The sequence below is a fragment of the Miscanthus floridulus genome, chromosome 5 (assembly GCF_019320115.1).
Source record: "Miscanthus floridulus cultivar M001 chromosome 5, ASM1932011v1, whole genome shotgun sequence".
Lineage (NCBI taxonomy): Eukaryota > Viridiplantae > Streptophyta > Magnoliopsida > Poales > Poaceae > Miscanthus > Miscanthus floridulus.
The window spans coordinates 75,460,497-75,532,585 of NC_089584.1; the positions used below are offsets into that span (position 1 = coordinate 75,460,497).

At 43.4% G+C, this 72,089-nt stretch overlaps 2 protein-coding genes and 1 pseudogene across 2 annotated transcripts; 1 reads left to right on the forward strand and 2 right to left on the reverse strand.

Annotated features, from left to right (window-relative positions):
• The first annotated feature begins 25,524 nt into the window (after window positions 1-25,524).
• LOC136450090 (chlorophyll a-b binding protein 2, chloroplastic) lies at window positions 25,525-26,575 on the forward strand. The gene has a single exon (XM_066450370.1). It carries the CDS (start codon window positions 25,613-25,615, stop codon window positions 26,405-26,407), a length of 795 nt encoding a protein of 264 aa, XP_066306467.1. The 5' UTR covers window positions 25,525-25,612; the 3' UTR covers window positions 26,408-26,575.
• A 485-nt stretch (window positions 26,576-27,060) lies between these two features.
• Window positions 27,061-31,423, reverse strand: LOC136452363 (uncharacterized; annotated as a pseudogene).
• Window positions 31,424-58,868: 27,445 nt separating this feature from the next.
• Window positions 58,869-61,080, reverse strand: LOC136452364 (stress-response A/B barrel domain-containing protein HS1). The gene is made up of 2 exons (XM_066452980.1): window positions 60,826-61,080; window positions 58,869-59,196 (listed from the first exon to the last, which is right to left on the reverse strand). Exons 1-2 carry the CDS (start codon window positions 60,960-60,962, stop codon window positions 59,010-59,012), a joined length of 324 nt encoding a protein of 107 aa, XP_066309077.1. The 5' UTR covers window positions 60,963-61,080; the 3' UTR covers window positions 58,869-59,009.
• Window positions 61,081-72,089: the final 11,009 nt, after the last annotated feature.

Below are 72,089 nucleotides of genomic sequence, written 5' to 3' on the forward strand. Positions count from 1 at the left end.
AAAAATATTTTGCCTTAGGCTATAAATCTTTTTAAGAAAATAGGCAATAAGAGGGCAAATTAAGATAAACAACAAACAACAATTATGCATATGCAATGCAATACTTGAAAGTAAATCTAGTTGCTTGTCAAGTTTGATCCAAGGTTAAGCTTCTTCACATGCTTTTCAGTGGTTATCTTAACCATGTTAGACAAGCCCTATATGCATTACCAAAGATTTAAACATGTTGTATTTTACAGTGCACTGCAAGAGACAACACAAGCTCATCTTTTAGTAAAGTTGCTAAAATCAAGAACATTGAGCTCATTCCGCAATCTACAAAATGTTGCCTCATCTAGCGGTTTAGTGAAGATATCCGCCAATTGATCCTCGGTCCTTACACCTTCTAATAATATATCATTCTTTGCAACATGATCTCTAAGAAAGTGATGGCGAATATCTATGTGCTTGGTGCGAGAGTGTTGAACCGGATTATTTGCAAGTTTTACCGCACTTTCATTATCGCACAAAAGAGGTACTTTTTCTAGAACTACACCATAGTCTAGCAAAGTTTGTTTCATATAAAGTATTTGTGCACAATAAGCACCCGCGGCAATGTATTCCGCTTCGGCGGCGGACAAGGCCACACTATTTTGTTTCTTGGAGGACCAAGACACAAATGATCTACCAAGCAAATGGCACCCTCCGGATGTGCTCTTTCTATCAACTTTGCAACTGGCATAATCCAAATCAGAATAGCCAACTAATTCAAATATAGCTCCTTAGGGATACCAAAGGCCAATGCTTGGTGTGTGCTTAAGATACCTAAGGATTCTTTTTTACGGCAATTAAATGAGTTTCCTTAGGATTAGCTTGAAATCTAGCACACATACACACACTAAACATGATGTCGGGCCTAGATGCGGTTAAATATAACAAGCTACCAATCATAGAGCGGTAGAGAGTTTGATCAACCTTGTTACCTCCCTCATCTAGGTCGAGATGTCCATTAGTTGGCATTGGTGTCTTGATTGGCTTACATTCATCCATCTTGAATCTCTTGAGAAGATCTTTTGTGTATTTCTCTTGAGAGATGAAGATCCCTTCTCTCATTTGCTGGACTTCAAAACAAAAAAAGAATGTAACTCACCAATCATTGACATCTCGAACTCCTTCGACGTTAATTCACCAAACTCTTTGTAAGAATCTTCATTTGATGATCCAAAGATGATATCATCAACATACACTTGACAAATGAAGATATGCCCATCAAGCTTCTTGGTGAATAGCGTGGTGTCGACCTTCCCAATGGTGAAGCCCTTCTCAATGAGGAAGTCCCGAAGGCGCTCATACCAAGCTCTTGGGGCTTGCTTAAGCCCATATAATGCCTTGGACAACCTATAAACATGATTAGGATATCTAGGGTCTTCAAACCCGGGAGGTTGATCAACATAGACTAGTTCATTAATAAAGCCATTTAAAAATGCATTTTTCACATCCATTTGATATAATTTCATTTCATGATGTGATGCATATGCAAGGAGGATATGAATGACTTCTAATCTCGCAATTGGTGCAAAGGTCTCTCCAAAATCCAAACCTTCAACTTGAGAGAACCCCTTTGCAACTAGTCTTGCCTTGTTCCTCACAACAACACCTTGATCATCTTGCTTGTTTCAGAACACCCACTTCGTTCCAATGACTCTTACACCTTTTGGCCGCTCTTCAAGAGTCCAAACTTTATTGCGGGTGAAGTTGTTCAACTATTCATGCATTGCATTTATCCAATCTGGATCTTAAAGAGCTTCTTCTACCTTAGTAGGCTCATAGCAAGAGACAAAGAGTGATGAGCAATAAATGAAACAAGTTTTTGTGAGTGAGTCATTACACCCTTTGATGGACTCCCTATGATGAGATCTTGTGGATGATCTTGTAGTCGAGGTGTATTTCTTCTATTGACCACTTGAGGAGGAGGTTGTGGAGCATCAACATCTTGTGCTTGTACCACCATTTGCTCATGGGAGACATGAGTGTCTTCATTTTCTACTCTTCCATCATTTTCACCATCTTGTGGCACACTTGATGAAGAGGGTGGATCAATCACTTGTACATCATCCTCATCATCTTTAGGCTTGATGTCTCCAACTGGAATGTTCTTCATAGCCTCCCTCAATGGTTCATTACCTATATCATCAAGATTCTCATGTGCTCCTTGGGAGCCATTAGATTCATCAAATTCCACATCATATGTTTCTTTAACCAAGCCGGTGGCATGATTGAATACTCTATATGCTTTGGACTTTGATGAGTAACCAACAAGAAAACCAATATCACAATATCTTTGGAACTTCCCTAGGTGTTGCCACTTCTTGTAGATGTAGCATTTGCAACTAAACACCCTAAAGAAGAAGACGTCCGGCTTCTTCCCATTGAGTAACTCATAAGGTGTCTTGCCAAGGAACTTTTGAAGGAATAGGCGGTTGGATGCATAGCATGCGGTGTTGATTGCTTCCGCCCATAGAGCTTTGGGGGTGTTGTACTCATCAAGCATTGTTCTTGCAAGAGTGATCAATGTCCGGTTCTTCCTCTCAACTACACCATTTTGTTGAGTATATGTTGCGGGGACCTCATGTTTGATTCCAACTTTATCACAATAGGCTTCTATGTTTGTGTTGTCAAATTCTTTCCCATTGTCACTTCTAATCTTTTTGAGCTTCACTTCAAATTCATTTTGAGCTCTCTTGGCAAACTTCTTGAAGCATGATGAAACTTTGGATTTATCATGAAGGAAGAATACCCATGTATACCTTGAATAGTTATCAACAATCACAAGACAATAAAGATTTCCTCCCAAACTTTTGTATGTTGTTGGTCCAAATAAATCTATGTGAAGGAGTTCTAGCACTCTTGTGGTTGACATGAAAGCTTTGGTTGGATGAGTATTTGCAACTTGCTTGCCGGCTTGACATGCACTACAAAGCTTGTCCTTCTCAAACTTCACATCCTTCAACCCTCTCACCAAATCATTCTTCATTAGCTTCTTGAGTGAGCTCATCCCAACATGAGCAAGTCTTTTATGCCATAGCCACCCAAGTGTTGTTTTGGTGAATAGGCAAGTCTTCAAATTTGCATCTTTAGAGGTGAAGTCCACTAGATATAGGTTGTTGTATCTAAATCCTTTGAATATCACTTGATCATCATCCTTCTTAGATACAACAACTTCCTTCTCGGTGAACAAACATTGGAAGCCAAGATCACACAATTGTCCAACGGATAGCAAGTTGAAACTCAATGAAGCAACATATAGCACATTGGAGATGGAATGATCATTTGATATTGCCACTTTGTCCAATCCTTTGACCTTGCCCTTTGAGTTATCTCCAAATGTGATTCTTTCATGTCCATCTACTTCTTCATCTAGTGAGGTGAACATACGAGGATCACCAGTCATATGTTGTGTGCAACCACTATCAATAACACAATGACTTCCACCGGTCTTGTAGTTCACCTACACACAAGAGATCAAGCTTTAGGAACCCAAATTTGTTGAGGGCCCTTCACCTTCTCAACAAGTGACTTAGCAACCCAAATTTTCTTAGGCCTATTCTTGTTTGGAGGTCCTAAGAACATCACTTTCATCTTTCCACTAGAATCCTTTCTAAGCATGTAGTGAGCATTGAAGACAAAAGGTCTAGCATGCTTGGGCAAGGGTTGTGGTGGTGGAGTTTGGCACTCATGAGCAAAGTGGCCTTCTTGTCCACACTCAAAACACTTCTTTGGCTTTGGCTTTTGTTGATGTTGAGCTTGAGCTTTCTTCTCTTTGTTTGCCATGTACCCAATGCCACTTCTATCCATCTTCATGATGGTGTTCATTAGGAGCTCACTTTGAAGATGCTTGCCTCTTGTGAACTTGCTGAATCCAATCTTAAGATGCTCTTTTTCCAACTTGAGCTTCTTGTTTTCTTCCTTGAGAGCATCATGGTTCTTCTCTTCCTTGAGCTTCTTGTTTTCTTCTTTGAGCTTCTCATTCTCAAGAATCAAATCACCATCATGATCAAGAGTTTCTAGCACAATGGTGTTGTGGCTTTTGACTTCTTCAAGATCTTTCTTGAGCTTTGCATTGTTATTCTTGATCTTGACAAACTCATCATAATCATTGGCCTCAACCACTTGCTTGCCCTTGCTACTAGAACTTTGCTCAATGCTCTCAATGATCAAGTCATCACATGATGTAGCTATATCAATCTTAACAACATGGTTAGTAGCATCATGTGGCTCATTGGATAGAAATTCTTGAGCTATGACAAGATTATCATGATTAATCTTAAGAGTTGTATATTCTTCTTTTAGCTTGTTGTGGCTAGTGATGAGCTCTTTGTGCACCCACTCAAGTTTATCATGTTTATCTTTAAGCTCTTTCTTAGAAGATTTGAGCTCCTTGAGTTTGGATGACATAGCATCATTTGCTTCTCTAAGCTCAACACTAGCCTTTTTGGCTATATCACATTTTGCTAAAAGTGAATCATTCTTAGCTTCTAGATTTTTATTTTTAGCTCTAGTCTTTATAATGATCTTAGTGTATTGTTTATGCAATCTAGCAAGATCATCATAAGTAGGTGACTCATATTCATCATCATCACTATTGCTATCATCATTACTAGCATGTTCATCACCACTACTATCATTATTATTTGATACCTTGCGTTCACCCTTGGCCATAAGGCATAGGTGTGTAGAGGATGATGGTGGTGGTGGCAGTGAAGATGATGAGTCAATAGCAATGGCGGCCACCTTCTCGTTGTCACTATCATCATCGGATGATTCACTAGATGAATCAATGTCCATGAGCCAATCACCGACGATGTAAGCCTTTCCACTCTTCTTCTTCTTGTGGAAGTCCTTCTTGCCATCTCTCTTCTTGTATGGCTTGTTCTTTTTCTTCTCATCTTCATCTTCATTGCTTGAGTCATCTTTCTTGCCCTTGTTCTTATTCTTGAACTTGTCTTTCTTGGGCTTTGTGCATTGGTGAGCTAGATGACCAAGTTCTTCATAATTGTAGCAATCCATCTCAGAGATTGGCTTCCTTCTAGAGCTAGTGAAGAACTTCTTCTTGCTATCAAACTTGATGCCACTCTTGTTGAGCTTCTTTAGCATCTTGGCAGTTTTCTTCACCATGAGAGCAAGACTTTCATCATCAACTTCATCATCACTTAAGCTCTCATACTCAAGTCTTGCTTTGCCCATCTCTTGGCTAGCCTTGAATGCTAAGTCTTTTTCTTTCTTCTTTGTAGAGGATGAGCCATCTTAAGGTGTGATGTGCATGTACATCTCATGAGCATTGATCTTTCCTAATATTTGTGTCGGTGTAACGGTGGAAAGATCACCTTGATGTATCACGGTCACAATATGCCCATATTTGTCAATGGGGAGGACACTCAAAATCTTTCTTACAACATTAGATGGTTGCATTTGAGTAAGCCCAAGCCCATTGACTTCCTCTACAAGAACATTCAAACGTGAATACATTTCATTAGCACATTCTTTAGGAAGCATTTCAAAAGAGTTGAGCTTTTTTATGACAAGATGATAGCGTTCCTCACGCTCACTCTTTCTTCCCTCATGGAGCGCACAAACGTCCGACCATAGTGCATGGGTGTCTTTGTGGTTCCTCACCCGGTTGAACACATCTTTACAAAGGCCTCTAAATATGGTGTTTCTAGCCTTTGCATTCCACTTTTCATAGTTCAACTCATCGCCTTATGGGTGTGCGGCATCCTGAGGTTTCGGGAAACCTTGTGAGGTGGCTCAAAGTATTCCAACATCTAGAGCTTCTAGATATGCCTCCATACAAATTTTCCAATATGGAAAATCGTCCCCCTCAAAGATAGGAGGAGGTCCATTCCCGTGAGACATCATTCACTAGGCGGTTAAGCCTAAATATGTGAGCACGAGGCTCTGATACCAATTGAAAGGATCAAGATGCCCAAGAGGGGGGTGAATTGGGCTAATTCTAAATTTCTTTGCAATAATTAAATTCTATGATTAGCCCAATTAAACCCTTATGCCTAGAAAGTGTTTCTAATTGTTCTACCGCATAAAAGACTTGCAACCTAAGTTCCAATCCTACTCTACCATGGCAATTCTATGAATGTAAAGACAAGTATTATGGCAGAACCTCCTAAATTATAGGGCCCACATGCATCTATCACTGTCCAATGACCTTTAACGACCATGCATATATTCCCGGTAACTTAAGAAGACTGTCGGGCGTCCTTGGGGAACCCCGAATCATCCATGATTTCCGAGTAGGATCCCATTACAGAGTCATTGCAGTATTACAATATTTATTCAAATATCTACATCAGAGTAACATAGCCGAAGTCTTATAATAACTTAGTTTACAAAATAGTAGTTTCAAATCTTACAAACTAAGCTCGATAATTATTACAAACCATAGTAGTAGTGGAGTGGCATTATTAACATAACACAAAACACACAATTAAACTGCCCTGCCCAAGGGCCACACATTTACTTGTCATCATCGGATCGAACAATAGTCATGCAGCACGGTCCAAAACAGACCTGCTCATGATGCTCACCTGCAACAAGGATCAACGAACCCCGAGTACAAAAGTACTCCACAAGACTTAACCAAAATAAAATTGATAGAACATAGGAATGCAGGCTCAGGGATTCAAGGTATGGCTTTAGCAATACTCAAAGTTCTTTTGCATAAAAGCTTTTTAACAAAATTCTTTATTTCAATATTTTTATCTTCCAAAAAGATCATATACAAAGCTGATATGATCCGTATTGAGATCATGAAACTTCGTATCCAACACTTTCTCAAACCTTACTCAAGTTCCAGTTATTAACTACAATGATGAACAGAGAGTTGAGTCTCCATAACCGAGGAGCAACGATGATTCAAACCGACTAAACCCAACTAGGGATTCTAGACCACACGACATATGCAGGTCCCTGACCTACATATGCCAACCTACCCTCAGGTCCTCTAAAACAAGAATGGGTCCGCCCCACCTGAGAATACAGTACTCCACCAATCCAGCCCATTGCCACGTGGGTACACGCTATTCCCGCCATCTCTCCACTCCCAGTGCACGAGTAGCCATTCTTGTAATAGAATTGCCAAGTTAAGGATTACCGGGGTATGTGGTTAGTACTACAAAGTCTCATCTCACATAGTTTAACAACGGACGGTTCTTAATCGACACAGACAAAAAAAACCCGCTCACAAGACCTCCATGTCTTGTGGTTCTCACACACCGAGTCCACCCGGTCAAGATTTATTACTCCACATGCTCATATCTCATGATAACATAAGTAACCAAATGCAACCAAAGATCCATTTAAACTTCATAGGTGACAAGTCATCACCCGACTTTTATCGGTCTAACATTGCTAAGCATAAATAGACATTCTCGAATGTAAACGGTTAACAAGGTGGATATGGGAAAACAAGGTTGGTAATGCACCAATTAGGTTTTCAATCAACTCCTAATTACTTAATGAAGTACTAAAAAGCAAAAGCGATAAAAATTTGTAAAACACAAGGTAGGTTTAAATGCATCCGGGGCTTGTCTTGGTTGTCGGAAAAGTCTGGTTCCGGAGTCGTCCCACTGATATCAAAGCCGATCTCAACAGACGGATTAACCTCTTCAACCACTTGATTGACTACCATGTGCTCACTATCGTTCACTACACGAAGTAACAATGCCATGTTTAAAATGATGCGAGATATTAAATATGATGCTTGATGATGGATACAAAAATTAATAACTCGAATACAACTTTCCTTCGCGGTACAGTTACAAGTCAAAACTAACTAAACCTTTTTCATAACACTTATTTCAATTGCCAAGGATCATTACCAACTAATGACCCAAGGTCATTACTCAATCCAAAAATTCAAACAAAACTTAAACCATTAAAGGTTACTATTTGCTTTTATGAATTAATTATTTAATTCAAAATTATGAAATAAATCAACTTGTTCCAAGTGAGCTAAAATTTTTTATAAAGGTTCATCACATGATATCTAAGTGGCAAAACAATTTTCATAATTTTTGGATAATTAATAAAGCCTAAAAAATCATGGAAACTCATTTATTAATTAATTGAGCAATTTTTATCACATTCAAAAAGTACTGAAAAGCAACATTTCATATTTTTCTAAATATTATACATCACAGAGAGGTCACACAAAAATTTTCATAATTTTTGGAGTTCTAAATAATTCTATACAAAAATAACAAAAACTCATACTATTCATCCATTTCTGAAAAAGAAAAATTCCATTTTCAAACAACGGTCACTGACATCTTGACCCCACTTGCCAGCGTCTTTCTCCTGCGCTGACCACGGCGACGACACGCGCTGACCGGCGATTCCTTGCCGCCGGTGAGATCAACGGCGACGGCAAAGGCACCAACATGTTCATCACGACTAGGCGCACCTATTGATGTCACTACTTGCATCGATTACAGCTCAATACGAGCTCAACGCCGGTCATGGCAGACACGGCCGAGCGGCTGCACTACGCCGGTGAAACAAGACCAGTAGAGCTTAAACAAACAGCATGGGAAGGTTCAGTACCTCACCCCAAACGCGATTGAGCAAAAAGCGGGACCGGAGGAGCAGCAGAGAGGTGGTTCGACGAGCACAGCAGTCACGGCAGCGAAGTAGATGTTGCCGGTGGTGTTCCGGTGACTGTGGTGGACAAAAGGATCAATCAACCAATCATAGAGCATCATGGGAGCAAGGTGAAGATGAAGGCAAACTCAGCAAGGACAGAGATGCACCGCGGAGCGCTGGCCACGACGGCGCTCACTCGACGGTGGTGCTATCGGCCGCGAGGAAGAAAGGCGACGAGCGGCATTTCCCGGTGAAGTCAAGCGACCAGAGCTAGTTGGCTGGGTGCACAAGGAACAAGCGGAGCTACTATGGCTTTGCTGCGACTGGAACGGCGCTACGGCGACGGTGCGAGCTCGACGGAGCTATGGCGGCGGCGTCGGGAAAAACATAGGAGAGGAAAAGAGAAGAACGGCGACGGCACAAGCTTTGTAGAGCGGCCAGGAAGCAAGGAGATGACACGCAGTAGCTTGCTTGTGCCAACGTGAAGCCAGAGAAGGCCACGAGCATGACTGGAAGCCAGAAGAAGGTCGCCGGCGGTGACAGCTGCCCGATGGCACTGTACCAACTAATTACCGAATTGCCACTCGTTTTAATTTCTCAAATTACTCCCAAATTTGTATAGTAACTCAAAAATCTCCAAAAATAAAAGTTGTTCCAAATTCAAAGTTCTACAACTTTGGTTTTATAAACATACCCAAATTCAGTCTACATTTTGAAATGCAAGTTTAAATTCAAAAAGGGGGACATTTCAAGAATTTACGCCTTTTCAAATTACTTCAAATTTTATAAAACAACTTTGAAAACTCCAAAAACCAACTTTGTACATCTAGACAAGCTCTACACTTTTGATTTTAGTCTCAACCCCAAAATGTGCTTAGATTTTGAATTGGGTTTTCCAGGGTAAAATTAAATGTCGAAATCAGGGTTTTAGGAAATCCAAACCAACACAATTGTTTTGAAATTGATTCAACCATCCAAGTCAACACATATAACATAAAAGTGAACTTGTTTTAGTGAATGCATATCCAAGTTTTCACTAAGACCATACTTTGCAATGCATATGATGACATGGTAGGTTTTAGTACGTAAAACACCCGAGGTGTTACAATCCTTCCCCATAAAATAAATCTCGTCCTGAGATTTAAAGTCCGAGGGTAAGTAATGGAAAAGGAAATGTGTCAATCTACAACATTCCAAATCTGACCATAAAACAGCTAAAGTTCCTTTACAAACCATGATTATAACGACAGAGCATAACTAACTTTAATCTATATTGATGCAAGAAACTCTAGAAATTATTCTAACAAGTAATCTTCGGATTCCTAAGTAGCTTCTTCTTTGGAATGTTGATTCCATTGTATCTTATAGAACTTGATTGTCCTCCTTCGAGTGACATGATCTTTCTGATCTAGAACTCGGATAGGATATTCGGAATAGGTCAAATCAGGTTCAAGTTCCACTCCTTCAACCTCAACATTTTGCTCAGGCACTCGAAGACACTTCTTTAATTGAGAAACATGGAACACATCATGCACAGCTGAGAGATGTTCTGGTAACTTCAAGCGATATGTCACCTTTCCATACCTCTCTAAAATTTGAAATGGTCCAATATAACAAGGTGCCAACTTGCATTTAACACCAAAACGGGTAACTCCCTTCATTGGTGATACCTTCAGATATACAAAATCTCCCTTGTTAAACACCAATGGTCTACGTTGTTTATCTGCATAACTCTTTTGTCGAGACTGAGCTATTTTCAAATTACTTTGTATCTGTCTAACCTTCTCTTCTGTTTCTTTCACAAGGTCAACTCCAAAGAACCATCTTTCCCTAGGTTCAGACCAATTTAGTGATGTTCTGCATCTACGACCATAGAGTGCTTCAAACAGAGCCATCCTAATGCTCTCCTGATAACTATTGTTGTATGAGAACTCAGCCAAAGGCAAAAATTCATCCCACTTATGGGAATAGTTAAGGACACAACATCTTAACATATCTTCAAGTACTTGATTAACCCTTTCAGTCTGACCATTAGTCTATGGGTGATAAGCTATACTATATAGGAGTTTGGTACCCATCAAAGCATGCAATTGTTTCCAAAAGCTGGAGGCAAACTATGTACCCCTATGATGAGGACATGGCACCTTCGGATATGAACAATGATTATAAGGTGTGCTCGTTCCTACATTTGCATAGTGGCTTTGGTTATAATTCACTTGGCTCCACATGTACATGTCACTATTTGATTGTAGGTTCAAATGTGTTTCATAATGAAAGTTCATCAAAGTTGAACTTTTGGTTCGTCAGCAGCCCAACAGTGCCTCATTGGGAAGGCCATAACTCATCCATCCGGAGTGCGATCGAGGTCAATGAGCACTTGATGGAAAGCTTGTTTGATAAGCGTTCAAATAGATCTAGTTCCATCTCAATATCACGTCAACAAGGCCTCCAAATCATCAATATATTCTGTCGCTATTTCTGGCGGGAGCTACACTGTCGTCATGGGCTTGTTAGACATCCTTGGGACCCAGGCCCAAGTTGGATCACGCCCCAAGAAGATGGAGAACACCTAAGAGATGGCCTTAGACGTCCTCCTCCTTGGCCACCACCTTAGGAGGCCAGCAAGGACGTCCAAGCCAAGCCAGAGGCCCAGTCCAATCCGAGTTCGAGTCTGCCTCGGCCATCAGGACCAGTCTGCAATAAAACGGACGCTCAGGACGCATCCGAACTCCGTTTTCGATGATCCACATATGGATGGAAAGATAATTTGATAAGGAAGCCAATCCAAGTCATTTCACATCAAAAGCTCTTCGGAATCAACGGGAATCATCGAAACAAGTCAGTGTCCAGAATCTATCAGGGTGCTGCGACACCTTCTTTTGGGCCATTGGGCCTTGTAACGTGTTGGGACACCTTTAGGACGTGAAGAGGGATCCTTGGATGTACCTTAGGCTATATAATCAGTAGCCACCACCTACTTTAGGGTTTGGGGTTTTGCTTAGATTATTCTGTCAAGAAACAGTTTCGCCGTTCTTCGGTTTGTGAGACCCCAACTCGTGAGATTAATCATACATCTGCAATTTGGTTGCGATCTTTCTTGTTCTTGCTTGTGTTCTTCGTTGCGCAGGCAGGGATTAGCCTTCTTGGCGAGGTCAATCTGGTCCGTGACTCGGTTGATAACCAGAGGAGCTGTGGTGCTAAGATTGCAGGGTTCGATCTTTCGATCTGAAGCCGGATCAGTGTGTCATTCTCCGCCACAACGATAGTTACCATCACCTGACGGAAGATCGGGATCCCTGTCTCCTATTAAGTGGTAATCAGAGCTAAGGTATACCGTCAAGTTCACTTTTATTCCCTAGTTTGAGAGTTTCGCATTCGTCCTATAGTCCAGTGCCATACTTTTATTTCCTATCCTAGAACTTTCCGCGCCATAGCCTTTGCATATTTTAGTTTCAGAGTTTGCTTTGTTGAGTTTATGTCCTAGGTCAAAGTCTTGTTGCTGGTTTAGATTGTGTTCTTTTCTAGTTTGTGTTGATCCCTTCACCCGCCGCTATTTCGTATCACCATCGGTTTGCATCTTATGTCCATTAAATCCCTGATTCGAGCAGCTTTCTTAAAACAGTCATAACTTTTGCATCCGAACTCGAAACGGGAAAAATTTTATATCTACGGAGAACGCCAGAAAATTTTAGATCTATTTCATCCCAGCATAGCTGGGTTCACAAAAATTAGATTTGCGAAATTCGATTAGGAAAATTGAGTTTCTGGACCCACAAGTTTTGGTATGCTTTTTAGAGCACAGTCCTAATTTTCTATAGGCCACATCTTTTATTCAATTGAGCTCAAATTTTTTGTGGTTTATTCTTGTGTGCTCCTTGCTGAGAAAAAAATATCAAAAGAGTAAAAGCAAGAAAAAAAAGATAGGACAAAAAAATAAAAGAAAAAAATAGTAAAAGAGAATAGAAGATATCGAAAAGGAGCACATAAGAAACACTCAATAGCTCTATTGTTTGTGGTACCTTTTGCCTTGTTCATATCCGTTGCTACCTTTAATACTTGTTTCCTTTCATCCTTGTTTCCTCTCTTGTTTATCACAACTGGTGATAGGAACACGTATAGGCCAGCAACTAGGACAAGTGCTCTGGACATTTATTCAATATTGCTGTCTGTTACTGATTTGTGTGCCAGATATACATATTACTCTTTGTTTGCCTTCCAAGCTCCACAAATTCTTCAGATCAGTATAGAAAAAGGGCTTTGCAATCTCGATACCACTGCCTCATAGGTATCATGAACCAGTCACTAGTTGTACCGCCACTGCTTGCGTTGGTAAGAACTTTGTAAGAGCTTGGTAAGACGTTTCCACTTGCTATGAAAAGTGACACCATTGCAACCACGTAGTTATTTGGTAGGGATAACGTTCACCGTTTGTTCCTTGTTTTTGTGTTTACAATGACAGGTTGTTCATATCCACCGACTTATGATGGTATAGGTGCTGATGAGTACATGGAGTGGGAAATTGCCATCGATAACATATTTGCTACTCGCTTTATGTGTCCAAGGAGGAAGGTAAAAAATGCAGCTAGTGTTTTACGACATTTTGCTTTATCTTGGTGGGAGTCTTTAGATCCTTCTGATAAACCTCAAACTTGGAATGATATGAAAGATCTTATGCGAGAAACCTTTGTTAACCCATCTCTTGTAATTAATTCAAATGATGAGGTGCATCAACTAGATCAATCTCTTGTTATTCCTCCTGCTATGCCTAACCTTTTGCAGGACAATATACAAAAGAGCGAGGATGACGTGATAGAAAATAAGATGATCACAGTCTCATATGACAATTTAGAACAATCAACTAATACTCCTACTGATCATGAGAGCAAAGGTAAAGCCCACGATGCTAAACTCACGAAAGGTGAGAGTTCTCTTGATGTGCTGAATTTTTCCACCAATCATGCTATGATAGAGCAAATTTTAGTGGAGCCTTCGCTTGATTTACCTTTGTCACAAGATGATTTGCGTGATGTTTCTTGTGACGAAGATGACTTGCATGATGATATTCATGTTATACCCATGCAATCATTGAAGAATGATCACGCTATATGTGTGCTGAAAATGAGCACTTGTGCTGAAAATAGACTTGTTATTCATAATGCTAGTGAAGTTGATGAGCTAAAATTATTGTCTTCTTTAAATACTTTGGGTTACATTGAATTTGATGTTCCGTGTAATTTTAGTTCTTTAGAGGAGAAACTTTATGCCTATGCTGATTTGCCATGGTTCTCTAGACATACATATCATTTTATTGGAAAATATAATTGTAAAGGAGAGTATATGGTGCATCGTGTCTATATTTGTTCAAATCTGAAATCTCCTTATATTGTGCAAAAGTATGATCAACCAAAGGATTGCAATTGCTATAATCTTGTCATGTCGAGTTCCCCTAGTTTTGTTATAAAGAAACATGTTAAATTTCAAGAAGGGGAGCAATATTGGCTACTACCAACAATGTTTTCTTCATCTAATCCCAAACCGAGGACGGTTTGTTGTCAAGAAGGGGAGGATGATGAGGACATGGCACCTTCGGATATGAACAATGATTATAAGGTGTGCTCGTTCCTACATTTGCATAGTGGCTTTGGTTATAATTCACTTGGCTCCACATGTACATGTCGCTATTTGATTGTAGGTTCAAATGTGTTTCATAATGGAAGTTCATCAAAGTTGAACTTTTGGTTCGTCGGCAGCCCGACAGTGCCTTATTGGGAAGGCCATAACTCATCCATCCGGAGTGCGATCGAGGTCAATGAGCACTTGATGGAAAGCTTGTTTGATAAGCTTTCAAATAGATCTAGTTCCATCTCAATATCACGTCAACAAGGCCTCCAAATCATCAATATATTCTGTCACTATTTCTGGCGGGAGCTACACTGTCGTCATGGGCTTGTTAGACATCCTTGGGACCCAGGCCCAAGTTGGATCACGCCCCAAGAAGATGGAGAACACCTAAGAGATGGCCTTAGACGTCCTCCTCCTTGGCCACCACCTTAGGAGGCCAGCAAGGACGTCCAAGCCAAGCCAGAGGCCCAGTCCAATCCGAGTTCGAGTCTGCCTCGGCCATCAGGACCAGTCTGCAATAAAACGGATGCCCAGGACGCATCCGAACTCCGTTTTCGATGATCCACATATGGATGGAAAGATAATTTGATAAGGAAGCCAATCCAAGTGATTTCACATCAAAAGCTCTTCGGAATCAACGGGAATCATCGAAACAAGTCAGTGTCCAGAATCTATCAGGGTGCTGCGACACCTTCTTTTGGGCCATTGGGCCTTGTAACGTGTTGGGACACCTTTAGGACGTGAAGAGGGATCCTTGGATGTACCTTAGGCTATATAATCAGTAGCCACCACCTACTTTAGGGTTTGGGGTTTTGCTTAGATTATTCTGTCAAGAAACAGTTTCGCCGTTCTTCGGTTTGTGAGACCCCAACTCGTGAGATTAATCATACATCTGCAATTTGGTTGCGATCTTTCTTGTTCTTGCTTGTGTTCTTCGTTGCGCAAGCAGGGATTAGCCTTTTTGGCGAGGTCAATCTGGTCCGTGACTCGGTTGATAACCAGAGGAGCTATGGTGCTAAGATTGCAGGGTTCGATCTTTCGATCTGAAGCCGGATTGGTGTGTTATTCTCCGCCACAACGATAGTTACCATCACCTGACGGAAGATCGGGATCCCTGTCTCCTATTACCCTATCTAACACTATAGTCTTTGGTACTCCATGTAGGCTCACTATTCATGCTAAATACATCTTGGCATATCGGATAGTGGGATATGTACTCTGGACTGGAAGAAAATGTGCGGACTTGGTTAGTCGATCTACAATAACCCATATTGAGTCAAAGCCCTTTGATGTCTTGGGTAGACCAACGATAAAGTCCATACTAATGTCCTCCCACTTCCAAGCTGGAATAGGTAACGGCTGTAACTCCCCAGTAGACCTTAAATGTATAGCTTTCACTTTTTGACAAGTATCACACTTGGCTATATACTGGGCAATCTCTATCTTCATTTTGGTCCACCAAAATCTCTGTTTCAAGTCATAGTACATCTTATTACTTCCTGGATGAATAGATAACCTAGTAGCATGTGCCTCTTCAAGAATTGACTGTCGCAACTCAGGAACCTTTGGTACCACAAGACGATTCTTGAACCATAGCACACCTTCATCATCTATTTTGAAGCATTCCACTTTTCCATTCCGGACTCTTTCTTTGATATGGGCTATACCCTTGTTTTCTTTCTGAGCGACAATAATCTGATCTCAAATAGTTGATCCAACAGTTATATTGGTCAAACTACCTTGTTGAATTACCTCTATACTCAACTTTTCCATCTCTTAGCATAAAGTCAAATCCATTGTTTTTACTGTCAGACAATTGCAATTACTCTTACGACTAAGGGCATCTGCAACCACATTTGCCTTACCAGGATGGTAATGTACTTCCAAGTCATAATCTTTAATCAATTCTAACCATCTTCTTTGTCGCATGTTCAATTCTGATTGAGTAAAGATATACTTTAAACTCTTATGATCTGTATACATATGGCAAGTATTACCAAGCAGGTAATGTCGCCAAATCTTCAAAGCATGGACAACTGCTGCTAACTCCAAATCATGAGTTGGATAATGTTCTTCATGTTGCTTAAGTTGTCTGGAAGCATAGGCAATGACTCGGCCTTCTTGCATCAATACACATCCAATACCAATACCAAAAGCATCACAATAAACGTCAAACGACTTCTTGATATCTCGTTGTGCTAATACTGGTACAGTGGTTAACAATCTCTTCAAAGTCTAGAAGGCTTCTTCACAATCAGATGACCAGACAAACTTGGCTTAGTTCTTCAACAACCCAGTGATGGACTTGGACACTCTAGAGAAATCTAGAATAAAATGACGGTAATAACCCATCATTCCAAGAAAACTCCAAACCTGATGAACAGTGGTTGGTGGTTTCCAATCTAGTACATCCTTGACTTTGCTTAGATCCATAGCAACTCCTTCAGCTGACAAAACATGTCCTAAAACTATACTTCCTTTAGCCAAAAGGCACACTTACTGAACTTGGCATAAAGCTAATGTTCTCTCTAGCGGGTCAGAACAATTCTGAGGTGTTCCGCATGTTCTTTCTTGTTCTTAGAATATACTAAGATGTCATCAATGAAGACCACTACAAACTTGTCTAGCTCAGGCATGAATATTGAATTCATCAGATATATGAAATGAGCTGGGGCATTCATCAAACCAAAAGACATTACCAGGTATTCATATAATCCATATCTTGTGGTAAATGTCATTTTGAGAATATCTTCATGCTTAATCTTGATTTGGTGATAACCTGACCTCAAATCAATCTTGGAGAAAACTTTGGCTCCAGCCAGTTCATCAAAAAGTAAGTCGATCCGAGGTAAGGGGTACTTTTTCTTAATTGTCACTTCATTCAACGGACGATAGTCAACACGCAACCTTAGGGTGTCATCTTTCTTCTTCACAAAAATGGCAGGACATCCCCAAGGTTATGAACTAGGTTGGATAAATCCTTTATCAATCAACTCTTGCAATTGAGTCTTCAACTTGGCTAATTCCTTGGGAGGCATCCTATAAGCTCTCTGAGAGATCGGAGCTATTCCAGGTTTTAACTCTATGTTAAACTGAACATCCCTATCAGGTGGTAGACCGGGTAAATCTTTAGGAAAAACATCCAGAAATTCACAAACTATAGGGATATCTCTAGTCTCCTTGATAGAAATTGCACAAACCTTTTCCACTGATCTCCATAGGGTTGGAAGTTGGATAAGAAGCTGAGAATTACTATCTAGCAAATTCAACCTTATAGTCCTATTCAAAACATCTATAACAGCCTTATGCTAATATATCCAATTCATTCCCAAGATCACATCTATATCCTAATCCTTGAGAATAATCATGGTAGTGGGAAAAATATGCCCACCTAGGTTTATGGGTACCTGGTATACCATTTCCTTAGTACACAGATGTCCCCTGGGTGACTGTATAAAGAAATTTTCCTTTGTTTCCCCAATTAGAATTTCATGCTTTACGACAAAGGTTCTATTAATGAATGTATGAGATGCACCAGAATCAAAAAGCATAACTATAGGATGATTGGCGATAGGAAACATACCCAGCATCATGGGCTCCCCTTCTGGAATCTCCCCGGCCTAAATATAGAAAACTCGTCCTGTCTTCTTTTCATCTTTGCCCTTCTGAGCATTCTGGTTGTTGTTCTTGTTCTGAGCTTGACCCTGTTATGGATTTCTAGGGGCCTTCTAAAAATTTGGATTATACTATTTAGGATACGAACATTCCCTAGAGAAATGACCAGACCTTCCATAATTAAAACATGGATAACTGTGACCCTAGGGTGTTGGAGCACGAACACCAGAAACATTTGTCTGTTGTGGGTTCTGATAGGTTGTGGCAGGACAGACATTTGATTGTTGCCCAGCTTGGAACTATGGCGGACGATAAGGAGGACGATAATGATTGACTGGGTGATAGATTATCTTTTGCCTCTTTTGATTTCTACCAAAAGATTCAGATGGCACACTCTTTTTCTTCTTGATCTCCTTATGCTGCCGATATTTTTCCTCTGAAGCAATAGCAATGTTCACTGCCTCATGATAAGTGACATTGGTATAGGTAGTCATCATTGTCTGCAGTTTGGTATTCAGACCTCACATAAACCATTTCTTTTTCTTGGCATCTGTGTTGACATGTTCAGATGCATACTATGACAGGTGATTAAATGTACCCACATATTGCATAACCGTTTGATCCCCTTTCTTCAAAGCAAGGAACTCATCCAGCTTCATAGCCATAACTCCCTCTAGGATATAATGGGCTCAAAAAGCAGTACAAAACTCTGCCCAAGTCAACTAAACACCCACTGGTTGCATAGCCACAAGGTTTACCCACCAAGCACCTGCTGCACCTCTAAGTTGTTGGGCAGCAAAAACAAGTTTCTAATACTCCATGTAGGGAATGAGATCAAACTTCTGCTCCATTGTATGAAGCCAATCATCAGCTTCCAGTGGTTCATCGGCCTTGGTAAAAACTGATGGTCTTGTATCTGTGAAATCAACATACGTAGCTTCATGCCTGGGATGATTGCGACCATGGTTACCATCCTCATCTTGTGAAGTACTAAGAATAGTCGAACCCCGAGTACGATGCATCTGTTCATGACAAACCAAACTTTACTCATAAGCCTTTATTGAACTATTAAAAGAGCTGACTACAAACACATTACACTGGTTCACTTATTTATACACAAGACCGCATCTAAACAAGACTACTCAACTAGACTAGAACTCACTATTTTACAACTCTAATCTTCTCCACGACCACCTCAAACCTCATGATCTGTATCCATTCCGGAAACATTTCCGCCTTCATTATCACTTTCATCGACCATTACTAATTCTTTCGGATCTTCTTCTTCTTCCTCTTCTGGTTCACTATCATCAGCAAGGATGACACCTGGGTCCATGGCATCAGCTTCAGGTTCATGATTTGGATCCAGGAGATTGTTCAGCCTATGAACTTCTTCATGCAGATTAGTATTATGTTCTTCTAAGTCTTCTACATAGAATTCTAGCTCATGAGCTCTAGCTCTAGCTACATCTTCTCTATGCCAAGCTTCATTTCTTCCTTCCACCATACGAACTAACATACGCTCACAGTTCTTATGAGCGGTGGTGAGACACCTCAATTTATTCCATAACTCGCCCACATGGATGGCATCCACAGCCCTATCTCTAGTAGTCTGTGCTAACTCTACTGTAAGCCTCTGTATCTCTGCTTGGGGATCAGGCCTAGAGCTGCTACTGCTAGCACCATCATTCCTAGGGGCAAGCTGGTGACGAGGAACTCCTTTGGGTCCAATAGACTTACGGGGCGTTATCTTGGTACGAGTCATACTGTAGAAAGCAAGATTAATCCAAGTAAGACAATCTAATACAAGTCTTAACAGCAGCCAGGATGGATCACACTATTTAACCTAGACTCACTACTTAACTTCAGACTAAGAGGGAAAGTAAGTAACAAGTGGATTAATCATGATGCATGAATCGTTCTTATGAACAAAAACATCAAAGCTTATAAGGTACAAAAACAACAGTTGTTATTATATAGGGCATAATAAGATTACTACTCCACCACACAAAGCCTTTTTAATCAAATAAGGAATGGTGAGAATGAAATAAGATAAGCCAGAAGCAATTTGGACCAAATTAACAAGTTATATTTATTTGTCCCAAATCATTTTGAAGTTTTTGTAAAACAATACAACAAAGACTTTGTAACGATCGCTCTGATACCATTCTGTGGTAGAACCTCCTAAATTATAGGGCCCACATGCATCTGTCACTGTTCAATGACCTTTGACGACCATGCATATGTTCCCAGTAACTTAAGAAGACTATTGGGTGTCCTTGAGGAACCCCAAATCATCCATGATTTCCGAGCAGGATCCCATTACAGAGTCACTGCAATATTACAACATTTATTCAAATATCTACATTAGAGTAAAATAGCGAAAGTCTTACAATAACTTAGTTTACAAACTAAGTTCGATAATTATTACAAACCATAGTAGTAGTGGAGTGGCATTATTAACATAATACAAAACACACAATTAAACTGCCCTGCCCAAGGGCCACACATTTACTTGTCATCGGATCGAACAACAGTCATGCAGCACGGTCCAGAACAGACCTGCTCATGAGGCTCACCTGCAACAAGGGTCAACAAACCCTGAGTACAAAAGTACTCCACAAGACTTAACCGAAATAAAATTGATAGAACACAAGAATGTAGGCTTAGGGATTCAAGGTATGGCTCTAGCAATACTCAAAGTTCTTTTGCGTAAAAGCTTTTTAACAAAATTCTTTATTTCAACATTTTTATCTTCCAAAAAGATCATATACAAAGCTGATATGATCCGTATTGAAATCATGAAACTTCGTATCCAACACTTTCTCAAACCTTACTCAAGTTTCAGTTATTAACTACGATGATGAACAGAGAGTTGAGTCTCCATAACCGAGGAGCAACGACGATTTGAACCGATTAAACCTAGCTGGGGATTCCAGACCACACGACATATGTAGGTCCCTGACCTACATATGCCAACCTACCCTCAGGTCCTCTAAAACAAGAATGGGTCCACGCCACCCAAGAATACAGTACTACACCAATCTAGCCCATTGCCATGTGGGTACATGCTATTCCCGCCATCTCTCCACTCCTAGTGCGCGAGTAGCCATTCTTGTAATAGAATCGCCAAGTTAAGGCTTACAGGGGTATGTGGTTAGTACTACAAAGTCTCATCTCACACAGTTCAACAATGGATGGTTCTTAATCGACACAGACGGAAAGAACCCGCTCACAAGACCTCCATGTCTTGTGGCTCTCACACACCGAGTCCGCCCGGTCTAGATTTATTACTCCACATGCTCATATCTCATGATAACATAAGTAACCAAACGTAGCCAAAGATCCATTTAAACTTCACAGGTGACAAGTCATCACCCAACTTTTATCGGTCTAAGCATTGCTAAGCATAAATAGACATTCTTGAATGTAAACGGTTAACAAGGTGGATATGGGAAAACAAGGTTGGTAATGCACCAATTAGGTTTTCACTCAACTCCTAATTACTTAATGCAGTACTGAAAAGAAAAAGCGATAAAAATTTGTAAAACACAAGGTAGGTTTAAATGCATCCGGGGCTTGCCTTGGTTGTCGCAAAAGTCTAGTTCTAGAGTCGTCCCACCGATATCAAAGCCGACCTCAATAGACGGATTAACCTCTTCAACCACTTGATTGACTACCACGTGCTCACTATCGTTCACTACACGAAGTAACAATGCCACGTTTAAAATGATGCGAGATATTAAATATGATGCTTGATGATGGATACAAAAATTAATAACTCGAATACAACTTTCCTTCATGGTACAGTTACAAGTCAAAACTAACTAAACCTTTTTCATAACACTTATTTCAATTGCCAAGGATCATTACCAACTAATGACCCAAGGTCATTACTCAATCCAAAAATTCAAACAAAACCTAAATCATTAAAGGTTACTATTTGCTTTTATGAATTAATTATTTAATTCAAAATTATGAAATAAATCAACTTGTTCCAAGTGAGCTAAAATTTTTTGTAAAGGTTCATCACATGATATCTAAGTGGGAAAACAATTTTCATAATTTTTGGATAATTAATAAAGCCTAAAAAATCATGGAAACTCATTTATTATTTAATTGAGCAATTTTTATCACATTCAAAAAGTACTGAAAAGCAACATTTCATATTTTTCCTAAATATTATACATCACAAAGAGGTCACACAAAAAATTTCATAATTTTTAGAATTCTAAATAATTCTATACAAAAATAACAAAAACTCATACTATTCATCCATTTCTAAAAAAGAAAAATTCCATTTTCAAACAACGGTCACTGACATCTTGACCCCACCTGCCAGCGTCTTCCTCCCGCGCTGACCATGGCAGCGACGCACGCTGACCGGCGATTCCTTGCTGTCGGTGAGATCAACGGCGATGGTGAAGGCACCAACATGTTCATCACGACTAGGCGCACCTATTGATGTCACTACTTGCATCGATTACAGCTCAATACGAGCTCGACGCCGGTCATGGCGGACACGGCCGAGCGTCTGCACTACGTCGGTGAAACAAGACCGGTAGAGCTTAAACAAATAGCATGGGAAGGTTCAGCAGCTCACCCCGAACGCGATTGAGCAAAAAGCGGGACTAGAGGAGCAGCGGAGAGGTGGTTCGACGAGCACAGCAGTCACGGCGGCGAAGCAGACGTCGCCGGCGGTGTTTCGGTGACTGCGGGGGACAAAAGGATCAATCAACCAGTCATAGAGCATCACAGGAGCAAGGTGAAGATGAAGGCAAACTCAGCAAGGACAGAGATGCACCGCGGAGCGTTGGCCACGACGGCGCTCACTCGATGGTGGTGCTGCCGGCCGCGAGGAAGAAAGGCGACGAGTGGTGTTTTCCGGCAAAGTCAAGCGACCAGAGCTGGTTGGCTAGGTGTGCAAGGAACAAGCAGAGCTACTATGGCTTTGCTATGACTAGAACGGCGCTACGGCGATGGCGTGAGCTCGACAGAGCTATGGCGGCGGCGGCGGGAAAAACAGAGGAGAGGAAAAGAGAAGAACGGCGACGGCACAAGCTTTGTAGAGCGGCCAGGAAGCGAGGAGATGACACACAGCAGCTTGCTCGTGCTAGCACGAAGCCAGAGAAGGCCACGAGCACGACTGGAAGCCAGAAGAAGCTCGCTGGTGGTGACAGCTACCCGATGGCACTGTACCAACTAATTACCGAATTGTCACTCATTTTAATTTCTCAAATTACTCCCAAATTTGTATAGTAACTCAAAAATATCCAAAAATAAAAGTTGTTCCAAATTCAAAGTTCTGCAACTTTGCTTTTATAACCATACCCAAATTCGGTCTACATTTTGAAATGCAAGTTTAAATTCAAAAAGGGGACATTTCAAGAATTTATGCCTTTTCAAATTACTTCAAATTTTATTAAACAACTTTGAAAACTCCAAAAACCAACTTTGTACATCTAGACAAGCTCTACACTTTTGCTTTTAGTCTCAACCCCAAAATGTGCTTAGATTTTGAATTGGGTTTTCCAGGGTAAAATTAAATGTCAAAATCAGGGTTTTCGGAAATCCAAACCAACACAATTGTTTTGAAATTGATTCAACCATCCAAGTCAACACATATAACATAAAAGTGAACTTGTTTTAGTGAATGCATATCCAAGTTTTTACTAAGACCAAATACTTTGCAATGCATATGATGACATGGCAGGTTTTAGCACGTAAAACACCCGAGGTGTTACAAGTATTGAATTGCTCAAAGTAAATGCTCAAAGTAAATAGAGAAGGAGAAACGTGGCGATGTTTTGCCGAGGTATTGGAGAGTCGCCACTCCCCACTAGTCCTCGTTGGAGCACCCGCGCAAGGGTGTAGCTCCCCCTTGATCCGCGCAAGGATCAAGTGCTCTCTACGGGTTGATTCTTCGACACTTTGTCGTAGTGAATCACCCACAACAGCTTACAACATGAGTTGGGTCATCCACAAGCTCTCCGGATGATCACCAAGCAACCAATCACCACCAAGCTGTCTAGGTGATGGTGACCACCAAGAGTAACAAGCACGAACTCTCACTTGACCACGACAAGCCTAATGAGAAGGGTGGATGCACACTTTGCTACTCTTGATCTCACTAATGAGGGCTCTCTTTGGGATTCTCAAATCTCAATCACCTCACTAGGACCTTACTCTTCTTGGTACTTTCTAAGGTGTTTCTCAGCTGTTGGAATGAGCAAAAGTATCCACACACACAAGTGAAGGTGGTATTTATAACATGGACTGAAAAATGAACCGTTCTGTGCCTCTGCGGGGTGACCGGACGCTTCGATCATGTTGACCGGACACTCCGGTCAGTACACCCTGAACTCCAGTGTTTATAGTGTGACCGGACGTTGGCCAGCGTCCGATCACGATTTTCCCTCTCTGGAACCTTACTAGAGTCGATCGGACGCTGGCTCTCAGCGTCCGGTCACTTCACCTTTCAGCATCCGGTCGCACCAGACGTTTTCACCTTGGTCAAATGAACTGACCGGGCTCTGCGCCAGCGTCCAGTCAATCCGAAACCAGCTTCCGGTCAGTATTTGACCCTCCATTCACTTCCAACTCTCGATCATATGTGAATAAAGTTTGCTCCATTGGATCGAAGGGCTGTTTTAGAGCTACCTAGTGCTAGTTTTAATAAGTGTGCACCACACCTAACTCACTAGACTTACCTAGGTCAAGCTACCCGTCCATACTCCCCTTAATAGTATGGTCAAAGGAAAAACAAAGTCCTAAACTAATCTAAGTGTCTCTTGAACTCCAATCGACACTTAGAACTAGTCCATCCTTAACCTTGTCGTCCATCCTTTGAAAACCGAAACGATTTCCATCGTCGAGGCATGACCACCTTGATTGCCCAATCGACCTCCATTACCATGACATAACTAAATTGCCTCTGCAAAACACACATTAGTCATAGTAATCTTGTATTGTCATTAATCACCGAAACCCAACTAGGGGCCTAGATGCTTTCAGTCGTGATGTGTCGGTGATAAGGTCGGCGATGGGGTAGCGCTCTAGTGGCGTCCCGGCAGCGGTGTGGACGTCCGGCGCTGTGCAGAGGCGACGGTGAAGGCAGTGGTGCTTCCCGTCGCTCACAGCGCGTCCTTCTAGATCGGACTAGGGCTAGGAACCTCGGTGGGGCGCTGGCGGCTGCGGTGAACCTCGTACCTCGAACCCCAGCCCTCATCTCCTATTTATTGCGCTGCGTGATGGGGGCCCATCAGCCAGAAGAACGACTAGATGCCCCCGATCAGAGCGCGGATCAAGGGTCCAATCAACCATTGGGCCAACTTGATGGAGATCAAGCTAACCGTCCATTGCGATCAATCAACACTAAGGCTCTCCATTGATTATGCATTTGACAATTAGCAAGAAGCGCGTGACAACAAAACCAAGCCTATCTCATCCACTCCTTTCCCACAATGGCAAGTGGCAGCTCCTGATTAGCTCTGGCCGTTCCTACGTGGCAGACCCCAAGATTCTTGTGTGATGGGCCACTGGGGCCCACCAGGTGTCACATCAGATGCCAAGCCATCATCCCGGCAGGACCAACCGGCCAATCCCAGCCCGGCAAAAGATGACCTTCTATCCAATCCCAACTGTATAAAAGCAGCTGCTGTGTTCTGTTCTGACACAGCCATCACACGCATACACAAAACAGAGCTAAGCATCAGACAGAAGAAGCTGTGATCTGATCAACATGGCCGCCGCCACCATGGCTCTCACCTCCTGCGCGCTCGTCAGCAAGCCGGCGGCCAGCACCAGGGACGTCTTCGGCGAGGGCCGCATCACCATGCGCAAGACTGCTGCCAAGCCCAAGCCAACGGCGTCCGGCAGCCCCTGGTACGGGGCCGACCGCGTCCTGTACCTCGGCCCGCTGTCCGGCGAGCCCCCAAGCTACCTGACCGGCGAGTTCCCCGGTGACTACGGCTGGGACACCGCGGGGCTGTCCGCGGACCCCGAGACCTTCGCCAAGAACCGCGAGCTGGAGGTGATCCACTCCCGCTGGGCCATGCTCGGCGCGCTCGGGTGCGTGTTCCCGGAGCTGCTCGCCCGCAACGGCGTCAAGTTCGGCGAGGCCGTGTGGTTCAAGGCCGGGTCACAGATCTTCAGCGAGGGCGGGCTGGACTACCTCGGCAACCCGAGCCTGATCCACGCGCAGAGCATCCTGGCCATCTGGGCGTGCCAGGTGGTGCTCATGGGCGCCGTCGAGGGGTACCGCATCGCCGGTGGTCCGCTCGGGGAGGTGGTTGACCCGCTGTACCCTGGCGGCAGCTTCGACCCGCTCGGGCTCGCCGATGACCCGGAGGCGTTCGCGGAGCTGAAGGTGAAGGAGATCAAGAACGGCCGCCTCGCCATGTTCTCCATGTTCGGCTTCTTCGTGCAGGCCATCGTCACCGGCAAGGGTCCCCTCGAGAACCTCGCCGACCACCTCGCCGACCCTGTCAACAACAACGCCTGGGCCTACGCAACCAACTTCGTCCCCGGCAAGTGAGCGAGGGCATGCTTGCGTGCGTGTACCGTAGACATACGTATTCGTATGTACTGCAGGGTGTACCAGTATTTATGAAGGGAGCTTGGGGTCAGAGATTGTACCGGTAGTGTATTTGTATGCATGTTGTGGACCTGATCAATAAAATATGCTGTAAAGTTTTTGTCTTTATTTATGCACACTGTACATGATTGTTCTGACGATCATTCGATCAAGTCGGAGTTGTCAATTTGTGACGAAGTGCTGCAGAGTTCAGTGAGCACGTCCTAAATCAAACAATAGGCGGCAGACGTTATCTTATCCCTTTCCATGCTATCTTAGGTACTACTTTGGTCCCAAGGACCAGAAAAACTACCGATCTCAAAAGTTAGGCACCAACTGCAACTTTCAGCAAAAAAATAGGTTGCAAGCGTAGCTGATGCTGACAACGACAATTGAAGGCAAATTCACGTGAAGACCTGTGGAAAAGATCTACTACATAAAACTCAAAACCCACGCATCCAAAAGACCGAAACTAACACCCTGTTCGTTGATGCTGAAATTTGGCTTATGCTGATGCTTATGCTGAAATGTTGTGAGAGGGAAATGTTATTCCATGGTTGAAAAAGTGGTTCTGAATAAGCTCAGCGAGCAGGGGGTAAATTTATTGTCTGACACTGAACGAGTAGTCTGAGACTGAAATTGTCTCTGCCTGAAGAAGGGAAGAGACTACATATCCACTTGGGCAGAAATGGCCACTATAGAAGCCTAACAATCACATTTCCTGACTTGTTGCAACTTGTGGCACTTGGGGAGTTCTTACAATTACATCGATCACAACAGTCACGTGAATGACAAGAGAAACTTACAACTGCAATCACCTCTCTGCCCATGGGAACGGCACCTGACGATGAAAATGATAGCTAAAAGGAATGACGCCCTGGGGAGTTTCTTCAGAGGTGGGCATGGTGCCACCAGGCTGCTGCATCTGCTCGCTCTTTGGCTGCATGGATCAAGGGAGATCAGCAATGCCACTTGTGTGGTAGTGAGATGTCGAGATGATGAGTCTTGATGTGATGGGTTTGCTTTGCTAACCTTACATTTTGAGTTTGCTACTACATGGTGCAAAGAGAAACCAGGTGGTAACCGTGGAGGGATGGCTCGTTTTTAGCTTCAAGTGAGAAGTATCTTCCCAGTTTCTTAACTGACAAATTAAATGCCAAAGTTTCTAGCATCAACTTCCAGGTCATTTTACATAGCTGGATGCAGTCAATCATTCAGAAAAAAAGAACAGTTCGTTCTGGACATAGTAGTATTATGTACATTTTTTTCTTTTATTCCTAACAGAAGTACTTCCCTGACCGATTTTTTTAAGTGCAAATAAAATGGATCCTGAAGATGCTACTAAAGTTGTGCATAGCTATTATATTGTGTGCTTATAGTATAACAAAGGCTTACACTTTGGTAACTAGGCCATTTGTTCAGTATACCCATAGTAAAACCTTTTCACGAACAATGAATTCTAACTTCCATCGCTGAATCATTGAAATAGTAATCACCTTGGTCATATATGAGATCAGCGGCTCTCGGAGGCAAGTCATTCCTTATTAAGACCCCTTCCCTAACCTTGGCATGTGTCTCGGCGTCGTGCTGGAACATTGAGACTAGCTGCTGGAGCTCCAGTTTTCTCACCTGAACCTGTTGATCGCTGATCGGATTTTGCAGCCCAAAATAGATATTCCCGGCGACGATCAACAGGAGACCTACTAAGAACAGAAGACCAGTGAACAATGCAAAAGCATATTGAGTGTTCTGAGCTCCCAGGTATCCCGTCGACACTGATACCAAACAGTCCTGTGATGATGGACAGAATGAGGCCGCACCCACCGAATATTCTCAGGTTATGTGTAATGCGAAGGCTTTTGTCCTGAAAATACCAAAAACGATAGCGTTCAGGTTACATAATCGATATTTCAGTTATCCAGTATCAGAAGGATGTACTAGGCACAAAGAAATTCTTGGGTTCAGAATCCCTTTCCACCACACCAGAAATTGTAGCATGTGCTTACCTGCAACCAAGCACGGACAGTGCTCTGCATCACATCCTGAATGGTGAACAGCCGGCCGCGGACAGCCTCTTGCTCTTCAATCATTTTCCTTGCGTCTTTCTTTACATCCTCAAGCAAGGATTGTGTGGTGCTTCCCCCTAGATATTTTAGGAGTTCAAATATTATCTCCTCTCTATCATGTAGTGACCATTTCACTCTGATAACCTAGTAATTAAGTACATTGTCGAAGTGTCAAAATTATATATTTATATTTGGCAATTTGCATGCAGAGTTAGATGCTGTTGTAACAGAGTCGTTTAATTGTGCTAGTGCTCATGAAGGATCTTTCTTGGGTTTACCGTGGGCTAATTTGTTCAGTCAAGTTGTTAGTTGTGTTCTGTTCAACCAAGCTGTTCTCGAGCGAATAGTGGAGTTGAGAGGTTAGTTGGTTGGTCGTTGTACTGAAGTTGTGAGGATGGTGCGGGCGCACCCTCTCTAGTTGAGTAATTTTTGGGCATGGTTTTCACTAAAAAAATACTAGGCCAGCATTTATTTTAATTGTAATCCTGTTTTAATTCAAAAGGAAGATTTACTACCTGGGTGGCCAACCTTCTAATGTCTTGGTTGAAGATTATACATAGCAGGTTCAGGTCTTCTTCGTTTCGCCTGAGAATGCCCATATAGAATTCTAAGTACAGAGAAAAACCAATTCAGAGAAGTTGAACATGGGAGTGTAACTTACCTGTATACAAATTTAAGTTCAATTTCGTCAGCTGCACCGAATACGTATTTGCGCCATAGTCTACATATGTAAAAATAATGCCTCAAACACAAAGTAAGTACCAATGATACAAAATTAGAGTTTTATGCATATTAGCATATTAAATAGCACACCATCAGATCCACCTGTCATCCCATCGAGCAAGTCGGGAAGCCAAATGTGCTATAACTTCATGAATACTCTTGGGAACTGTGCTTCCACAGGTAGAAAGAAGCTCCTGAACAAAAAATAGAAGAAATATTTGAGACTAAACTACAATTTTCAACCTCCAATAGTCCAGTTTGCACGTCAATCCAATTTCTAACTCTGAAAACGGATAACGGACATCATTCAAATGTCAAAATTGGAAAATTTTGGTCGCCGGTTTTGTCAGAGTTCCAAGGGTGATTTTATATTTTCTAAAAACAATAAAAAACTATTTTGATTTCTAAAAAATCATGATTAATTTATTCCAAATAAATAGAAAATATATGAAATTAGTTCCGATTTCCTTCTTAAAATGTTATATATTTGTTGGTGCTCTACTTATGAGTTATTTGGATCTTATTTGTTTTAAATAAATAATGAGCATGACTACAAGAAATAGACTTTAATAGAACAAAAAATAAACTACTTCCAAATAGTTTGTACGCAGATCATAAACATGTCACTCGTGTGGTAGGATCTTATTTATTCTAAATAACTATACGTAGATAACATTTCTAGAAAAATAGTTGGCACTAGTTTCATATTTTCCTGATTGAAAACAATTTAACTGTGGAGACTTGAAAGGATGGAATATACCCAAAGACTTAGCCTTAGATAGGAGTGCTTGGAAGACAGCTATTCACGTGCCTGAACCTTGATTTGCTTCTGTTGGGTTTCAACTCTAGCCTACCCCAACTTGTTTGGGACTTAAAGGCTTTGTTGTTGTTGTTGTTGTTGTTGTTGTTGTTGAAAACAATTTAACTGTAAATTTTTAGAGATCAAACTAGATTTTTTTATCAATTTAGTAAATACTAGATAGAAAACAATGTACTGTACCTAATATTTGAGCGAGGATCAGGAAAAAATGGTTAGGAAACAAAGGTGATCTCTTCAGTGTAACTGTTGATTGATGGAGTAATGGTCATTACCTGGACCTCCGTAACTCCTATAACGTTGACGTTTGGTGCTGAACCTTTCACATGGAGAGCTGTTATCAGAAAATTTTGAGCTTGCCAAGCACGGATCACAATAGGAATGTCGTCTTCATCCTGAGTCGGATCGCCTACCGACTGGCCTAATAGCTCGAAAAGCAAGCCTCCTGAAACTCTAACAGGAACCCCATACAACAGATGCTTCATCTTCTCACTGATGAGCATGGTCTCATCCCTAAGCGCGACGCAGATTGCCGGGTGCAGCCACCGCGCGCTGGTAGCCAGCCACGCGTCCACGGCCGGGTGCCCCGCTGCGACGTGGCACCACCATGTCGGACCCGCCGGTCGCTGCCAGTACGGCACGGCGACGTCGGCGACGGTGATGTCGTCACAGCAGTGCTGGCCGTTGGCATCGGCGTCCGTGAGGCCGATCCCCTGCCCGTCGTCCCACGCCGTGTCGTCCCCGTCGACATGGCCACCAGCTCGGCGATCCTCGTCCACCAGATGGGAGACCAGTAGCTCTCGCCCGGCGCCGCCCTCCCGTGCCTGCACGCTGGCCTCGGCTCGTCGCCGTCGGTGGAAGAACCTGACGATTACAAAATATACTATTACCACTGATCAAGAAACTTGTTATAGATGCGACGACGACACGATCACGAAGAGGAGACAAGCAGTATCTGTACCGGAATCCGTGATGACCGGAAGGTCCTTGGAATGCGTGGAGTTGCTCCGGGAGAGGTCGTGCGGGCTGGCGAAGCCATGGCGGCGACGAACGAACTCGAAGGCGCAGACGAGGCCGCCGGTCCACAGGTCGGACCACGGCGCCGTGGCTGCCTCCAAAGCTGTCCTTGAGTTGCTGCACGTCGTTGATCGCCGGCGGCCGGCACCTACTGCAGCTGTACCACCCATGCTTGCCGTCCATCCCGTCGCGTCCCCCAGAATCCCGGCCGGAGGAAACGGGGTGTCGGCGTGTCGCGCTCGAAGAATCAAGGGCCGACGACCGATGAATCTTTTACGATATCAACTGCCTGATGCCGCAAGCATCACATGCAGTGATCGAGTAACGGGCACAAACACGCATGCTGTTCTTTAAATGGCGGCAGCAGCCTGCGTACGTTTTAGGCGGTGATGGCGCATGGGACGTTTCTAAGGTCCGGTCTCCGGTGTCGGTCGCGCGGCTCGACACGGGGGGAGGTTGTGTTAGGTTGAGCTCTAATCTTAAACTGAGCCCAACGACTCAGTTGGGTCTTTGATTCGTGTCCTGATAGGAGGCGTCCAGTCCACTGTGGCTGGAGGACCCCTGTCACGAGGTGGGGTCGACGGCTCAAGTCACGAGGTTCGCCTGAGCCGAGTTCCCCACCGACAAACCCTAAACCCGATCTAGAGGGTGCACAGCCAGTGACGGGAAGCCACCAGTCACGCCGCCACCGGACTGCGTCACCGCGACCACTGCACTGCGCCGCCACCCGTCTTCCCCGACAGTCGCTGCCCTAGCGCAGACACCGACTCCATGGCGGACGCAAGCGGATCCTCCTCCACTGCGGTGTCAGGTTTGACACGTCCATCTTCTACCTCTCCCTTTCTCTCGTTCTACCGACTGTTACTGCACAGGTAGATGTTCTAGGATTCATGATTCTATTTAACAGCAAGTACTCAACTAGATCTATGCTCCTAGTGATCCCATAGGCTAACAATGGTATCGGAGCCAGTTTGCAAGGTGTAGATCATGGCAGAGGCTAGAATTCGATTAGAAAAGGAAGTACAAGGTTAGATCCAGTGCGGGTCTAAGAAGAACAGAGGGTTCAGTGTAACCCTAACACTAATTGGGTGAAAGAAAGAAGAGGAGGGCTCGGTACGCGATGCCGAACCCTAAAATCCATAGAGTCCCTCTGGAGAAGAAGAACAGTGCCCATCCCGAAACTCTAACCCTAATTTTTTACCCCATCCCCAAATCGGGTTAATCCCAGAAGAAAGAAGGGGAAAGGGAGAAGAGGAAGAGCCGCTTTGGCTTATCTCGCTGCTGCGCAGTGCTGCTGCGTAGCCGGCGCGCGAGGAGAAGAAAGGGCTGAGCCGGGGAGCTGCTCGCCGGGCTCGGCCAAGGGGGCGCCGCGGCCAGACCGCTCGACGGCAGCACGCTCACCCGCTGGGAAGCGCGCACGCCGGCGAGGGGGCCGGCGACGACGCCATGGCTGCCCGCTCCACTGCTTCGCTCGCTCGGTGCGCTCGCTGCGGCTGAGAGAGTGAGAGAGAGAAGGAGAGGCGCGAATGAGGGTTAGGGTTCGGGAGGAGGCCGGAGTCGGCGGTTTTGTTCACCCGGTCTCACCGCTTGGCCGTCCGATTGAATCCAACGGCGCCGAGTGCACGGGCCGCATCGCGGCCCAAGCGGGCGAGCGCGCCACGACGCTTTGCCGGCCTAGGCCCACGTTGCGGCCTGGGTGGCAGCTCGCGCGCACGGAGGCAATGGACCGAGCCGGCCTTTTGCCGGTTTTGGGCCGAGAGAGGCAGAATGAGCCCGCATTTTCCTTTTTTCTTTTTTCTGGAAAATTGAAAATGCAAATTGGCTCAAAAGAAAAATAGAAAAAAGTATTTTTCCTATGTGGAAAATTCAAGAAAATGAGTTCATTTTTTTCCGCTGCGTATTTAAAGTTGTTATTTTCATTATTAAATTCGAACCAATGGGAGAATTTAATTTTGAAAAATGGATATATTTTTTAGCTTATTATAATATTGTTGTTATTCTGACCAACATTGATTAATGACAATATTATGATGAGTTTTTTGTCATGCATTAATTCTATTTCTGCTCAACGGTGATGTAGATTTAATGTATAAACAATTGTATGTTTTAATTTTGACCAACGTTGGAATCAAGGCATATAATTGTTGTCATTATTTATGTTCTCATACTATATGAATTGTGTTTTCAAGCGGATACAACTTGATGGGTTGTATCAAAGAGATCCCCACTCTCAAAGGCGATAACTACACGGAGTGGAAGAAAAAGATTGACCTGACCTTCATCTTGACTGAGGTGGACTGGGTAGTCACCTCGCCGTGTCCCACTGAGCCTGTGGCACCAGTGAGGGAGAGAAACGAGGCTGATGCCGCTTGGGCAACAAGAGAAAGGTATTTTGCATCCCAAAAGATGTCCTATGACCTTGGGCATAGGAAGTGGGTCACTGCCAATAAGAAATGTTTGGCCTGCAATTGTGGGCTCAATCCCAGAGTGTGACACCGTCACCGAGTACCTCGATAGAATAAAGAGTCAGTTCACTGGCTCTCCAAAGACATATGCTACCCAGCTGATAAAGCGGCTGGTGACAGAGAGGTACTCTGGAAATAGTGGCATAAGAGAGCACATACTAAGGATGAGCAATTTAGCATCCAAGCTAAAACCAATGGATCTGGCTCTCAAGGAAGAGTACCTTATCCATCTGATTTTTGCTTCCTTGCCAAAGGAATTTTACACTTTTGTTGTTAATTACAACATACAGCCCGAGAATTGGGACTTAGAGAGGCTCATGGCTATGTGTGTGCAAAAGGAGGAGAGAATGAAAGTTGCCAATGGTGGCACTATTAATTATATGAAAGACAATAAGAAAAAGAATAATAATGCTAACTTCTCCTCAAAGCCAAAGGGAAAGGGTCACATGCTGCATCAGCCTCAGCAGAACAAGTTCACAGTACAGAAAGACCAGTGTCTCTATTAAAAGAAAATAGGACATTATAAAAAGGATTGTCCCGATTACTTAAAGATGATCATAGCAAAGAAAGGTGAGAACATTATTACGTTCATAAATAAATCCCTGTATGTACAGTATTCGAAATCTACTTGGTGGATTGACTCAGGTGCAACTGTTCATGTTGCTAATTCTTTACAGGGATTTCATTCAACGAGGACTACTCAAAGAAACGAAAGACACGTTAAAGTTGCAAATGGAGTCCGAGCAGATGTCGAAGCCGTTGGCGATCTTTCTCTAGAGCTTGCTGATGGCTTCACACTTTTACTTAGAGATGTTCTTTATGTTCCCTCTTTACAGAGAAACTTGATTAGTGTTTCATGCTTGGACAATGATGGATATGATTGCCATTTTGGAAATAGCAAATGTAAGATAACATTTAATAATGCATGTGTTGGTCTTGCTATCTTACAAAATGAGCTTTATTTGTTATCACTACGTGATGATGTGAATGTTGTATGCGATGATGAGAACATTGCGTGCGACAATGAGAATGTATCCTCATCTGCGGATGTAAATAGAAAAGAAAAGAGAGCTCACGATGTGTTGTCAAAATTATGGCACTGTTGTTTAGGCCATATTTCGAGGGGAAGAATAGAAAGACTAGTTAAGAATGATATTCTTCCTCCATTAGAGCTCTCAGATTTAGAACAATGCAGAGAATGCATGAAAGGAAAGTATGTAAAGAAAATTAAAAAAGATGCTAAATGAAGCGTGTGAATTTTACAGATTATTCACACAGACATCTGTGGTCCGTTTCCTATAAAGAGTGTGGATGGTTATGATTCATTCATAACATTCACAGATGATTACTCCTGTTATGGCTATATTTATCCAATCAAAGAAAGAACAGAAGCATTGGATAAATTTAAGATATTTAAGGTAGAAGTTGAAAACCAACACAATTTAAAGATTAAGATAGTCAGGTCCGACCGTGGGGGGAGTACTACGGTCGACATACTCCATATAGCCAAGTTCCTGGACCTTTTGTAAGGATCTTATAGGAGAATGGCATAGTAGCCTAGTATTCTACGTCGGGTGAACCTCAGCAGAATGGAGTAGCTGAAAGACGCAATCGTACCCTAATGGATATGGTGCGCGGTATGATAAGTTACTCCACCTTACCGTTGAGCCTATGGATGGAGGCATTAAAAACCGCCATTCATATTCTCAATAGAGTATCAAGTAAGTCGGTGCCCAAAACACCGTATGAGTTGTGGACAGGAAGAGTACCCTCACTAAACCACTTACGTGTGTGGGGGAGTCTTGCTGAGGCTACAGTATTTAACCCAAACATTGGGAAGCTAGATCCAAAAATAGTAAGTTACCATTTCATTGGCTACCCAGAAAAGTCAAAAGGTTTTTGTTTCTACTATCCAGACAGACATACAAAGTTTATGGAAACGAGACACACTGCCTTCCTAGAGGATGAAATGATGAGGGGGGGGTATGGTAGCTTGAGAAATTGACCTTGAAGAGAAGCGGGTGTATGCGCCCACTCCGATGATTCATGAGCCATTTTTTTCACTACCTGTTGTCGCTGCACCGACAATGCAAGATACTGTGGTGCCAACATCTGTTGTTATTCCATCTGTGGCAACAATGAATGGCGATCAGGAACCTGTTCTTCAGGATCCTATAGAATCTATTGCCACACATGAGGGGGAGCAACAACAGCCTCAAACAGAAGATGTGCCAAATGTGGAGACCCCTAGAAGGTCTCAAAGAGTTAGAAAATTAGCTATTCCTGCTGACTATGAAGTATACAACACTGAGAAATTTCAAATGGAGGATGATCCCACCTCATTGGAAGAAGCCATGAGAAGTGATCATTCATCGAAGTGGCTTGAGGCCATGGAAGATGAAATGAAATCTATGAATGCCAATAAAGTTTGGGACTTAGAAATAATTTCTAAAGAAGCCAAAACAGTAGGCTGTAAATGGGTCTACAAAACAAAACTTGACTCTCAAGGGAATATAGAGAGATATAAAGCGCAACTTGTGGCAAAAGGCTTTACGCAAAGAGAAGGGATTGATTACAATGAGACATTTTTCTCTAGTCTCATGTAAAGATTCTTTCAGAATCATAATGACATTAGTGGCACATTACGATTTAGAATTACATCAGATGCATGTAAAGACGACATTTCTAAATAGGGACTTGGAGGAAAATGTTTACATGGCACAACCGAAAGGTTTTGTCATGGAAGGAAAAGAACGAATGGGATGCCGCCTAAAGAAATTCATTTATGGATTAAAACAAGCTTCAAGACAATGGTACTTAAAGTTTGATCAGACAATAAGGAATTTTGGGTTTAAAGAGAATGTAGAGGACAATTGTGTCTATGCAAAGTTTAAGAATGGGAAGTTTATCTTCCTTGTCCTGTATGTGGATGATATCTTACTTGCTAGTAGTGATATCAGTCTACTGCTGGAGACAAAGAAGTTTGTGTCCTCAAAATTTGATATGAAAGATCTTGGTGAAGCCTTGTTTGTTCTAGGGATCGATATTCACCGAGATAGAAGCAAAGGGGTTTTAGGACTATCACAAAAGGCATACATAGAAAGAATATACAAGAAATTTAGTATGCACAAATATAGTCCCTCACCTGCTCCTATAGTCAAGTGCGACAGATATGGGGATTTTCAATGCCCTAGGAACCAATATGAGATCGATCAAATGAAAGTGGTTCCATATGCTTCAGCTGTCGGAAGCTTGCAATATGCTCAAGTATGTACGCGCCCTGACTTGGCATTTGTTACCGGGTTACTTGGCAGATTCCAGAGCAATCCTAGAACATAACACTAGAAATTAGTAAAGAAAGTCTTGCATTATTTGCAAGGAACGAAAGGCCTCATGATGATGTATAGAAGATCTGATTCACTCCATATAGTGGGATATTCATATTCTGATTATGCGGGAGATGATAGAAAATCCACGTCTGGATATGTATTCACTCTCGCAGGGGGAGCTATTTCATGGAAAAGCTCAAAGCAAACCGTCACTACATCGTCTACAATGTATGCCGAGTTTGTAGCGTGTTATGAGGCAACGGGGCAGGTGAACTGGCTAAAGAAGTTCATACCCGATTTGAAGGTGGTTGACGACATCTATAGACCACTTAAGTTATACTGCGATAATAATCCTATAGTACACTATGCTCACAATAATAAGTCAAGTGGTGCTGCCAAATACATTGACATAAAGTATTATATTGTGAAAGATAAAGTCCGAGATCATGTCATAAGTCTTGAGCATATAAGTACCGAAAAGATGTTCGCGGATCCGCTTACAAAAGGCTTACCACCCAACGTGTTCAGAGAACATGTAGCCGGCATGGGTTTAAGGTAAAGCCTATAATTCCTAGACAAAAGAAGGCCAAAAGATAAGTATCTATTTTAGAACAGAGTGGTGTGTTGTAGCTGTTAAATCTATCGGCAATTGACCATAACGATGAAACATGCTCTATGCGCTAATCTGTAATGGAATGAACAAAAGTAAATGATATGAAATTGAAAGATGGTAGGAGATCAAGGGGGAGATTGTTAGGTTGATCTCTAATCCCAAACTAGGCCTAATGGCCCAGTTGGGCCTTTGATCCGCGCCCTGATCGGGGGCGCCTAGCCCACTATGGCTGGAGGGCCCTGTCACACTGCGCAATAAATAGAGGTGGGGGCCGGCGGCTCAAGTCACGAGGTTCGCCTGAACCGAGCTCCCTACCGACAAACCCTAAACCTGATCTAGGGGGCGCGTAGCTAGTGACGGGAAGCCACTAGCAGTGCCACCACCAGACTGCATCACCACGACCACCGCACTGCGCCGCCACCTATCTTCCCCGACCGTCGCTACCCTAGCACAGACACCGACTCCATGGCAGACACAAGTGGATCCTCCTGCACTGCGGTGTCAGGTTTGACACGTCCATCTTCTACCCCTTCCTTTCTCTCATTTTACCTACTGTTACTACATAAGTAGATGTTCTAGGATTCATATTGTATTCAACAGCAAGTACCCGGCTAAATCTATGCTCCTAGTGATCCCATAGGCTAATAGGTTGTAGTGCTAGTACATGGACACGGCGGTGCTTTTCGGGCAAAAGCGGTCGGAGGGAGACGAGGTGGCACCGGCACGTGACACTGGCCTTTCTGCATGGGCGCGGCTCTACTTCATCTTGTTCGGTGGTTCTGGCTTGGAATATGCGATTTAGAGGCAAATAAAATAGTTCTGAAGTTTGAATTTTGCGAAATAAACTACGTCATGTATATAATTGTCGTCTTGAAGTACTCACTTCGATCTAAACACATAGCCTATTTGTTCACTAAAAAAGGTTAAAAAATAGTCTATATAGTTAACAGTGACGAACATATTCAGAAAGTCGTCTCCACGAGAACCACTACGTGAAAAAAGATTTATAGCAACGGCACGAATTTTTTGTAGTGGCGACTGGTGATGGAGCTGCTGAAAGGTCCTTGTTTGGTTTTGGTAATTGAGTGACAACTTAGGTGGACTAATTGTGTTTATGTGAGATACATAGGTGATTAGTCCATAGGTACATGTGTGTGAGCAACATATGCCATGAAGGTGAAAATGGCTTGGAGATGTTGCAAAGCTCACACATGTGATGATGAAGGAGCTTAAATGCACATGAGACATGACATTGAGTCATGTGATCAAGGTGGAGAAGATTAAGACAAGACTTGGCTTGATGGACCAGTTGCAGGCGTGAAGGGCAAGTCGAAGGCTTTGGAGTGATGGACCGCGTGGCTGTGAAGCTTGAGCATGACTTGGCGCCGATGGACGATGGCAACGGTGAAGAGCAAGTGAAGTCAAGATCGATGAACCAATATGATCATGTGATGATATGAAGTGGATCATATCATTGTTGATCGTGTTGGTGCATGTGTTGCATCGACATTAGAGGAGATGGAATGGAATGCGCAAGGCAAAGGTATAACCTAGGGCATTTCATTTTACCGGTCATAGGTGTGTAGAGAAGTATATGACTGGGTTTAGGATAGATGGCCGTACTATCAAGAGGAGCAAACTTGTTTGCATATCGGTCATCTAGTGCCACTCGAGTGATCTAACTTTGCATCGTCGCTAGGATCGAGTGGCGTGGCAAGTTGAGTGGCTAACATCCTTTGGGAAATGATTGTGAAAAGCTAACACATATACACATGGTGGTGTACACTTGGCGGTGTTAGCACATTTACAAAGGAGATGGAGTTGGAGTTGATGTGGATCAACTTGGTGAAGAAACTCCACCGGCGGAGTGTCCGCCCGTAGAGTGCGGACAGTCCGACGGTGCCACCAGCGCCCTACACAGAAAAGAACGGGTCTCACAGAGTGCACTGGATGCTGGTCACATGGTGACCGGACGCTGGGGGTCTGTGTCCGGTCAGTGGTGGCCGAGAGCATGCAGCGTCGGTCTTCGATCGGACGCTGGCACTAGAAGTGACCAGACGCTGGCAGGGTGCGTTCGGTCAGGCTGACGTATGGTGACGTAGAAGCTAGAGTGTGACCAGATGCTGGGCTATGTCCGATCACGTGCGATCGGACACGTTCGGTCATGTCTGGTACCTTACTAGAAACGACCGGACGCTGGGGTTGTTGCGTTCGATTAGTTGAAGCTGCTACGTCCAGTCAGAAGATGACCGTTGAGATCGGAAAAATGCCATTGAACGCAGTGACATGTGGCTGTCATCGGGCGACTGGACACTGAGGTCCAACGTCCGATCAACACGACCGGAGCGTCCGGTCGACTCGACAGTTGCCCAGTGAAGGGGTAACGGCTAGTTTAGCCCTTGGGGCTATAAATAGAAGTGGCCTTCGGCCATGGCTGCAGTTGAGAACCTTGAGGGACTTTGTGTCCATGCTTGAGAGTGCTTGGGAGCCCTCCATCTCACACATACTTGATAGTGATCATCCGATTGTGTGAGTGAGCGATTCTAGTGCGGTTGCATCATAAGGTTGCATCGAGTGGCACTAGGTGATCGAGTTGCAAGCCGGTGGTGCTTGTTACTCTTGGAGGTTGCCACCTCCTAGATGGCTTGGTGGTGGTCTCTGTGGAAGCCTACAAGAAGCTTGTGCGGCGCTCTAGAGAAGTGCTTTGTGAGGGGCATTGTGCTCGCCCCGCGGGAGCCACGAAGAGCAACTTTAGTAAAGAGTGTCATTGAGCTACCCTCACTTCCGGGGTAGGTTCTTGTGGCGCCCGATGTGCGGGCTTGGCGGGTGATGCCAATTAGCCACCGAACCACCAAGTGAGCGGTCGACACAACAGGGACTAGCGTGTTGGCAAACACGTGAACCTCAGGAGAAAAATCATCGTGTCAACCTTGTTCTTCCCGTTGGTTTGCATTCCCATTACACAAGCTTGCAATTACTTTTATATACATTGAGCTGGTGTTGTTGCTTTAATAATTAGTTAGCTTACGTAGCTTGCTAATTATCTTCTTGCTTGTGTAGCGTAGAAGTAGCTCCCTTGCATGGCTAATTGGTTTGTGTAACCTTGTTAGTCACTTTGCTTAGTTTGTGTAGCTAAGTATTTGCGCTCTCTAATTCAACATTGGTTGCCTTGTTATTGAGCATTGCTAGTGAGCTTAGTTGGCTTTGTGCTTTTGCTTACTAGCATGTGTAGGAGCTCCCTTGTTGCTTAAAGTACTAGTGGCATAGGTTTGTATGACCTTGCTCCTAGAATTGGTTAGGTGAGCTCTAGCTAGCCTGGCACCTTTATTGCTTGATTAGTATCTTTGCAAGGTGCTAGTGAACATAGATAGAGGGGTGTAGTCTTGGCTAGACCGATAGTTTTAATTCTGCACTTGTTTTGGTTAGCCAACGTGATTAAGTTTTAAAAAGGACTATTCACCCCCCCCTCTAGTCACCATCTCGACCCTTTCAATTGGTATCAGAGCTAGGTCTCTCATTTGTGGTCTTGACCGACCCGAGAGGATGGCGGCTTATGGGCTAGATGTTGATTGTCCACACATTTTTGATGGCACACACTTTACACGATGGAAAAATTGGATGATATGCAATTTTAAGTTTATTTGCCCTCAAATGTGGTGGATGGTAAATGTAGGCTTTTCTCATGTGTTGGATGAAGATAATCTAACTCAAGCACAAGAGAAATGCCTAGATCTCAACATCCAAGCTACTAACATCATATATAGATCTTTGCATGATTGCATATTTGGAGAGATCATGGACATGAATACCGCCCATGAGATTTAGAGTTATCTCAATGAGAAATATGGGACGGTCTCTGATGATGATGATGAGCCCAAGGAGGAGGCACATGAGTGTGTTGAGCATAACCACAATTTGGTGATTGTGGAAGATTGCTCCAGCTCATGGTCAAGTGATGATGATGATGATCGATCTACCACAAGTTCACTTGATAAGGTTGATGATGATGCCACAAGTGTTGCAAGTGATGATGCTACCCCATGCACACTTGATGGTGATGATGGTTCATGCTCATGCCATGATAAAGATGCTACTACAAGCTCTCCGACTATATCACCACATTGCTTCATGTCACAAGGTGACACCAAGGTATCAAATGATAATGTGGTTGATCATGTTGATTCATATGATGAGCTTGTTAGTAGACTTGCTAGCATGACCATGTCTTTAGAAAATGAGAAAGCTAAAACATTGAAATTAGAAAATTAAAACTCATTTCTAAAGAACTCTTGTGAAGAACATAAGAAATTACATGATGCATATAAATCTTCACATGATGAGCTAAAATTGAATTATGAGACACTACTTGCATCTCATGATGAATTATTAGAACAACATGCTTCTCTCATTAAAATATTTACAAAGAAACTTAAAAATAATGAGAGCTCATCACATGGATCAAATGATAAATCATAAATTGTTGCTAACCCTTGTGATGTAGGCAAGAAGCATGTATCCACCTCTTGTGATGATTTATTAGATATGCCATGCTCTTCACATATAGATGCTTATTCTACTTCCATGTCTTGTGAGACTAACATTTTGAAGGAGAACATTGAGCTCAAAAGTGAAGTGAAGAAATTGAGCAACAAGTTAGAGAGGTGCTACAACTCAAAAGTCACCTTTAAGCACATGTTGAAGACTCAAAGAAACTACGGTGACAAGTGTGGCCTTAGCTTCAAGAAGAAGATGACAAAGGGTGAAAGAAAGAGAGAAAGAAAGATGAGGAAGCTACAACAAAGAAAGCTTTCTCATACCATGTGCTATCGGTGTCATGAAGTGGGACACCTTGCAAATGGTTTTCCTAACATTGAGAAGCTCAAGAAGATAAAAGAAGATGAGAGGCTCAAGCTTGTCAAGTGCTTCAAGTGCTGCACTTAGGGTCATCTTACCTCAATGTGCCCAACCAAGCAATTGGTGAAGCAACAAGTGAAGCCTCAACCAAAGCCACAAGTTGAGCAAGAAAAGACACCCCAAGTTCAAATCAAGATCAACCATGAAGATGGTGGTGATTTGATGATAAAGAAGAAGAAAACAAGAATGGGTGGAAAGGCAAGGCATCCAATGCAAACTCAAGATGCCAAGATGATGAGCAAGAATGAAGATGAGAAGAAAGATCATGCTCACATCAAGTGCTTCAAGTGTGGAAGTGTGGGACACTTTGCCTCTAAGTGTCCTACCAAGCTTGAGAAGATGGCTCAAGCAATCCATGAGAGGCAAGGCAATGAGAAGCACCACATGAGCAAAGAAGAGAAGGCTCAAGCAAAGAGAAAGTGCTACTCATGCCAGGAAAGGGGACACATGGCATATTCATGTCCCCTAGGTGATATTTCTAAGCCTATTTCAATTGTTGATCATGATATGCTTAGGAAGGATGGAAATGGTACCTCATTGGATGCAAATGCAAAACATCCCGCTACTCATACTAAGGCGTTGCCTAAATATGTTGCTCCTAACTTGAGAGGACCCAAACTTGTTTGGGTACCATCAAAAAGTGGATGATTGATTGTAGGTACCATCGGCATTGAAGGCTTGGTTCAAATGATATTCATCTTGTTGATCATGTAGTTGAGTCAAGTATTGCTAAGTGATGATCATTATCCCAATGCCATGACAAATTGAATGAAGTCCAAATGTGCTACAACATACAAGTGTAAATTTCAAGTTGTTGGTGATTCATTGGATATATTTGATGACTTGTAAATAATTGAGTTGAAGCTTGCTAGTTGGATGATCATGAGCTAACCAAGGTATATCTTTTGTTGATCATTTCATTTGGGTGCATATAAGTTGATTGAATTGGATAAATATGCAATGTTGCTTGCTATGAGATGATTGAATGGATAATTGATTAGTAGTCAAGTTTGAATTAATTTGTGTTGGATAAATTCATAAGATGACATTTAGTAAGTGGTTTGAATGTATATATGTCTTATGGAAGTATTCAAACAAGTTAGTATCAAGTTTGATTCATATTTGATGAAGAATAGCTCAATTGTTGAAATCTATCCTATAATTGAGAATCTGAGCTAGCTGTGATTTTAGCCATGTTTGAGTAATGAAAACTTATTGGATTGGCTTGAAAATTGGTGTACATGCTCTATACTTATGGTATAAGATGCTGTAGAAATTTCATGAAAATTGGATAAGAAATGCTTCGGTTTTGGAGTGGTTCTTGTCAGCTATAGTGCAGCAGTTTTTAGCATGTAGCAGTGGTGGAAGAATTGATATATGGCAGCAATCTAGAAGCCAAATGAAGCTCAAATTTTTACAGCTGCTAGATAACTCAGTAAAGAACATCTCCACCAAATTTCATGGTATTTGGATTTGTACTTTGGGATATATGCTTATTTCTTTGAAGGGTACAAAATCTGTCAGAAAAGTGACAAATGTTGGATTGATCTAGAGTCACTTTGATTGAAAGGTCCTAAAGTTGGAAACATGTTTACAAGTGTTTAGAGGTACCTAAGTTTGGTTTTGAAATGATCTAGAAGCTTGACAAGATATGAGTACAAGGCCATTTGATTGTAGAGTGTACTTTGCATATATTTGGTACTCAAAATAGGAAGATCAAGCTCAAACTCAAGATGAAGTTGAAGGTTAAGTTCTAGTGACTATTGGAAATCATTTGGTAAAAAAAGGGGACTTAAACAAGAAGAAAGAAAATGGCTTAAAGAAGGAATCTAGTTTACTCATCAAGTTAAGTCCATCACTTGGATCAATCAATCAAGTCATTTTAAGTGAAGAATGATTCTTGGAGAGAGGTCACTTCTCCCAAGTGTAGGGGCTTGCCGCCTATGTGTAGGTAAACCAAGTGTGGTACTTGGAAGGCTAACATGGAAGTGGTGATCCGAGGAACATTTGAGATGCTTAGTTGAAGCAATCAAAAGAGTTAGATCAAGAAAAGCAAGCAACACCCAAAAGAGAGCTAATCATGATATTTCAAGTGGTATTCTCAAATTGATACTCTCATGCAAGCAAAGATCAAAAGATAAAGCAAGTCAACCACAACAAGAAAAGTACACTTGATCATAAGTGGTATTCATTTTATATGGGTGAAGAATGAAATTCAACATGGTATCTATTGATCTTCACCAAGCTTATAATTGGACTTCACATTGCTATTGGAGTAATGAATTAGAATCTACGTGACTATCCTCTACTCCAACATAGCAAAGGTATCATTGTAATGTGTATGATCATTTCATCCCTTACTAGTATGCGATTAGTGCATATAGTACATGCTTCATAGGATCATGCATAACAAATGAAATGTTTAAATTCATAGCCTACCACTATTGTTTGAATGATTACTTGATCTAGTGGTTAGTACATGAATTTGTTCATGAGCTAGTGAACTTAAGTACTTGACTCAATTTGGATTGCTAACAAGTGACAAGTACAACATTGGCAAGATAACCCTTGCAAGAGGTGTGAAGAAGCTTGTCATTGGTTCAAACCGGACTTGGAAGCTTAGGCAAAACAATTTAGTTCAAGTCAATCATAGAAGCTCATGGTAGTGATAAGAGTGCATGCACAAGATAACAATGCAAATGGATATCTAGTTTGTTTGCTTCAAATGATATCTAAACTCAAGTATTTTATCAAGAATCTACAAATGATGTCTAGATCAACTCACAAGTGATATCCTACAAGTGGTGCTCATGAAGATAGCAAATGTTCAAGAAATGGTTTTTATTGTCAAAACCAACAAGTGGTTCCATACTAGAAGATTCTTTCAAGTAGTATTCACTTCTTACAAGTGGTATTACATCTATACATGATATTAATCATGCAAGGTGATGGTTCCACAAGTGATCATCAAATGAAGAATGCATCCCTCACCTACAAGAGCTCAAGTGTATCAAATGGATGACCCATGCTATCACATAGGGGGAGGTGTACCACAAATTGATATCAAGATCAAAGATCCTATGTGTAGTATCTCAAGAAGCCCTACACAAGATACAAGTGATATAAGTTACAAGTGGTATCTACAAGTGGTGTCATTCCAACAATCATGAAGATGTCCATAAAAAATGCAAGATTCAAACCTCAACCATCTACCCCAAATGCATACATTTGCATCAATGAGAAGCACACCTTTTATGGAAATTGACGACAAAGGGGGAGAGATTGTACAAAGATATGAAAGCTTGATTGAATGGGGGAGAGATTGTACAATGGGAGAGATGAGATATAAAAGAAATAGAGGTTGGACATGGACAAAGAGGGAGCAACATTGAAGAAAAGAGATGGATCAAAATTCTTAGACAAGAGAAGCACACAAGTAGGGGGAGCAAGCTCATGAACTTTGATTGATTGCATTTGATATGTGCATATTCATATGCTTGCTTGCATTGCATAAACTTTCAAATTCAATATGCATGCTTGTGTGGTGTATGCTAGTTGTAGAACTTGAATGATGATTTGATAACTAGCATGCATAGGATGATAGCTAGACACTTGGTATGCTTTGCAAGCAATGCTAGTACCTTGCTTTTAATGTTGATCTCACAAGGTATCTAGTGCTTTTATTTCCAAGTGATATCTAGCTAACCATGGTGCTAAGGATGAACTTAAAAGTGCAACTCCGATTGGTACACGCTTCAAAGGTTTATTCTATACACCTTAGCATCATTTTGTAGTATTTACTCTCCCACACTTTTAATCTATGCATATGTGTGAGCTTCAAATCAAACACTCTAGCACATATGTAGGGGGAGCTAATACTACCATTTTGGGTTTGTGCTACTTGTCCAAAATCATTTTCACATGGTAAAATTGCTTGGGCAAGCAACATGAATCCAAAAGAGCTTAATTTCCATATCCTTGTAGAGTTGTCATCAATTACCAAAAAGGGGGAGATTGAAAGGTCCTTGTTTGGTTTTGGTAATTGAGTGACAACTTAGGTGGACTAATTGTGTTTATGTGAGATACACAGGTGATTAGTCCACAGGTACATGTGTGTGAGCAACATATGCCATGAAGGTGAAAATGGCTTGGAGATGTTGCAAAGCTCACACATGTGATGATGAAGGAGCTTAAATGCACATGAGACATGACATTGAGTCATGTGATCAAGGTGGAGAAGATCAAGACAAGACTTGGCTTGATGGACCGGTTGCAAGCGTGAAGGGCAAGTCGAAGGCTTTGGAGTGATGGACCGCATGGCGGTGAAGCTTGAGCATGACTTGGCGCCGATGGATGATGGCAACGGTGAAGAGCAAGTGAAGTCAAGATCGATGAACCAATATGATCACATGATGATATGAAGTGGATCATATCATTGTTGATCATGTTGGTGCATGTGTTGCATCGACATTGGAGGAGATGGAATGGAATGCGCAAGGCAAAGATATAACCTAGGACATTTCATTTCACCGGTCATAGGTGTGTAGAGAAGTATATGACCAGGTTTAGGATAGATGGCCGTACTATCAAGAGGAGCAAACTTGTTTGCATATCGGTCATCTAGTGCCACTCGAGTGATCTAACTTTGCATCATCGCTAGGATCGAGTGGCGTGGCAAGTTGAGTGGCTAACATCCTTTGGGAAATGATTGTGAAAAGCTAACACATATACACATGGTGGTGTACACTTGGCGGTGTTGGCACATTTACAAAGGAGATGGAGTTGGAGTTGATGTGGATCAACTTGGTGAAGAAACTCCACCGACGGAGTGTCCGCCCGTAGAGTGCGGACAGTCCGATGGTGCCACCAGCGCCCTACACAGAAAAGACCGGGTCTCACAGAGTGCACTGGATGCTAGTCATGTGGTGACCAGACGCTGGGGTCCTACGTCCGATCAGTGGTGGCCGAGAGCATGCAGCGTTGGTCTTCGACCGGACGCTGGGGTCCTACATCCGGTCAGAAGATGATCGTTGAGATCGGAAGAATGCCGTTGAATGCAGTGACACGTGGCTGTCATCGGGCAATCGAACATTGAGGTCGTCCGGTCAACACGACCGGAGCGTCCGGTCGACCCGACAGTTGCCCAGTGAAGGGGTAACGACTAGTTTAGCCCTTGGGGCTATAAATAGAAGTGGCCTTCGGCCATTGCTGCAGTTGAGCACCTTGGGGGACTTTGTGTCCATGCTTGAGAGTGCTTGGGAGCCCTCCATCTCACACATACTTGATAGTGATCATCCGATTATGTGAGTGAGCGATTCTAGTGCGGTTGCATCGTGAGGTTGCATCGAGTGGCACTAGGTGATCGAGTTGCAAGCCGGTGGTGCTTGTTACTCTTGGAGGTTGCCACCTCCTAGATGGCTTGGTGGTGGTCTCCGTGGAAGCCCGCAAGAAGCTTGTGTGGCGCTCCGGAGAAGTGCTTTGTGAGGGGCATTGTGCTCGCCCCGCGGGAGCCACGAAGAGCAACTTTAGTAAAGAGTGTCATTGAGCTACCCTCACTTCCAGGGTAGGTTATTGTGGTGCCCGACATGCGGGCTTGGCGGGTGATGCCAATTAGCCACCGAACCACCAAGTGAGCGGTTGACACAACGGGGACTAGCGTGTTGGCAAACACGTGAACCTCAGGAGAAAAATCATCGTGTCAACCTTGTTCTTCCCATTGGTTTGCATTTCCATTACACAAGCTTGCAATTACTTTTATATACATTGAGCTTGTGTTGTTGCTTTAATAATTAGTTAGCTTACATAGCTTGCTAATTATCTTCTTGCTTGTGTAGCATAGAAGTAGCTCCCTTGCGTGGCTAATTTGGTTTGTGTAACCTTGTTAGTCACTTTGCTTAGTTTGTGTAGCTAAGTATTTACGCTCTCTAATTCGGCATTGGTTGCCTTGTTATTGAGCATTGCTAGTGAGCTTAGTTGGCTTTATGCTTTTGCTTACTAGCATGTGTAGGAGCTCCCTTGTTGCTTAAAGTACTAGTGACATAGGTTTGTGTAATCTTGCTCCTAGAATTGGTTAGGTGAGCTCTAGCTAGCCCAGCACCTTTGTTGCTTGATTAGTATCTTTGCAAGGTGCTAGTGAACATAGATAGAGGGGTGTAGTCTTGGCTAGACCAATAGTTTTAATTCCGCACTTGTTTTGGTTAGCCAACGTGATTAAGTTTTAAAAAGACTATTCACCCCCCTCTTGTCGCCATCTCGACCCTTTTAGCTGCCCCTACAGTGGCATGCTCGGGAGGCTAGAGATCAGCCGCCCCTACAAATGGAACAGCAGGGGTGGCTGGTGATACGAGCTGCCCCTACAAATGGATCTGATTTGTAGGGGTGGCTCACTCACCAGCCGACTCCGGTGTTTCTATTTGTAGGGGCGGCTGGTGATTGAGCCACCCCTAGAAATGCCCCACGTACAGTGAATAGGTCACCCACCCAAAAATATCTGCAGCCCTCCTCTCTCTCTCTCTCTCCATCTCGACTCTTCCATTCTCCTCCCTCTCTCTCTCTCGCCCTCGCTCGGATGGCCGCGGCTCCTCGCCCGCACGCACGACATAGCAGCGCCCCCCTCCCGCTCGTCCGATGAGCTCTAGACCCACAGCTCATAGTGCTGCACTTGTTCTCTTCTCCAAATCTTACTTTTTTCCTTTTGCTGTGATTTTCGAAGCTATTTTTGGGGATTTTTCGTTTCATTGATTTGAGACCAAATCTGTTGATTCTTTTTGCGTTGATTCGTGCTATGACATGATTTGAAGCTATCCTAAGAGTTAATTTGATTGAATCGACTCGAGCACAGAGAAATCAATGATTTTTGTTTTGGGGGACTTTTATGTGTTCTTGGCTCGATCTGAAATTTTCCGGAGATTGGGTAGAAATTGGGTGATGATCTCTTGGAGTATCCTCACTAACCCACTTGTGATGGCCTGTGCAAAGTTAGGGATCGAACCCTTTTGATTTGGTTTGGTTTTCGTCGATTCCTATGGTCGGCTGTTTTTCTGTTCGTGCAGTTGGTTCTCCGTTCGTCGTTCTGCTGTTCTTCGATGCGGGTTGCGGGGAGGCAACACTACGAGCGCCGAGCGCTCTAGTGCTGTTCGTGCACTTCTTCTAGTTTCTCCCATTTCGGTTTGTCCAGCCCCTCTCTTTCCTGCCGCCCCTCGACGTCCCCGGAAGGTCAAATCCTTCGCCCCTAAGTTTTTTTATTCTGATCGTGCGTTTGGTTCTAGAATCGCTGCCTGCTGCTGCACATTCTCCTCGCATTGATTCTGAAGGAGGCTCCGTGCCATGGAATTGCTCTGCTCGCTTTCTTTCAAACAAGAAAAAGAAAGAATTGGTCTGCTCGCTTTCGGTTTGTGTGATTGATGTTCCTCTGGTGCTTTAGCCAATTGAGATTCAGCTTGGATGCGTCTGCAGGTTTAGGTTCATGGAGAGATGGAGCCTGGGCGCCAGCGTGGTGGCTCTCCTACTCTTGCTGTCTGCTGCTTCTCAAGAGGTAGTTCTGTGCGATTCTCTTATGCTTGTTGGGTTGCTGTTGTATATAAATTGGCATCAAAATGATTTCGACAGCAAGCTAGCTTTAATAGTCCATAACAAACAAGATAATTATCTTAATTTCATCGATTGTGCTATGAGTGGAATAAGCATGTCATTGCATTTGCAAACATCTCAAATGTTGTAGTTTTACATAGGGCCATAGACAAAAGGGACACCTACTAACTATCTGATGGAATTGCCAGGTAGTGGTTGTCCCTAGTTTTTTTGGCAGATTTTGTTTTCCACTGATTATTCACAATTTCCAAGTCCTTCCACCTTTTGTGTCAAAGGTTAATCTCATGATTCTCTGTTGTCTCTAGGTGTATATGACATATTTAACTACGCTATTTACGTGGACATGCTCAAGATGCAATGACTTGACTCAAGTAAGAGACTGTCAAGTTTGTTCTCTTTTGCTTACTGAAATACTTTAAAACATAAAGTTGTTTTGAAAAATGGCTATGGGACAGGATAAGCTGGCTTCTAGTTTTGATATGGTTTCGTATTGCTGAAATATGGCTTCGAGATGAGATCTCTAATTGTTGATGTGGAGAACTGCTTGCAGGTACCTATCCCTCCACATTTTGAATTAAGTTCTTATAACTTTTCTATGAAATTGTATGTCTCTGTGCTATCAAACCCATCAAGCTTTTCAAGACATACCCTTCCCTTTACCTACCATTCTTTGGATGAATAATGTAACAGGCATTTGTTGGTGTAGCTCATAATCTAAATTCGATAACTGTTGCAATCAGGGGAACTCAAGAGAATAGGTACTGAGCTATTTGCTATTGCTTCCACTGTTATCTGTTTAAACAAAGTTTGCTTTGCGTTTACTGTTTCCAATTCAGTTGTGATTTATGCTTAGATTTGATTAACCAGTGTACAGAATTGGATAAAAGACTTGATATGGAAGCAGCTTGATCTAAGTTATCCAAACATGCCAAATGCGAAGGTTAATGCCAATGAAGTTTCTATTGTATTCTCTTCTAAAAGAAAAAGAAACTGAAAGTGTAATTTGTCAATGTGCAAGTTCTTGAAAAGTGCACCACTCTCTAAGTATTACTATCTACAATCTAGTTATTTGGTCTTAGCACCTCATTTCTAAGAACTGTAACCACTTTACAAATGATCTTAGCACCAGATTAATAGGAAAACCAATTCCTGGTTGGGTCAATCGACTTGCAAGGCTAGGTAATAAAACATGTGCTCCTCTATATATTGTCTTTGAAAGTTTCTGGTGATTTATTACAGCCAAGAAGTATACAACATTAGCAGTTCAATCATTCTCCAGCTCTGCAAGCATGCAATACATTTCTTACTAGTCTTGTCCAGTTCAAACATGTGCTCCTCTATATATTGTCTTTGAAAGGAATATTGTGAAACTCATACATGATCTATTGTGATCAATGATAACTAGTTATCCTTGCCACATGCAATACATTTCTTACTAGTCTTGTCCAGATTATAGGCAAATACCGACCAGAGTTTTTCCTCATGGGGCATGTATGGCCCTATTATGAAAGTGAAAAACATCATAAGCATAAGCCTTAATATTTGATGTCAATATCTCCCATGATTTGAATTGCATTTTTGGATGTAACCGAGTCACTGACAAATGAAACACATGGATCTATTAGGTTGGTTTGTAACTTCATATCAAACATATACTTTTTTGTTGCAAAAGAACACACATATTGTGATGAAAATTCCAATATCTTACAATGGAGGATAATCCAAACTATTTTCAGGCGCCTTCTGCAACTGCCTTCTACCAGAAAGCATGCGGCTTGAGTCAACTGAGACAAAGCATCTTGCAGACTGTCGTTTCTCAGGTAGATTCTGGTGTTCTCCATTTCTTGTCATAACTGGTGGTTTCTCATGCTATTTATAACTGACAATATCATGCATATAGATCTCCTTGAAGTCATTTTTCATGTCTATACATTGTACTATTGTCCATTCTGGTGTGTTTATGCCCTATTATTATCCAGTCTTATGTCATATTGCTGTCTGTGAATTTAGATGGTTCCAACACCACCAGAAACGATAACTTTGATGAAGATGACTTGGAAGACAAACACCTGCTTCCGACGTCTTCTGTTGGTGAAGACACAATTGTAAAAGAAGTTCACAGATGAATGTCTGATGAAGCCTTATAGTGACTTCTCTCTGTATTCTAAAACGCAATGGGTTTCAACACTCAATGTGCAGCTTGTCATTCATTATGTACATTATCATTGTATTTTAAAAATATAATGAGCTCTGTCTGTTCTGATCTGAAATTTTGTGTATGAAAATACGAAAGGTTCTGATCTGATTTGGGGGAGCACGTGTTGATAATTTGATTTTTTTTTGGCGAAAAAATGCATTGTAGGGGCGGTTGGTACTGTAGCCGCCCCTACAAATCGATTTATAGGGGCGGCTGATACTGTAGCCACCCCTACAAATCGATTTTGTAGGGGCGGCTGGTGTTACTAGCCGCCCCTACAAATTAATTTATAGGGGCGGCTGATAATACCAGCCGCCTCTACAAATCGATTTGTAGGGGCGGTCTAGGAACCGCCCTACAAATGTATGATTTGTAGAGACGGTATGGTAGGGGCGGCTGGCCGAACCGCCCCTACAAATACACTGTAGCCACCCCTGGAAATCATATTTGACGTAGTGAACAGACCTCCTCGCCATGCGCGGTGCTTGCCTTGTGATGCTCATCCACGAATCGGCAGACTTCGGCCACGTGGTTCATGCTCCTACGGCGGCGGCTCTGCTACGGGCCTGCGGCGCCGGCGGTCCTGTATCTGTGAGGAGGTGAACTTACTAGAATACCCTTTGTTTTTAAATATAACTATTTAAAAAAAATATATATATATAGGTACCAGTCCCGCATGTTTTGGTACTGGTCCCGCGTGTATTGGTATTTTCCTGGTACTTTCCGATACTTTTTTCTTAGTACTTCATATTTTTTCACCGTCGGATCTGAATCAATGGATGGTTCACATTTATTCCAACCGCCCTAAAACTTGTATAAGAGGTATTTAATCACTTTCTATATCTTTGTCCACTCCAATAACTTTTCTATATCTTATTCGTATTTTAGAGAGTAACCCCCTTCTCCATCTTTACCTAGTGAGAGATCTAGAATATATGATGTTGTATAAGAGGTATTTAATCACTTTATGTATCTTTGTCCACTCTAATAACTTTTCTATATCTTATTCGTATTTTAGAGAGTCACCCCCTTCTCCATCTTTACCTAGCGAGAGATCCAGAATAGATGATGTTGTATAAGAGGTATTTAATCACTTTCTATATCTTTGTCCACTCCAATAACTTTTATATATCTTATTCGTATTTTAGAGAGTCACCTCCTTCTCCATCTTTACCTAGCGAGAGATCCAGAATAGATGATGTCTATATTTGAAGACCCATTTAAAGAGACCGCTGAAAGATATTTTTTCACCAAAATCTCTATCCCTATAAATGATATAAAGAGTCTCCTCGATTTTTTTTTAAAGGGAACTTTGCATTACTCAGAAGATGTGTTCAGGAAGGAAGGTCATAGACGTCTCCAATCCTTCCACACACTCGCAGTCTCGCACCCTATGGCTACAATTGACAGACAAGCAAGAGAGCTAATATTTGCATACACCATAGACTGCAGCTGCTCTACAAAACTTCCTACCAGCGATCCTCCATAGTCACCTCCGTGAAGAGCTTGCTTCACCAAAACATCTGTCTCTACTAAAAGGTTGGCAATCCCAAGATTAATGGCCGCTTGCACTCCATGCATACAAGTGATGACTTCAGCCTGAAAAGCATTAAGAAGGAAATCCACTCTTCCACATCCCGCTTTCACCACATCACCATCGGAGTATCTGATGACGTATCCCCATCCATCAGCTCGAGAAACCGGAGAAAAGGAAGCGTCGCAGTAAACTTTCAGTTTACCAGCTGGAGGCTTTGCCCAACGTCCTTTCACCTTTTGTTTTGGAGCACTCCCTTCTCCACCGGACTGACAGCTGCGCATCTTTGCTTCCCGCCCGTTCTAATATTAATATTTCTTTCCGCCCACCACATCCAAAGTGAAACCAGCATTATCATTCTCTTCTCTGATTTTATCGACAGCATGTACCTGATAACTTCTCTCGCTGAGTTCATACCTGCCATTACCTCACGTTCCCCTTTCAGGTTGAGCAGACCCCGCATCGCCTTGATGGCTTTGCATTTAAAAAACAAGTGTCCCCCGTCTTCATCATATCTGCCACAGACTGGATAAGTGGGGATCAATTTTCACCTTCCTTTGCACCAAGTTCTTTCTCAGGGGATCAATTTATCCCTTACAAAAAAGGAATGGCTATTTTTAAAGCAAAACTCCAGAGAAAATGCTTGATTTTATTTGGGCATTGCAGATTCCATAGCTCTGTCTAGAACTTGTCTTGATTTGTGCCTTCACTACTCTGTCCGCTGCACCTCATTCTTTCCCGCCTAATATCAGCCTGACAAACTTTGTAAGCACTCCTAACGCTGAATTGACCCTTCGGATCAAAGTGCCATATGCTAGCTTGTTTGGCCGATCTTCGTGCACTGATAAGCACCCCTGGAGTTTCTCTTACAAAGACGGATGTCCTAAGACGATCCCGTCTCTAAAAATTATGGATTAACAGGGGCAGTCGTCTTAAGTACGTAAATCGATCTTTAGAGGCGGCATATGAGCTCAGATGAAAACAAAATTTATATCAAAATTGTAGCTCAGATGAAGACAAAATTTATATCAAAATTTTAGCCACGACATGATCTAGAATTTTATATTTGATAAGTTTTTTATTTGAAACTGTTTAGAGTCCTAAAATATTATTTCAAATTCATGGATTTTGAAATTAAAAATTTTAAAAATTTCAAACAACATATAATGTTGACATGGTCTATATCAAAGTTATAGTTCTCAATACTATCTACAACTTTGTATTTGAAAAGGTTTTGTTTGAAATCATTTAGAGTCCCAAGTATATGTTATAAGTTTATATATTTTGAAATTTAAAATTTAGAATTTATAAATGACCTTAAAAGTTCACATAGTTAATACCAAAGTTATGGTAGTTGACCTTATTTACATTTTTTCTACTTATATGTTTTTAATTTAAAGTTGTTTAGTGTCTCAAATATTTATTTTAAAATCATATAGTTTGAGATTGAATTTTTAATTTTTTTTAAAACAATTTTTGAAGTTGTGGTGCTTGAAAAGATTTAAAACTTTGTAGTTCAAACTTTTTATTTGATTTTTATTTATTAGTCAAAATATTCAATCTAAGATTACAAAATACTTGTAAAAAGATAGAATCATATCATAAGTGATTGTGTGGTGCTGGTAAGGACGTGTTAGTGCAAAGTTATAGTTATACGTCGCCGGTTCTAATTCTGGAAAGGACATAATTTTTTTATTTTCTAGAAACCATTAATCGTTCGTTTGTCAATTTTTATAGGCATGTATTCCAGCTGCCTCTATAAATGGCGATTAACAATGATGTTTGGTCCTGCCTGGCTCCGTAAATATTTTTTGTACTAGTAGTTCTCCAAAATTCAAAATACAAATTAGTCAAATTCCGCGATTACATGGTTTATATACTTTTGAATTTTAGAATTCTTCTAGTAGATGATATACGTTCATGTAAAGATTGTGCCACACTAAAAGTGCTAAAACACACATATATCAAAATATTATCGAAACAACACTCGTAGGTGCTGCATGCGAAGCCCACTCTACCTACTTTGCAACCAGGCTGGGCCGAGTTTGTGATTGCATCTGAGAAATAAAACTACCACGCATATATACGATAAAGAAAGCTATATCGTCTACGAGTAACCCAGCAAAGAATAGTTAGAGCGCCATCTCCGGCGCTGCTACCTACCTAAATAGCCACCTATTCTTCTACTACTCAAATTTTACTCTCAACTTCAGCGGGCTACCCAAACTCATCCTAATAGAGAATGACAGACATGTCCCACATGTCATTCTCTCTCTTCTATCTTCTTCTCCACAGATGAAGTCGTCGCTAGAGGAGGGGAGCAGGGGCGGGGCCGATGGAGGTCGGTGGAGGCGCGGCTGCCGTCGTGGAGTCTAGATCCGCCTGGCTGCCATCGGAGGGAGTAGGGGTAGGCGGCATCGGGCAGGGGAGGGGCTGCAGCAGCCATCGGAGGGAGCGGGGGAGGGGTTGCGGTCGTCGTCAGAGGGTGAAGGGGAAGGTGGCGCCGGGCAGGGTAGGGGAGGGGTCGCGGCTGCCGTCGGGGACGCCAGAGGGAGTAGGGGCTACGGTCGCCGTCGTGGACACCGGAGGGAGCAGGGGCAGGCGGCGGCGGGCAGGGGAGGGAGGATCCCGCCGGTGAGGTCCGCCTGTGGTGGAGCAGCGCCGCCGGCAAGGGCCGCTCGCCGCCCGCGGAGAAGAGCGCCGCCGGCGCGGACACGGGAGGGAGTAGCAACGCCGGAGATGGATGAGCGCCTGCCGGCGAGCGCGGAGAGAGAGAGGTGCGTGGGGTTGGGAGAAATAGGTAGCGTTGGCCAACAGACGTAGGCAGTGGGTGGAGAAATTTGTTATACTCGACATGTTCGCTTGTTGTTTCTGGGCTGATAAGCCGGACTGATGCTGGTTTATTATGAGAGGAAATCACTATTGGTTGGCTGATAAGCCCTGGCTGAAACCAACAAGTGAATAGGCTGACTAACGGGTAGTCTCATAAGTAGCCTGGTGGAGACTTTTTTTTGCCTCCATTACCTAGATATAGGATAGGTAGTGAGTTTAGATAATCTATTGGAGATGCTCTTATCGCGCCTACCTAAAGAATAATAGCTAATTTTGGGCCAAACTAGCGAGGACCGTCGAATCCTCCTTTTTCTCTTAGGACATAGACATATTTCCTATTTCTCAAGTAAGAAGGGAGGCACTAGCGCTCGGACGTCTGGCCCCAGCATCACGTCCGGACGCAGCACCCCAACCATACGATACAATCTATAAGAGCTCGTCCGGTACGAGCGACTCGTTCCAGCCTTCCCACAGCAAGCGGCTCGCCTTCCCCACAGCGCTCCCGCCCACAAGCACGTCGTGTGCCATCTCTAGCCCGCCCCGTCCGCAACCCCCGGCACGCCACACGCCCCGTCCGCAGCCCCCAGGGCATCGCACGCCTTATCTCTCGACCCAGCGCGCTCCGTCCTCAGGCTCCCCGGCTCGCTGCGCCCCATCCGCTAGCGCTCGAGCCGTGCTCCCATGACTCTCTGGGTGTATCTCTGAAATATGAAACACTTGCGACATGAAAACACTTGAATGTAACATACGCCTGAAGGAGATGAAACATTTGGAACATATACATGCAATATATGTGTTAAAAATATATTCAACATCCATATTAAATACTTGCAACTTGCATCATGAAAACACTTATTGCAACATAATAAGACTAAAACAACTGAAGCATTTGAAACATTATGTTGTAGCATATATGTCAAATATATGTAGCATTCACATCAGAATGCTTGCAACATATGTCTGGAATAGATGAAACATTTTAAACAAACTCTTGCAGCGTGCCTCTGAAACACTTGCAACATATGTAACATGTGCAAACATCCCTGATCTACTTTTGCAACATCCATATGAAATAATTACAGCATACCTCTGAAACGTTTGAAACACTTGAAATATGCATTTTAAACATAGGGGTGGGGAGGCCTAGGCCGGTCGATTCGGGCTGTCGGGCTAGGATCCTGCGGTGCACGACCACCACCAACATCTTGCCGTGCTTGTGGGTGCCCTAGGCTCAGCCGAAGACAACCCGGCGTTGGGGGTTGGGAAAGAGGCTGGGGAGGCGCTCTGCTATCAATGGACGCGAGATAGAGAGCGAGAGATGGGGAGACAAGAGGCAGCGCGCAATACGGCGAGGGATGGCCGCGGTGGGCGGGCCGCACGATGGGCTGGCTGCGCGATGCGGGGGTCGAATCCGCCCGGACCGGGCGCACGACGGGTGGGGCGAGTGACGGGAGGGAGCAACTGTCGCGGGCAAGGCACGCGTTGCAGGCGGGAGCGAGCAGCACGAGCGGAAGCAGCGAGGCGAGGTGTGGCGCGTGGCATCCGGAGATGCACCGAAGCCAGACACAAAACAGCGTCCAATCCTCCAAATTCAAGCAGTCTGCTGCTTCCAAGAGGCAACCAGAGCACCACCAATCATCTGCACTTCCAATTCAAGCCACCTCATGGCGTGGACTGCGTGGGATAATGCTCGACGCATCGCGAGAGAACTCCTCATCAGCTTCATGGCATCATCCGTCTGGACGACCGACTCAGTGCGCTCACGGACGACTGCGTCCTCGTCTGCTTGTTGTCAGCCTCTGCACCACATCCTTTTTCGTTAGGTCACCACATCCTTTTTCGTTAGGTTGCTTATCAAGCAAGCCGCCACGCCCGCGAGCAGTGGCAGGGGTTGTTCTCGGGGAGGCCGAATGGCGAATGCCACGGTGACTTTTGCTCGCTGAGGACCACCTCAGCTTAGAGTCGCAGGGTGTCCGCCTGTACTACCCTCAGCGCCACGCCGCCACAGCCTCTCTCTAGTTGCGACCTCGCGCTAGCCGCAGCGAACGTCGTCGTGCTTCCCTGTACCTCGCTGGCGCAGCTGCCCACAACCCGTTGCAGCGGCAAGCCACTCCCAGCTCGAGGCGCCTGAGCTGGGACCGAGACCCAGCCGCCACCATCCTTGCCAGTCCTGCAGGACTATGGCAGCTACCTCCGGCAGCGGCGAGGTTGGAGCTGACACAAACAGCAAAGCTGTCTTTAGGAACGTAATTCCGATATGTGGATAAGAAACATGTGAAGTTACAACAAGTGCAGTTACAGAAAACTCAAAGTTCATTCTTAACAAGGAACAAAGCAGAACAAGTTTATTTATTCAGCATAAAGTGTAGAATCATATGAAACCCTCCTTCGAACAGTACAGAGGATCATTATATATAGATAATGATAACTGCGAAAAAGATCTTCCGGGTTCTTCAGGGTCCACCACTAGTTGACCGAAGTTGGTTTATAGTCGATCACGATGACCTTGTCCAACACAGGCAAGAACACATTTGCGAATTCAACATGTGCAGGGTGCTCAATGTACTCCTTGATTCCTTCCGTGCTTTCAAATGTGGACTCGAAGACGTGCGTGAACCCTTGATGCAGGTTTTCTATGCTCACATCAGTTCCCCTACAAATTAAAGGGCACATGAGGAATCTGATAGTTTGAAACAATACAATAACCTTGCATCAAAGAAATGAGAGAGCTACTAAGACCTTTTGACTGTCCCACACGACAAGATCACAAGGATGCGCACAAAATTGCTAGGATGTGACAAATAGACACACCGGTGATTGCTAAGATTTGGCAAATCGACACGCTCGAGAACAAATAGTTTCGTAAAAGAACAAGGTAGAAGTGATTCTAGTAAAGTTTCCAAAGAATGTTCGGATGATCTGTTCATTGTATTTGTTTGATAATATATAAATCATTTGAGTCCCATGTACATAGAGCCTCCGAAGCAGCGTCCTGCTAAGCTGGTGCTGCCGTGGCGGAGCAGGCGGTTGGCGGCTCAGAGCCTCTCTCGAGTACCTGCTTCCAAGCGAGGTGAGGTGCTGATCATGCAGCGTATGGGCTACACCAAGGGTCCATCAGCGCCATCCGCGTCGGCGTTGGAGGCCTTTAACAAGATCTTCGATGGCAACCTGATTGCGTCCAACGCCGAAGCACTGGAAGCGCTCTTCCCGGACGGTGGAAAGGGCTCGTCCAGGCAGCCGCGAAGGCGCAAGGCCACCTCCTAGGTCGCACCGTTGCGTCGGTTTTGATTGTTTTTCATTTATGTAATATCGAAACTAGAGGTCTTTTGTTAGGATGGTCCAGCTACGTCTGTTTTAGGTCGACCTCCTTCGGCGCTCGATAGAAGCGCGTTGTCTGTATGTTTAAACTTTTTATTCTTAATGCAATGATACGCAAATCTTTTGCGTATTCGAGAAAAAGTCCCATGTACACATTTTATCACAAACAAGAAGATGTTGCAAGTCTGGTGCATCTGAAGCCACATACCTCCAACAAGACAGCATAATCCATGTTTGCAAGAACTGTAAAGTGAAAAAAATGCTCATAATTGGCTTGATGGCATAATGTCTTGAGAGAGAATAGTTAGCGTGTTATTTAATTTAATCAAGTGAGGTGGAAAACGATCAAGGTTAAAACGCAAACAGAATATGAACTATTTGTGTGTATGCTTTATATTTTGGAGCAAGAATTGTATGCCTTATATTGTGATACAAGGGGACACTGTGTGTTGACAATATCAACAGTATAACTCTCATGGAAGGTGGAACCAAATTACTCCATCTAAGAACATTACACCGCACAGTTTTCCTAAGGTTTGGAAACAAAGTTATAACAGCACTGGGAATGCTTTGGTCATTGTCTTGTACTAGGATTCTTTCGGTGCCCTGACTTCCCTAGGATTCTCAGCATAGAAGCAACACAAAAGAAATAGAGGAGTCGGTACCTAGTACAGCGTTGACCATATTATTTGCAAGAAAACGGCACTGGATCTCTGGATCCAAGAGAGCAAAAGCAAAATCACACAGCTAACAATAAAAAATTCACAATCAGTGATGGCGCATGGCCGCATGGGGATCGGAGAGTCTCAAACAAAACTGAACTAAACCAGGCACCTAGTCGAGCACCTGGGGTGCGTCAGGGTCCTGGTGGCCGGGGGAGCCGACAGGCAGAGGCAGGGAGGCATACCCACCAGTCGGCACGGAATCGAGTCCTATCGAGGACTAGCAGTGGAGAGGTCGTTACCAGTGGAAGGCCTTCATGGAGGGGACGGCGGCGACGAGCGCGGCGTATCCGCGGATGAGCTCGTCCAGGCGCTCCTGCGTCACGTCCTCCTTGAAGCGTGCCAGCAGGATGTGCTTCACCACGCCGCCGCCGGCCATCGTTCCGGGCTTGTTTCTTGGCTCTATTCCTCTCCTCCACTTCTTGGTAATGGTAGGTGCGGTGGGTAGCAGCAGTCTAGTCTGCACTTTGCTGTAGTTTGCTCTGCTGCTTCTGCTTGGTTTGCTTCTGGGTCCGGCGTCTCTATGTATCAAACCAGGTTACTTTGGCCAGCGCCCAGGCCATCCACGTCGCTCTAAATTTCCCTAGCCGTTCGATCTCGCGTTCGACGGCTCAGATCACTTGAAGCGGATTCTAGATGACAACCGATTCTGGTGCTTCTGGTTGGCTTCTCTCCCTTATCGTCTGCTTATCTCGCTTCTCGTCAGAATCCAGAGAACCAAATATATACTACGGCTCTCGCTTCTTCTTTCCGATTATTCTGATCCCTCCTCTCTCTCTCTCTCTCTCCCCATTGGTCTCTCGCTCTCCATCCCCACGTGAATAGGGGCGACGGTGCCAGCCACGAGCGGCGCTTGCGGCGGCAGCCGTGCTCCTCCTCCACCTCCTCCTCCTTCTCCCTCCCTCCCTCCCTTCCTCTCCTGCCTCTCATCTCCGTTTCTCCCTCCCCTTCCTCTCTCTCTCCTTCCCTCCCGATGCGGCAGCGGACGGCGCAGCCGGCTCCCCACGCTGCGTGCGGCTGGCCAGAGGCAGCGCTCCGGCACCTCTGTCGCTCCCTCCCCCACCCTCGCGTCCTCTCCCTTACTCTCTCCCGAAGAACGCGGCCCCGTTTGCTCCGAGGAAACCCTAGGTGGCAGTCTTCATCTCTTCCCCTCTCTCTCCCCCTCTCCTTCAGGCACGCACCAGGTCCAGCACAGGCGGCGCGGTGGTGCGGCCTCCCTCTCCCCAAGACGCGTGACGCCCAGCGGCGTGGGGGATCCGACGGCGCATGGGCGGTGGCCGCCCCCTGGCACGACGGCGCACTGGGCCCCCGGCCGTACCCCACGGTGGGCTCGGATCTTCCGACGACGATCCTCGGTGTGCGCTGCACCGCTGTGGCTGTCTCTGCCCATGGTGCCCTCTCTGTTGCGTTCGTTTCTTGGCGTCTCCTAGGTGAAGCAAGACCATCCCTCTCCTCTGTATTCATCCCATTGCAGTCTCCTCTATGTGCCTCTTCTGATTTGGAGATTTTATGATTCAGTTATGATATTCTGTTCTGTTCCAGTTTTCCTATTCTTACCCTGAATTAGATATGGTTTTCTAATTTGGCTGCATAAAAATGTGTCCTACTTTCAATGGGTTGTGGGCTGGGTGAAGCATGGAAGAAAAGGTAGTCCAGCGACAGCTGCTATGAAGTAATCTTGTCAGTTCCTAATTTGTACCGCACCTATCAGAGCCTTTGAAAAAAAGTTGTGCTTTTCTATTCTCTCGCTAGATTCTTGGTCCTTTATTGTTTTTGCTACGTTTATTGCTGCTACTTCTCCATTTATCTGCAGGCTGCTGCCTCATCCACGATATGGTGTACAAATGCGATTTTCTGCTTACAAGAGCTGCTACAATGTAAGGTATTTCACATGCTACCACTTAGTTTATGTTATTCGATCTTTATATGTGTACCTCTCATTGCTTTATGTCGGTACCTACAGGTCTAAATATCCTAGGTTCAAGAGAGTTTGCAAATGCCATCTTAAAGTTTCAGGATCCTCCTATGTACTGTTCTTTTTTACTCTATGCTAATACCTAAAGGTGTAAGATGTCCATGTTGCTGTTTGGGCGATGATTTCCTTATCGTTTCTTACGTACAGATCAGTGAAATATTCATAATTTTGCTTTATGTTTAATGGACACGTGGCTACTTCTACAAGGGAATTTCTCTGAACCAATTTTATGATTCAATGCCTTTTTATACTTCTCTTTGTTCTGCCCACTACTTGTTCTTTTTTCCCTGCGCAGGCTGAGCACAATGACAAAATATGATGAGTTGTGACATTTTCTGGTATAGGTTTACGGCATGGGTACTCAAGAATTGTGAACTATTAAATGTAAGTGCTGCTTAAGAATGGTTAATAGGTGTGCTCTGCATACTTACTGTAGGTGGTAAGCAGACAAAGGACGAAATGGATCTCCCTCTCTATCCAGATTATTGCCATCTGAACCTTTTTTATTAAAGATATTTGACCTGAGATTATTCACATGTTTCTAAAATTTATCTATGCTTGTTGTCCATTGAAAACTTACCCTACATGTTTCATCTATTTGTACGTGACCCACTTTCCTTTTCAGCCTTATGAGTTCTGATGATGTCAACTGCTCAAAGGCGAGTTTTTCGGACCATGGTCTTTCATGTTTGTTTTTGTGCTCTCAATAGTGATTCCCAGATTTTGTGAATTCTTCATGTTTCAATATGTTTCCAGACTCCTGTTTTTACTGCTTTATATGTTGCAGAGATAGATGAGTATCTCAATGATGCACAGACGGTGGCAACGGAGATAGCCAGCTACGACAATACATGGTGAGTTCTTGTTGAACCCAACCACCTCGATTGCGTAATTCTTCTTGGAAACATGATATCCTGGTGTGCATGGATTGAATCTTTCCTTCATTTTGGTGTGCTTTGCAATAACAAATAGTCACATATGTCTTTGATTGCTCAAACACAAATGGTATGGTCTATTGTGCTGCGGTTGGTGTTCTGCTTATGTAATATATGCCAATGCTTTTGTCATCCTAAATTTGTAGATGTCAGGTGTTAGGATGCATGAGCATCGGCTTCTCTTTTTGTCTTGCTACACTACTGCTTTGCGTTCCCATATGATGCTTGTCCAATGATTCATTATCACAGCCATCTCAATGTTAAAGGTATCCCCCCTCCTTGCTTTGGTCCTTTTGGTTTTTTCACCGGATTGGGCCACATTGACTGCTATTATGTGGTGATTGGATTTTTGTTTTGATTGAATCCTAAGAGCATGCCTAGAGTTTGGCTTCTATACCATAACCAAGTGTTTTGGTTGTCACAACTAATGATAATTTTTTTGTTTTTTTAGCCTGATTGATCAGGGCCCTCTGCATGGTTCAGCATGGTGGCTCCTATTTTGGTGAGCCCATCCAGAGTCTACAGGTCCTTTTCCTTGCCTCAAGAATGGAACGCTTCTAATGAGTTCAAAGAGGTGCACCAGACCTTTTACATGTAATATATGCATCCTGACTACCTTCATAAACCTCAACCTATTCACTTACTTACAATTTCATTTTCCTTCCTTTGCAATGGCAGACGTTGGTCCTAGATCAAATTCTTGGGTTCAGTTTTATTTTCAGCTGTGTCAAGACCATGTAGAATTCATAAATGAATATGGTGTTTTCTTTAAGGCACAAACTGCTCTGATCTGCCATGTTCTGAATTGTTCCAACAAAGTGAGTGTGACATGAAGTTCCAGGTAGATATATGATGCATGCCGAATAGAAAATAGAAATATATTGCATCCGTACCTTAATGTTAATTTATTTGCTACTTTATATTTATGATTGGCATATGGAGCTAATACTCCACCTATGTTGTCTCAACATAACAGGTCCTAAGCCCTGGTAAAGGAGGAGGGTTGTGATAGGTGTGGCGAGCCAACGTTAAATCTAGTCGTTCTAATGGAGATGAAACCCGAAAGAAAACCATTGGGACGTAACCCTCTTAGCGACGCGCCATATTGGAACCCGGGTATGGTGTTAAATGAGCAGGGGCCGGGTCATCATCCCTGTGATGCGCCGTGTCGCGATCTGAGTACGGTGTCAAGTGAGCAAGGATCGGGTCATCGCATCCTTAGTGGCGCGCTCATCGGCGCCTTGGTGTAGTGAAAAATAAGCAAGGGTCTTCACATCTGAGTCGATGAGTGCGAAGGGTAAGGAAGTAGTCGAACCAACTAGGATCCGTTTAGGTAGTTGGAATGTAGGGTCGCTTATAGGTAAGTTAAGAGAATTAGTTGATACTTTGACTAGGAGGCGTGTAAATATATTATGCATTCAAGAGACTAAATGGGAGGGTCAGAAGGCGAAAGAGGTGGACAATATAGGTTTCAAGCTTTGGTACACAGGGACAGTCATGAATAGAAATGGAGTAGGAGTTTTGATTAATAAGAGCCTTAAGAATAATGTGGTGGGAGTGAGAAGGCAAGGAGATAGGATTATCTTAGTCAAGCTTGTCATTGGTGATATGGTCTTGAACGTAATTAGTGCGTATGCCCCCCCAAGTAGGCCTCGACGAGAGTGCTAAGAGACAATTCTGGGAAGACTTAGATGACCTAATTAGAGCTGTACCTAGTAGTGAGAAGCTTTTTATAGGAGGAGATCTTAATGGGCATGTAGATACTACAAGCGCAGGTTTCGAGGTAGTTCATGGAGGTTTTAGGTATGGTAGTAGGAATAAGGAGGGGGAGGAAGTTCTGGATTTTGCGGTAGCTTTTGACCTTATGATAGCTAACACTTTCATTAGAAAGAGAGAATCTCATCTAGTGACCTTCAATAGCGGACAACACTCTAGCTAGATTGACTTTGTCCTCACAAGAAGAAAGGATAAATGAGCATTCTTGGATTGCAAGGTGATACCAGGGGAGTGTGTTGTTTCTCAACATAAGCTTTTGGTGGTAGACTTTTATTTTCAGGTGCATGCCCGTAGGGATAAACAAGCTAAGATTGAAAGAACAAAGTGGTGGAAACTGAAAGCGGAGATGTCAGAGGTATTTAGGGAAAGGGTTATCAAAGAGGGCTCTTGGAAGAAAGAAGAGGACATAAATAACATGTGGGAGAAGATGGCAACCAACATTCGGAAGGTGGCCTCAGAGGTGTGTGGAGTAACCAAAGGAAGTGGAGGCGAGGCTAAAAATACTTGGTGGTGGAACGAGGAAGTCCAAAGGGCTATTAAGGAGAAGAAAGAATGCTATAGACGCTTGTACCATAACAGGAGTGTGGACAACATAGAGAAGTACAAGGTGGCAAATAAGACTGCAAAGCGAGCTGTAAGTGTGGCAAAGGGTAGAGCGTACGAGGATCTTTATCAACATTTGAGTATAAAGTAAGGAGAGAAGGACATTTATAGGATGGCTAGGGTTCGTGAGAAAAAGACAAGGGACTTCAACCAAGTTAAGTGCATTAAAGATGAAAAGGAGCATCTCTTGGTGGAGGATGAGATCTGACATCGATGGCAAGAGTATTTTGACAAATTGTTCAATGGTAAGAATACAGACATAACCTTTTAGTTGGATGACTCTTTTGATGACACCAATAGGCGCTCTGTGCGGAGAATCCAAGAATCTGAGGTCAGAGAGGCGTTGAAAAGGATGAAAGGAGGTGAGGCGATGGGACTGGATGGTATCCCAATCGAGGTGTGGAGATGCCCTGGGGATATAGCTATAGTATGGCTAACCAAGCTGTTTAACCATATTTTTCGATCGAACAAGATGCCTGACGAGTGGAGGAGAAGTATATTGGTACCGATCTATAAGAATAAAGGGGATATTCAAAGTTGTACTAATTATCGGGGAATTAAGTTGATGAGCCATACTATGAAGCTATGGGAGAGAGTTATCGAGCATCGCTTGAGAGCAATAACGCGGGTCTCTATGAACCAATTTCGTTTCATGCCCGGAAGGTCAACCATGGAAGCCATTTTCTTAATAAGACAAGTTATGGAGTGGTATAGGAAGAAGAAGAAGGACCTACACATGGTTTTTATTGACTTAGAGAAGGCTTATGATAAGATACCAAGGAATGTTATGTGGTGGGCTTTGGACAAATATAAAGTACCAATGAAATACGTTGGGCTCATTAAGGACATGTACAACAATGTTATGACTAGTGTTCGAACAAGTGATGGAGACACGGATGACTTCCCGATTAGGATAGGACTACATCAAGGGTCAGCTTTGAGCCCTTATCTATTTGCCTTAGTGATGGATGAGGTCACAAGGGACATACAAGGGGACATCCCTTGTGTATGCTTTTCGCGGATGATGTAGTGCTAGTTGATGAAAGTCGGACATGAGTGAATCAGAAACTGGAGTTATGGTGGGAGACTTTGGAGTCCAAATGTTTTAGACTCAGTAGAACTAAAACTGAGTATAAGAGATGTGACTTTGGCACTACAACTTAGGATGAGGAAGATATTAGTTTGGAAGGTCAAGTAGTGCCTAGAAAGGATACCTTTAGATATTTAGGATCAATGCTACAGAGAGACGGAGATATTGATGAAGATGTTGGCCATAGAATCAAAGCAGGGTGGATGAAGTGGCGCCAAGCATCTGATGTCCTATGTGATAAAAGGATACCACAGAAGCTAAAAGGCAAGTTTTATAGGACGGCGATTAGACCTGCTATGTTGTATGGTGCAGAATGTTGGCCTACGAAAAGACGACATGTTCAACAGATAAGTGTCGCGGAAATACATATGTTGCGTTGGATTTGCGGTCATACAAGAAGGGATCGAGTTTGGAACGATGATATACGTGATAGATTAGGGGTATCACCAATTGAAGAAAAACTTGTTCAACACCGGTTGAGATAGTTTAGACATGTCCAACAGAGACCTCCAGAGGCACCAGTACGTAGTGGAATCCTAAGCCAGAATAATAACGTGAAGAGAGACAGAGGAAGACTGAAGTTGACTTGGTTAGAGGCAATAAAAGGAGACTTGAAAGGATGGAATATACCCAAAGACTCAACCTTTGATAGGAGTGCTTGGAAAACAGCTATTCACGTGCCTGAACCTTGATTGCTTCTGATGGGTTTCAACTCTAGCCTACCCCAACTTGTTTGGGACTTAAAGGCTTTGTTGTTGTTGTATATGGAGCTAATACTCTCTAGTTTTTTCAGCCGATCAGCAATTTTGGACCATGTTCAGGATATAAATACTATATCATGTTTGTTCTAATGGGCTCAGGTAATCAGATCCATGCCTATGCTTTTAATGTAGTGTATGCGTGCTTTTATGTTAGATTTCAATCAAATGAATTTTATCATTGTTCTTTTCCCCATGGTCCACCTAGTAAATTTATTTCTTATCAGAGCCGCAAGGTTCATCGTTCAAGAACATGGTCCACGCTAACGGAAAAAAATTACTTACTACATCCGAAGTGCACTCATTGTGACTCTGTGATGCTTTTCGGTATGACTATTCTCAAATCTAAGTGATTCAATCCATCTTTCTATTTTAGAATGCTTAATTTTAAGATTACGGAGTATTGTTATATGAAACTTCAACAAGACAACAGTTGGCCATATTGCTCCTTTAGTTTTGCATTTGATCATATTTGATCTTTAAACTAATTTTGAATAGTTATGCCATATATGTAGTTGCAGATAACATGCAGCCTGTTCGGTTGGTGCTGATACGATCGTGGATTATTACTGCTGACTGGTTTGGTGTGAGAGAAAAATACTGTTCTGACTGGAAATTTACGATCTTTTACGACCAAGCGAACATGCTGATGGTTATTTTAGTTATAGGTTTCTTGAGTACTGCACTGTCTTACTCATACTGCCAATATATATGGAAGGGATACAATGTCCAGCCAAATTTATTACAGTACTACTTATAGATTCGAGGAATTTATTTTCACCCTTATGTAACGGCCTGGAGTCTTCTTTGCTTTGTATCTCAGGTTGTTGCCCTTTTTCATCAACCAATTCAATCAATATAGATATTTTTTTCCTACGCCTTAACCAAGTAATTTGTCAGCGCATCGTGGACCAGTATTGAGAAAGGGCAGATCGTGGCCTCGTGGTCGTGGGCAGGCACTCGCGTTTGGATTGGGAGGCCTGGCATAAACAAAAACTATGGTACTACGTATCACGAGATGGATGCTTCGATTTCAGATTCCCAGAATCACCTTGAGTTGACCTGGAGCAAAAGACCAGATCAGGCCAACAGGCTCCAGGCTTGCCTCTTCCCTCTTGTGTCTCGGATCGGGTAGTTACTGGTGATATTGGTATGGAAACCAGATCGAATGGAACAGTGTTTTTAATCACAATGGAACAGTGTTCTTATTTGATAACTAATGGAACAGTGTTGGTATTGGTATGGAAACCAAAAGCTGTGACTCGTTTTAAGAAGAAAAAAATGACGTTAGCAAGAGTACGTGCGGGTTTATATGATGCTTAAGTAGATTCTAACCTTGCAACATTATTTAAACATCATCAGATTGATTTTTACCATTGTAGAATAAGATTTGTACCATTCTCTCTCTTTAAGCGTCTACACAAGCAGCTTTTGTTCCCTCAGTAATTATGATGGCAAAATTAACGGTATGGCTAGAAACGGAAAAAAAATTGGATGCATCATGTATCCACCGTGCCTCCGTGCATATATGCCATAGATAGTTGTCACGTGTCCGGTCAACACAATCTAACCGTGTGTCTAGGAGATTTCCTTGCAGGCTCCTCGTGCAGCATCTGATGAGGACATCGCCACGCTGGACACACCGACGCCATGGTCTTCCCCAAGTTGCAATTCGTTTCCAACTCAGCTGCCACGTTGTCCTCGGATTCAGCAGACACGTCGTCACTGTTTTGGTCATAACTTCCTCATACGACATCGAAACGGGCCGTTCTTGGATGCGTTGGAAAGGGGACGACGATGCCGTCGTTTTGGATCTGGTCCTAGCTCCAGAAGGTCCGTGGATCATTCTGTGTGACCACGGCAAGGTGCTGTGTCACCTATTTGGGCCAACTTGGCCATGTATCGTGTCGGGCCTTAAGCCCAAGTTGTGGGCGCCCAACCCCTGGCCGTCCCCAACCCTAGGTCGAGTCTTAGACTATAAACACAGCCGCCGCCGCTGCTATACAATTGGGTTTTGTTTAGAGTTTAGTTTTCCCTCGAGAAACTGAATCGTTCATTGTAACTGTGGTGACAAATCCTTTTACAGTGATCCAGGGCCTCCGTTCTTGATCTCCTCCACTGTGTCGATTAGTCCTTTGGAACCGAGTTCTTGAACCCTCTATTGATATTCGCGTCATTCATATTTGCAATTTCAGATTGCGTGTTTTACCTTCTTGCTTGTGCTCTTCGATTCGCTTGCAGGAAAAGCCTTCTTGGCGAGGTCAATCAAGTTGTGCTTGGTTGATAACCAACGGAGCGGTGGTGTAACGGTTGCAGGGTTCGAATCGTGTCTGATTTGAAGCCGGATCGCCAACGTCGAGATCTCCACAAATCGAACTTACCGGCTACCTCTCGGAAGATCGGGCCTGTACTCATCAGCATCGGTGGTTCCCACGCCCGCTGCTTTTTCATCTCCACCATGCGTGGTTGGATCGTGTTGATCGGACAGATGGCAAGTATCCATGGCATGTATGCACGGAGCCACGGTAGATACCGTTTGCATCTGATTTTTTCCAGCAACTGGAAGTCCAGAAGCTAGTCCCCGTTCAGATGCTCGCGCCTACCCCGTCTCCTGCACAAGCTGCTGCGCCTGCTCGTGCCTGCCCACCCGCGTTCGCGTCTGCTGCTGTGCCTACCCAACGTCCGCAACTTCGTGCACTCGTCGGCCGAGCTCGAATTGCCACGGCGAGATGGAGGGAAGGTAAGCGAGGAGAGGGAGAGGAGAGGACAAGCGAGGCGCGTCGCGCCGCACGAGGTAGGAGGCGAAGCCCTGCGTAGGCCGCTGTTCGCCAGCCATCGGCACCATTATTGCAGCATGTGCAATAACCGATCTACTTTTAAAATATTTAGATAAAATATTTGCAACATATGTCTGAAGACAGATGAAACACTTAAAACATGTATGTATAGCCATTTGCACCATGTACATCACCAAGATCTACTTTTGAAACAACCATATAGAACATTTGCAACGTACGTTTGAAACACTTGAAACATATGCTTGCAACATAAAGTCATCGCAACATATGCAACATTCAGATCTACTTTTGCAACATCCAGATAAAACACTTGAAACAAAAAGTCTGAAACGCATGAAATACTTAAAACATATGCAACATCTAGATCTACTTTTGTAATATCTAGATAAAACACTTGAAACAAGAGTCTCAAACGCATAAAACACTTAAAACACAGTGTTCACCGCGCGACCACGACCTACCTAGTGGGGAACTATGGTAGATCGGCGAGAAGGACAGGAGTGGATGAAGGCCGCCCTGGCAAAGGCGCCGGAGTGGGAACTACTATGGCCTCAACGATAGGGCGGGCGGGCGGGGTGCTCCCGGTGATGGCCGTGAGCCCGAGGTGGCCACAGGTGCGGACGCTGGGCCACGACGCATCGAAGGTCTTCCTCGCTGCCGACCAGGCGTCCGGTCCACGTGGTGGAGGCGGTTGCAGCCTCCCTCTCCACGGGCGAGTGGCGTTCCGGCAGCCACGTCGATCGGGGATGGGAACGCCATGGCGGCCGATGCGAAATGGGGAATGTGTCGCTCTTTTTTTAAGAAACCATGTATGCTGTGCAGGCCCAGCTACGAGCGTCCGGATGGACAGATGCGGGACGGACGCCCACGGTGGAGCATTATCGCAAAATTAGTATTAATAAGGGTGGGTAATGCTAACTAACACATTTTTTTTATTTTTAATTAATCATCACAAGATTACTCTATATATTTATTATTGTATGATTAATTACTATTATTTGAATTCAAGATATATAAAAGTGTTCTCATCCTTTTTGAGGACCACTAATAGACATTTCATAAAAAAACACCAAAAAGAGAAAGAAGACAAGAAAGAGAAAGAGGAACGGGATTCGGACGGGACAGGACGCAACGGAACTGAAACCACAAACAGTCACGGAAAAAAAGGAAACATGAAAATTGAAAAAAAAGAAGACGCCACTAAATGACGAACACTCACTCCAGCTGCATGCAGCGAACCATTCTCCGAGAGCCCAGACTTTCCTTTTTAGGAAAATAATAATTCCCGCTGCTTTCTTTTATGGATTGTGCGGGCGCGCGTCTCTTTCTTATTTAGTTTTTGGACGGACGTGGTGGGCGCGCAGGCGTTTCTTTAAGCATGTTCGGTTGCCTGGTTTGATCTTTGCTGGTTCGTGAAGAAGTACTGCTGGCTGATTTGTGTGAGAGAAAAATACTGTTCCGGTTGAAAATTTACGATCATTTACGACAAGCCACAGCCAAACGAACAGGCTGTTTATCTTTTCGCAGACGCGGTGGGTCTCACGCGCTCCCATATTTTTTTGAGAAGCGCG

Bases quoted from the DNA above. Each gene is read 5' to 3' on its own strand.
- LOC136450090 (XM_066450370.1), top strand. From the start codon at position 25,613: ATGGCCGCCGCCACCATGGCTCTCACCTCCTGCGCGCTCGTCAGCAAG.
- LOC136452364 (XM_066452980.1), bottom strand. From the start codon at position 60,962: ATGGCCGGCGGCGGCGTGGTGAAGCACATCCTGCTGGCACGCTTCAAG. The intron at 59,197-60,825 runs GTAACGACCTCT...TTTAATTTGTAG, and splicing joins TCCATGAAGGCCTTCCACTG to GGGAACTGATGTGAGCATAG.